This window comes from Notolepis coatsorum, assembly GCF_963971535.1.
Source record: "Notolepis coatsorum genome assembly, chromosome: 2".
Taxonomy (NCBI): domain Eukaryota; kingdom Metazoa; phylum Chordata; class Actinopteri; order Aulopiformes; family Paralepididae; genus Notolepis; species Notolepis coatsorum.
Window position 1 is genome coordinate 177476909 of NC_140166.1, and position 60948 is coordinate 177537856.

Consider the following 60948-nt stretch of genomic DNA (forward strand, 5'->3'; position numbering starts at 1 on the left):
CACATTTTTGAGTGAGTTGAGTTCTCCCTCCCACTCTCTCCAGGTGGAAGCCAGGTGGTCGGGTATGGGGTCGTCCCAGCCCTGCTCCTTGTCCCACAGTTCTCGCACAAGCATCTTTGCCCGAGTGGTGTAAGGTAGGATACACCCCAGCGGGTCGTATTGGCTTGCGAGTGTTCTGTATACGCTCCGTCGAGTGGTCGGTAGAGGGGTCGACCTTCCCTGCTCCTGGGTCAGGGGTGTGTGTTTATAATGGAGCGAGTCTGTTTTGAAGCGCCATACGAGGCCCAATGTCATTTCCTGTGCTTCACCTGGGGTGGTCGCCATCCAGGTCTCGCTGCTTGCTGCCTTTGTCTCTGGGGAGAGGCTGCGAAGTACTTGAGGGTCACTGCTGGCCCACTGCCTAAGGTCGAAGCCGCCTTTGATCAGGGAGGCTCGGAGCTTAAGTAGGATGGCTTCGGCTTCTTCTGGCATTGATACGCTTTGTAGACAGTTGTCCACGTAGAAACTCCTCTCTACGCTTTGTCTGACCTCCTCGTCAGCTCCAGGGTCTTCGGTCACGTGCTTTTGTAGTGCGCACGTGGCACAGCATGGGCTGCATGTGGTGCCGAAGGGGAGGACCTCCCATTGATAGATGGAGGGTTGTTCATCGTCGATCCTCTCTCTCCACAGGAACCGCAGCAGGGGCTTGTCCTCCTCCATCAGTCGCACCTGCAGGAACATCCCTTTGATGTCGCCGCTGATGGCCACTTTGTCTTGGCGGAAACGTAGTAGTACGCAGAGGAGGGAGGGGCCGAGTGTCGGGCCGGGTAAGAGCAATTTATTCAGGTTCTGTAGTCCGATCTGGTAACTGCAGTTGAATACAATGCGGTTCTTGCCGTTGTGGTGGACCTTGTGGTGGGGCACGTACCAGGATTCAGTCGTCTGGTCTGCCTCTTGATTGTCGATTTTCTTTATATGTCCCGCTATGATCAGTTTGTCGATCTCAGCGCGGTATATAGTGGCTTGAGGGGGGTCTTTAGCTAGACGCCGCTCGGTGTTCAGTAGATAGCGTTGGGTCGCTTCCTTTGATGCATGGAGGGTGGGCATCCCTTCTCGCCTCAAGAGTGGAGTTGCGTATCTCATCACTCCGTCGACCTCAACCCTCTTTGTCTTCTGCTCGAGGAGAGCTATGGCATACTTGTCTTCCTTGGAACAAACTAGTTTCCGTTCATTCTTGAAGGGCATCGAGTCTAATGTCCATAGTCTCTCGACGTGCTGCAGGAGGGTGGTGTCGTCATCGCTTACCCTCGTGTAGAGGCAGCGGGTGGCTGTCGGTCGGTTGGAAGACCCGGAGAGGGGGCCTTGTAGCATCCAACCCAGGCGGGTCTTGACCGCGGCTGGGCAGCCTCTGGGTCCGATGTGGACCTGGTCCGTTGGGACGATGAGGTCTGCGTGGTCGGAGCCTATGAGCAGGGTCGGGGTTGCGCCGTCGATGAACGGTATAGGCAGTTGGCGTAGGTGCACGTATTTCTCCATCAGCTGTGGGATGGGGTAGGTATAACGTGACAGACCTATGTCATGGCTTGTGAAGGCATTAGTGATGCTGTACCGCTTCTCGGGCTGCTCGACCGCTGCTATTGTGAATGAGACGTTTTCGCCCTTTATGGTCTTTAGGTCTCGCCGAATAGTACGGATTGTCATTGTTTCTTCGGTACCCCGCAGGCCCAACTGGGCTGCGGCGGAAGCGAGGAGGAGAGTCTTTTCAGACCCATCGTCGAGGACGGCGTAAGTGTCCAGGACCTTGTCCTCGTAGCTTAGGAGCACTCGGACCACCTTCAAGAGCACTCGGGAGCTCCCGCTCTTCGCAGGGTCTATATACATGACGTTTACTCTCGAGCTGCTTTGTGGTACGGGTCTCCTCTTGTTGCTGTCGTGTAGGACATCCAGGTGGGCGCCGTCGCACTTGCTGCATCTTTTCTTCAGGCGGCACTCAGCTGCCATGTGGCTGCGCGCGCAGCGCAAGCATCGGCGGTTCGCTTTGATCCACTGACTCACTTCGTCAGCAGTCAGCTTCTTAAAAGTGTCACATTGAGACAGCCAATGTTCATGTTCACAATACTGGCAGGCAATCTTCCACTTTCCCTTCGCGGGGGGGGTGTTGTGGTTCTTGTGCTGCGGCACTGACTCGGCCTGGTGCATAACGGTCACGGACCGGCGGTTGTCATTGAACCTCCTCGGTCCATCTCTAGGGCTAGAGCCACTCCACACGAATGTGTCCAATCGTAGACTGCTGACCTCCCTGGCGAGGAAATCAGCCAGGTCTAGGAGGGATGGTTCTGGGCCGTGGGGGTCGCGGTGGTCTTTCTGCCGCCGAAAACGCTCTTGACGGGCTGGAGGGAGCTTCTCCAGTATCCGCTCCACGTTGGAATTTGCATATAGTTCATATCTCCCCTTCTCCTTTTGTGACCCCAGCATCCCCACAAGGGATTGTACCTTGATAGAGAGGTCATCTAGTGCTCTATTGTCCTTGGCTGGGGGGAGGCGGTCGATATCTCGTATTTCTTGGATCACGTAATCCCATATGCGTCCATAGCGCGCGTCGAGGGCCACCAGAGCATCTGAGTAGGGGGTTCTTGAGTTTGAATATGCCAGCGCTATGTTATGCGCTCTGGGCACTTTAAGATGCTTGAGGAGGATGACATATTTATAAGACTTGTCGTGTACATCGGACATTATAGTCTCTAAACACATGCGTAGTTCCGTGTACTGTGCTCTGTCCTCACGCGTAAAGTCTGGGAACGTCGGTGTTCCAAGGTAAGATGCCATGGATGGCTGGGACACCGATGAATGTAGGGGGAGAGGCCTCCTGGGTGAGTCTCCCCGTACGGGTGGTCGTGGGTTAGTGCTGGGTGGGTACCAGAGGCCGGGCCCCCAGGTGCTGCTCCTCGGTGCTGACTGTGTATTAAACTCACCCATGGGTTGGGTCGGGGGTTTGTAACGCAGTGACTCGGGGCTGAGGTCTGGGCTGTACTGGGCCTCCTGGTCCAAAGTAGGTTCGTGCTGGTGGGCTTGCTGTCCTCCCTCGTCCTCCGCTAGGTCCTGGAGTCTTCTAGTTAGTTTCTCTGCGACGTAGGCAGGTTCTTCCCGTTGGCTGGGTCCCGTATAGACCGGTCGGGGAGGGGGCTCGGCGACGTAGGCAGGTTCTTCCTGTTGGCTGGGTCCCGTGTAGATTTGTCGGGTAGGGGAAGGTGCCCTCGACCCGTGTCGTGATGATCTCCGGGAGCTCCGTGTGGATGAGGGGGGGGTCACCCTCTGGATCAATTGTTCTATCATCTGCGCCTGCAGACGGTCTCGCTCTGCTTCGCGCTGTGCATTGGCGCGTTCTCGCTGAATGTTTTCTTCAGCCTGGAGGCGCCTCTCTTCCAGTCTGATGCGTTCTCTTTCCAGTGCAGACTGTTCGTGCTCACTCTGTTGTTGCGCTTGGAGACGTTCGCGTTCCACTGCAGACTGTTCGCGCGCACTCTGTTGTTGCGCTTGGAGACGTTCGCGCTCCACTGCAGACTGTTCGCACGCACTCTGTTGAGTGTTCGCGCTCACTAAGTGTCTGTGCTTGGAGACGGTCTCTTTCGGTTGATGCAGTTAGTGTGGCAATCAAGGCTTGTGCTAGTCGCTGGTCAGCCTCGCTGGGGGATGACACTGATGGAGGTGATCGGGCGCTGACAGGACTTGGTGGGGACCTGTTCTCTTGGTGCGCTCCGAGGTCCATCTCTTGAGCGCTGCTTCTTGATTTCTCCCGCGCCCCGAGGTCCATCTCTTGAGCACGGTACTCTTCTCTTGGGTGCGCACCGAGGTCTATCTCGGGTGCACGCTCTTGGGTCTCTTGCGTTCCGGGGTCTATCCCGGTGGCGCTTTCTTTATCCTTGGGCGCTCCGGGGTCTATCCCGGTGGCGCTGTCTTGGGGTATAGTCACGTCATGTCCCGCTTGTTCCCCCCCGTGAGCTAAGTCAGTTTCGTTTGAACCCACTGGGGTCTCTACTGGTGGGGCCGACAAGTCGATAGGATTGGGCATGCTTAAGCTATCAGTTTTATCCGTGCTTAACGTCTTTTTAGATAAGCTAGGAGGTAAAACGAAAGCGTAGTCCTCCAGGTGTGGAGGGGGCTGACGTTTGCGCCTAGGGCGCTCTAGTTTGGGAGAGCCGTCTGGAGAGTGTCCGCCGCTGGCCATATCAATATTAATATGATATTAAGATTACTGATACCCTCCGGCTCGAAGGACCAATTGTAACTGAGGGGTTACAAAACCCTGACTGTATTAAAGATTGTGATAGATTAAACCACTGCTAGTTATGTACTTAGTATTACTTGCCAGACAGTACAACTAATTATGGCAGACACTCATAATAACACGGCACGGTGACAAAGAAATATCATTGAGGGTATTTATTATTATGCAGCAAATTGTACAGATATGAGAATTAAGGTTGCGCTTGTATGGCGAAGAATATGCATAAGTCAGTCAGTAGCAAAAGTCAGTGGGAATAGAATCATTCCTACGATGGGGCACTAGGCTAACGCCGCCTGGCGCAGGATGGCAATTATAGGGGGAAACGCTGGTACCGCTGGAGACAAGGGGTTTCCTCCCAGAGATGTAAGCTCTGGAGGAGAGAGGAATGTTCGGATACTCAGTCTGATCAATTGAAGAAGAAGGGGGTTCACGTACAGAATCCAGTCCTTGTAATCCAAATGCTCAGCAACAAAGCAATAACTGTAATCCAATTGCACGATAGCAATGATGATAGCCAGCTAGCCTCGGTCCACGAAGCCAGCCCGAAGTAGATCCTCACGGTGGTTAAATCCAAACGACAGTGGGTATTAACGATGCTCTTCTCCAAGGGTAGTACGTTCCACAATCACTATAATCCAACCAATACTGGTTCTGCAATCGCCGCCGTCGGTTCCAATATGCACATGTCCAGTAAGTTCTCCGACTAGGGCTCCTCGTGTACTGGCACCAATGTATTTAGTCCACGCACACTGGCTAAGGTTCCACTAGCTAAACGAACGAACTGCTGGGTAATGCTGCACACGAACGAACTGCTGTTGGCACGATACACAATAAATTAACGACTCTTTACTTCACATTAAGCTAAGTCGAACTTGACGTTACTGCATTAAATCTGACACTTTTACTATTCACTTCACACGTGGTTCTCAACGCTCTGTTAGACGAACTGCTTCTCACTACATTAGAATCACACTGAACTTGATGAACAGCTACTGTTCGCACCTGCCGCCGTATATATACTTAAGTGGCTTTCTAGTGCCGAACCTCAGTTCTCGTCTCGAATCAATGCGCCGTCTCCAGGCATGTTGCAACATGCCCGGACTCGCCTTTGAACCTGACTTTAGGGGCTCGCCGTCTGGCGCCGATAGCGTTATCCAATAAGGAAAGCGAATATTACTGAGATTCAAACGCAGGCTTAAAGGGATATAACGTGTATATATAAATAATATACAAGGTATATAAAACAATAAATGTAGATTCTCAGCTTTAATCTGGCCCTTCACAACACAGAGTAAACCCACAAAGCTTACATTCACATGAGTTATTTCCAGTTCAGTGTATCAAGCAGGGCCGCGGGAACTCAGTTAGCGGCGGGGGTGCTGAGATAAGTGATATAATAATAATAATAATAATAACTAGACAATTCCGCGCGGGGGAAATTGTGAAAGTGTGGGTGACGCCTGTGCACCGCCGGCCAACGGGGGAGAGGGTCTCTCGCGAGTCTCTATGACAAACGGTTCAAAGGATACAAAAAGGGGGCGCGGCCTAAGGATCGGGGGAGTGGTCAACATAGACCAATCAAAGAGGATATCCCTACTGAGTGCAATGACACAACCCGCAACACTATTACACTATTACACAATATTACACTATTACACACTATTACACACTATTACACACTATTACACTATTACACACTATTACACTATTACACACTATTACACACTATTACACTATTACACACTATTACACTATTACACTATTACACACTATAACACTATTACACTATTACACTATTACACACTATTACACTATTACACACTATTACACTATTACACACTATTACACTATTACACACTATTACACTATTACACACTATTACACTATTACACTATTACACTATTACACACTATTACACTATTACACTATTACACACTATTACACTATTACACTATTACACACTATTACACTATTACACTATTACACACTATTACACTATTACACTATTACACACTATTACACTATTACACACTATTACACTATTACACTATTACACACTATTACACTATTACACTATTACACACTATTACACTATTACACACTATTACACTATTACACTATTACACACTATTACACTATTACACACTATTACACTATTACACTATTACACACTATTACACTATTACACTATTACACACTATTACACTATTACACACTATTACACTATTACACACTATTACACTATTACACTATTACACACTATTACACTATTACACTATTACACACTATTACACACTATTACACTATTACACACTATTACACTATTACACACTATTACACTATTACACTATTACACACTATAACACTATTACACTATTACACTATTACACACTATTGCACTATTACACTATTACACTATTACACACTATTACACTATTACACACTATTACACTCTTACACACTATTACACTATTACACTATTACACACTATTACACTATTACACTATTACACACTATTACACTATTACACACTATTACACTATTACACTATTACACACTATTACACTATTACACTATTACACACTATTACACTATTACACTATTACACACTATTACACTATTACACACTATTACACTATTACACACTATTACACTATTACACTATTACACACTATTACACTATTACACTATTACACACTATTACACTATTACACACTATTACACTATTACACACTATTACACTATTACACACTATTACACTATTACACTATTACACACTATAACACTATTACACTATTACACTATTACACACTATTGCACTATTACACTATTACACTATTACACACTATTACACTATTACACACTATTACACTCTTACACACTATTACACTATTACACTATTACACACTATTACACTATTACACTATTACACACTATTACACTATTACACACTATTACACTATTACACTATTACACACTATTACACTATTACACTATTACACACTATTACACTATTACACACTATTACACACTATTACACTATTACACTATTACACTATTACACACTATTACACTATTACACTATTACACACTATTACACTATTACACTATTACACACTATTACACTATTACACACTATTACACTATTACACACTATTACACTATTACACTATTACACACTATTACACACTATTACACTATTACACACTATTACACACTATTACACTATTACACTATTACACACTATTACACTATTACACACTATTACACTATTACACACTATTACACTATTACACTATTACACACTATTACATTTTACACTATTACACACTATTACACTATTACACTATTACACTATTACACACTATTACACACTATTACACTATTACACACTATTACACTATTACACTATTACACACTATTACACTATTACACACTATTACACTATTACACACTATTACACTATTACACTATTACACACTATTACACTATTACACACTATTACACTATTACACACTATTACACACTATTACACTATTACACTATTACACACTATTACACTATTACACTATTACACACTATTACACTATTACACTATTACACTATTACACTATTACACACTATTACACACTAGTACACACTATTACACTATTACACACTATTACACACTATTACACTATTACACTATTACACACTATTACACTATTACACACTATTACACTATTACACTATTACACTATTACACACTATTACACTATTACACACTATTACACTATTACACACTATTACACTATTACACTATTACACTATTACACTATTACACACTATTACACACTATTACACTATTACACTATTACACGCTATTACACTATTACACTATTACACTATTACACACTATTACACTATTACACAATATTACACTATTACACTATTACACACTATTACACTATTACACACTATTACACTATTACACACTATTACACTATTACACACTATTACACTATTACACTATTACACACTATTACACTATTACACTATTACACACTATTACACACTATTACACTATTACACTATTACACACTATTACACACTATTACACACTATTACACTATTACACTATTACACACTATTACACTATTACACTATTTCACACTATTACACTATTACACACTATTACACTATTACACACTATTACACTATTACACACTATTACACTATTACACTATTACACACTATTACACTATTACACACTATTACACTATTACACAATATTACACTATTACACTATTACACACTATTACACACTATTACACTATTACACTATTACACTATTACACAATTACACTATTACACACTATTACACTATTACACTATTACACACTATTACACTATTACACCGAGTACAATGACACAACCCACAAGACAGAGGGCGCTGTCAGCAATTCAGTACTGCAACACAGTGATGGCCAATGATGGGTTAAGTGGATGATGTCATTGGCAGCTCAGCCACGAGCCACACAGCTGAACCAATCATGAGTGAGCCATGAGCCACACAGGTGAAGCAATCACTATGACTTGCATATTTTCTATCCAATGCATTTCTATGGAGGCAGATGCATGACTGCATTGTCACGTTGATTAAAAGAAAACTATAAGAGATGAAGCGTTGTGACGCGCACATGAGCACTACAACGAGTAGGCAAAGGGTTGTGCGCGATATTGTGGCATTCGTGCGATATTGTGGCACTCCTTCGGCGATCGGAACAGAAGGCTAAAAAATAGTGTGAAAAATGTGATTTCTAGAGGGCGATTGCATGGCGGTCAATGGGGAGGAGAACCTTCAAACAAATGGTCGTCAGTTGAGATAGAAATGTCCAATTCCATTTATTTTTCTTTTGTGAGCGGGATGACAGCCGTGTCATCGTTTTGATGTGTTTGTTTTATTTCTACGTCCAAAATTGAGATCACACTCGCAATTCACCCAAGGTAGGGGGAAAAAGATTATTTCAGCTGCTACACTCTAAAATGCAATGCATTCCCAATGGGACCGAAATTTTACCGTTTAAAGTCGATTCGTAGCCAGACGGTGCGGTGAAACTTTTACGGGTTCGAGACCGCAGTTGCCATAGGCAAGCCGCTCGTTTTGATACCTTTCACGTGTATGGTGCGCGAACGCTTACGTGTTGCAAAGTGTTTGAAACTCTAAATTGCACTGTATTTCCGAAATTTTACCGGTTAAAGTCGATTCGTAGCCAGACGGTGCGGTGAAACTTTACGAGTTCGGAGACCGGTGTTGCCATAGGCAAGCCGGTCGTTTTGATACCTTTCACGTGTATGGGGCGCGAACGCTCTGGCACGAGTGTTGTTTGGAAAATCGGTGGATCTCGCACTCTAAATTGCATGCATTTCTGAAATTTTACCGTTTAAAGTCGATTCGTAGCCAGACGGTGCGGTGAAACTTTACGAGTTCGGAGACCGGTGTTGCCATAGGCAAGCCGCTCGTTTTGATACCTTTCACGTGTATGGGGCGCGAACGCTTACGTGTTGCAAAGTGTTTGCAAAATCGGTGGAATAAAGAATAAAGAATAAAAAGAGTATGGATATGTATAGTGTGGGTGGCAACCTGGCTTCGCCAGGTCACCCACACTAATAATAATAATAATAATAATAATAATAATAATAATAATAATAATAATAATAATAATAATAATAATAATAATAATAATAATAATAATAATAATAATAATAATAATAATAATAATAATAATAATAATAATAATAATAATAATAATAATAATAATAATAATAATAATAATAATAATAATAATAATAATAATAATAATAATAATAATAATAATAATAATAATATTTAATAATAATAATAATAATAATAATAATAATAATAATAATAATAATAATAATAATAACAACACTCTCGTTTACTAGAGGAGACCACTGCCCAACTCCGCGCTCTCACGCTCAGCTCTGCGGAGCGACACAAACAATGTAACCGTTTTGATGCATACATCACAGCCCAGCCTACCCCACCTGTTGCGCCCCCGTACAGAGAGCCCCATGTCCCCGCACCAGAACGCTACGACGGGGACGTCTCTAAATGTTGTGCCTTTATTTTTCAATGTTCACTAGTATTCGGACAACAGCTGCACAAAGTGATACATCTAAAATTGCTTACCTGTCGGGTCTGCTCAAGGGTCCTGCGTTAGAATGGGCGACAGCTCTCCACTTCAGTCAGTACTCCCTCTGCAATTCGTTCCCCGCATACATCGCCGACATGCAAAAGGTCTTCGACCACCCTCCCGGGGGCTCTTTACTGCGAATTCAGCGTCCCAAAAACTATTCAGGCGCGTCTATTTTTTTACCAACGGATTTCCAGTTCCGCGTTGACGCTTCCAGGCCGCATCTATTCGAATCCCAACCGGTTCATGCGTCGGCTACACGCTGCTTTAATAACACTGCATTACCGAGACAGCGTCCCCTATGAGGATCTGGCAATGAATTCCAAGAGTAGGGTAAATCTGCAGTGCCGCTCCGCTCTGTGACATTGAGTAGCCTCGGTATTACAATGGAATAAAAGCCAAAACAACCTTGCAGTTGCAGTTACACTCCCCGCCAGCAGGGGGTGCTGGCACACCCGCAGCACCTGTACTTCCTGTACTCCCTGGTATCAAGATTACATTTCATCATTTGACCTATTCAATTTATTCACCTATGATTCTTTAAAGTCTTAAACCATGCCTTTCTAAATAATTACATTTATTTAATACTCATATAAACTATTTGCAAGTGGTCTTCCCTTAATCATGTACATTTGGCTATAAACCACTCCAAGTTTAATATCATTATGTCCCCCTTGTTGAACACATAATTTCAGTGATAATTGTAATGTTTAAAATGTAATCAAAGCTATATTTCATATAGAAAAATACATTTCTAATGTGTCCTGATTATTAAATGTTAAACACTGCTTCCTCCTCGTTCACTATCTGTGTCTCTGTGCCACAGAAGAAGTTAGCTTCTCACACCTCTGTGAGAAACATCTGTTGGCCTGCTTGTATGCAAATGCTCTTGTCAGCTGTCTCCCTTTCCAGTTTCAATCACAGCATATCCTGATTCTTGAATTTCTTAGTTACAGAATGAGTTTATTCTTAAAAGATATATACTTTATTATACCTAGAATTGGAAATTAAGTTGTATTTAATATAAAAGGTTTCCTTTTAACATCTATTTTACTAGCTACTTCTTGGGTGATTTCCTTCTGTCTCTGTTCTTTACACCAGGCCCCAATAAATCACACTCTAATGTGATCAAACCGGTTCCTTTGTGTGTGTTCCTTTGAAGCTGACTGAGGTGTCTGTATGTAAAGTTGGTCTCTTTTGAGACATCCCTGCTTGCATGATACTTTATTTACCCACAGACAACTGGTCCCTGTAATGATTTCCTAGTTAAGTCACCTGAGGATTTATTCTAAAACCGTTCTCTTGAGTTCCAAAATGGGAGTTAATATAATTATTAAGAATATGTATAATTTAAGAGGCAAATTATACTACAATACACTACAGGATACACAACACAATAGGAGAGCCTCTTAACACTATGGCGTCCGTTCACGAGTACATACGTGTTTCGATTCCATGCCGTGTGGTCCAGAGCCACAAGTATACTCGTGACGAGTTGTTATTGTTTTATTCCATATTTATAACGCTTATTAGGTCCCCGATCCACTTGCAGGATCTTTCCACATATTTGATTTTCGAAACATGCAGTACCGGCCAGATCCGCTTAGGGGCGCCATCGCTCCACTGCAGTATCATTGAGGGGATTTTAAAGAAAATTTCTTTTACAGTCTGTGGGCGGATCATATGAGCCTCGGTTCCAAACGAAGACCCTCCATCTTTGATCAGCTTGCCGAACGTATTTTTCAGCCTGGTATAATGGGATTTATGATTAGCCAATGTACATATCGATCTACCAGAATCCGATGACTGGTGAGGAAATGCTGCTGGCGATCACATGGCCTGACCGTAGGATAATATTACCCCAAATTACAGCTGGATTGGACATTGTTTTATAACGTGATAGACTACTGACATTGGCTACCTGAACGCACACTCTATTGCTAATCAATAATACTGATCGGCGTTCCCCGCCGCCCCCATTTCATCCATAGATGCTCTGTAATAGTACGGATGCTACGCAGTTTGTTTTATTTTATTCGTATATATACAGCAGAAATAGCGTTTGATATAACGGTGCCAACGTTTAGCCTTTTTTGCAGCCTCCTGAAGAAAAGCCTAGACGAAAAGCGCGATAAACCTTATATTCACGACGCTATAAAATGACAACCAACCGATGGATTTTTATTTTCTTTAGGCCATTATGAAGGCACGGTTTATGCACTCAAGTGACAATGAGAATGGACAGATAGCAATACTATAAATGATATATATAGCTCTTAGAAAGTACATCGGTTTGTTTACAATCCTCTGTCCTCTGAGGCCTAAATCGCTGCAAGACTGCGGTCGCCATAGTGTTAACACAGTGCTATCGGTGTTCGTTATTTTTTTTTTTTACCACAGCAGGAACAAAGGACCTTCTCAATCGCTCAGTAGAGCATTGAGGCATCAACAATCTATTACTAAATGAGCTTCGCAGAGCATCGAAAATACTAAACAGTGGGTGGCCTACAAAAGATAAAATGGTGTTCAGTTTAGTCCTGGTTCGCTTGGCTATGGTGATCTCCAGGGAATCAGGAAGAAGGCCAATCACTGAGCCAGCCTTTTTAATGATTTTATTTATACGGTTTTTGTCCGAAACAGTGATGCTGCCCCCCCAGCAGAGAACAGCATTAAACAGTACACTAGCCAGGATACCTTGGTAGAATACATAGAGAAGTGACCTGCTGATGTCGAAAGAACGAAGGTTTCTCAGATGAAAGAGCCGAGACTGGGCTTTTTTGAACACAGAATCTGTGTTCTGCTTCCAGTCCAGCTTACCGTCCAGGTGAACGCCAATGTATCTATAGGACTGGACTATTTCAACCTCCTGCCCCCTAATGATGACAGGAGAGACATTCACCTTCTTCCTACTGAAGTTGATGACCAACTCCTTGGTTTTTTCTATGTTTAATTCCAAGAAGTTGGCATCGCACCAGTGGACAAATGAGTCAATCTCCTTTCTATAGGCCCGGTCATCGCCTTTGTTGATGAGACCGATCAGAGCAGTATCATCAGAAATTGTTTGCATATGGCACATGGCCTCGCTATGTCTGCAGTCCGCAGTATAAAGAACAAAGAGGAAGGGTGCCAAAACTGTTCCCTGGGGGGCTCCAGTTTTTGTCCAGATGACATCAGAGAGAGAATAGGGATCGACCACCTGTCTCATTATGCAAAACACGCCCATTTTAGTTTGATTGATTGTAGCCACGCCCGGAATTTGGAGCGTTCTGATTGGTCGAGAGGTTTAAGGGGGCGGGACTTAGGGTAGGTTATTTTGAGATGATTTATGACCCCCTAGGGCTTCTCTGATTGGTCTAGGATGTAAGGAGGCGGGACATCCGGTTTTGAGGGAGGGACATCCGGTTTTCAAAATAAAAGTTTTTTATTTTATTTTTTTTCAAAAAAAAGTCTTTCAAAATAAAAGATTCAAATTTTTTTTTTTAGATTCAAAAGTTTTTTTTATTTTCAGATTGTATGTATTCCATGGTTTTCACAATATGTATTTCTGTATTTCCAAAAGTTTTCAGAATATATCTTCACAATAAAGTTTTACAAGGTTGAATACATTATGTGTATTCCAAAGTCTTAAGATTTTGTGTATTCCAAATGCTAAATGTAAAATACAATGTGTGTTTTCTTCAGAAAGTGCATTTATTTCAAATGCTAAATGTAAAATACATTTAGTGTGTTTTCTTCAGAAAGTGCATTTATTTCAAATGTGTGTGTGTTTTCTTAAGAAATACCCTCTCTCTGTCTGTTTGCTGTAGGCTGTGTGTTCTCTCAAATGTCTCTCAGCAGATTGAAATGAAAAGCTGCAGCTTCTCTGAAAATTCTGATAGTGACATCCCCCGTAGATGTCATAGGAGGCTGGTGAATGACTACGGCCAATGAGATGACTCAAAACCATCTGCCAAAAGCAGATTTATGACTCTGCAACTTCCCGTTTCTGTAGACCACACTGTCCCCCCAAGGTGTGTGTATGTGTCTGTGTGTGTTTTCTTAAGGCCAGATGCCAAATGTCACAATCTTTAGATAATTGTATTCCAAATTACAAATGTAATGTGTCTAATGTGTTTAAGCAAAAGTCTAAATAAATGTAAAATTAATTTTTTTTGTATTCCAAATTACAAATGTATGTATGTATATTAGTTTCATGGATAAAGACATAATCTTTATACACTTGTGTTTAAGCAAAAAGAAAATTACAAATGTAATTTGTAAAATTAAAAGTGCACCATTACATTAGCATGCAAGGGTCTAGGGTTTGAATTCTTTGAATTCTAGATTCTTTAAAAAGGTTGCATTACAGTGCACATTATGCACATTAATTATTTTAGAGTTATTATTAAAGAGTGGGGCTGAAAATATAAAGTACCGAAAAGACCTATGTGTGTCTGTGAGGCTATATGTCTCTGATCGGGGGTGTGAATAGGGCCTCTCTTAGGTGCTAAAACACAGCATGGGAGGCTTGAAGATTAGGGGACAACTCAATACACATTTACAGTCATCATTCAAATGGTTTATATCTTTTGTAACATGTACAAGTAATGTACAACATTATACTCATAGCATATTTTAGTTCACACAATGTTCACATGTTTTCACACATATTTTAAAAGATTTCCCCATAAACAGGCATATGTCCTAATAAACTAACCTACACTTTGATGAATATTGTTACACCGCTGACAGAGATGTATTATAATTATAATTTGGATAAAAACGTCAACTAATTGACTAAATGTAAAAGTAATACCAACTAATTGACAGTTTGGGTGGTGATTCTTATTTTCTTATTTCGTAAAACTAAAATTAAAAGGCTACAGATCATAGAAAAACGTATGTCTTGTTTACATCAGAGTCCCCCTTTTTTCAATACATCCAGACATTTAGGACATAGCAGATTTACAAATACAACACTGTTTGTGAAAACAGTCCTGAAAATATCTGTCCAAGCTGTTTTAACTGTTTCAACCATCTTTAATTAAGACTTATTTTGGATATAGATCACTTCAAGGCCTGAATGTCCATACACTGTAGCAATGGTAAGCATGCATTTTCAGGTCAACTTCCCTTACCAACATGCACATCTAACCCCTCTTTTAATGTCACAGTAACCTGAAATAGCACAGAGTGTGGGGAAAAGGCCTTATTCAAAATAAAAAACTTTGAAACTGTACCCATTCTGCAATCTGTTAATAAACTTTTCAATCAATCAATCAATATATGATTAGGTATAAAAGTTAAAGACATGATAGATTAGAGTTGGGGCGAAAATATAAAGTGTTGTAAATATCTGTCTTTTTGAGGATCTGGGTGTGAACAGGGGGGCTGTTAGGTGTCAAAACGCTGCAAGGAGGTGTGAAAGATTAGGGACCAAACAACCTCTGTATATTTGCTTGTAATACTCTGCATTTACTCTAAACAAAACTAATAAAGTCTGTATTACAGCTAACTCTTTAAGTTTCAATAGTTTGGATTTAATACATAATTCATTGGTATGTTCTCTTGAATCTACATTGTGAACTATTCTTACTGCTCTCTTCTGTAATATAAATAAGGGCTTTATGTTGCTTTCATACGTGTTACCCCACACTTCCACACAGTAACTCAAATATGGTAGGATGAGTGAACAATATAATATTCGCATAGAATTATAATCAAGCACATTCTTTGCCTTGTTCAAAACAAAACACTCTTGGCTACCTTATTTTTTTATGTACATTATATGTGGCTTCCATGTCATTTTCTCATCCAACATAATCCTTGGATTCCTTTGTCAATACATAATGCCACATTGTCCTTCTTTCGATTAGTAAATATCATACATTTCGTTTTTCCAAATTTAGGGATAGCTTATTGTTATTAAACCATATCTTAAGTTTACACATTTCATTTGTAATTTGGAATACAGAAATTTGTAACGACAGCAAATAAAACAAATTGCAATATGTTTGACACTTCACATATATCATTAATATATATAAAATAAAAAGTATGGGCCCCAGGACCGAACCTTGAGGGACAACACATTCAATATAGTTGGCTCCACCTCAAATGTAATGTTCAGAAAATGTGTATTTTTAGGTCTTTGCTGTTGCTGTCATTTTGACCATCTAGCTAAAAGAGGGGTCAATGATCGCAAATGAATACATGGTAAAAAGGTCTACCAATTGTCAGGCAAGAATGCACTTCTAATATGTTACACACTAGTAATACAGCCATAATATTTCCAAATAGTATTGTTCTAAACAGTGTATTACAAATACAGTGTATTTGTAGCTAATGTAGACAATAGGCAATTATATAATTGTCACCTGAAAACATATTGTTGTCTATTTTCAAGATAGCCACTTAACCAGTTAATCGCCAACCCTCTCACACCGCATGTTTGTAATTTAGAAATTAAAATGTGATGATCAATCGTATCAAATGCTTTTTTAAGTGTATTTCCTATTCCTATTGTGTAATTCCTTTCATCTACGGTTGTGGTTATTTCTTCATATATATTCATTAAGGCTAAGGCTGTTGATCGATTTGCCCTGAATCCATACCGACTCTCACTCAGAATCTAAGAATCTAAGAATCATGAATCAAGAATCTTGAAAAATTGTGAAAGCAAAGACACTGGCCTGTAGTTGGTAAAACTGTGTTTGTCCCCAGATTTAAATAGAGGAATAATAATTATTTGAAAAAATTAATAGAATTATCCCACAGGGATAAGGTTTATCTTATCTAAGTGTGCTACTGTTTAATAGTGTATAGGGACATAGTGTGTAATAGTGTAATATTGTCATAGGGTAGTCCTAGTATGTAATAGTGTTATATAGTGTAATATTGTGCAAATGTGTAATAATGCAATAGTGTAATAGTGTGTAATAGTGTAATAGTTTAATACATTATTTTGTTTCCTCAAACAGACATGTTCATGTAACTTGCATCAATCCAGTTTTCAGTCACCTTTTCAGTCACCTTTCAGCCAACTGTGTTGAAGATTTGTAGCATGGTCCTAGGATAAACATAAATTATAGACATCTAAAATCATGAAACAGGTCGATTTTTAGTAGATTTAATCAATAGTCAGAAGGATAATGCTATTTTAGTCAAGGGTTGAGATATATCACCCCCATGACACATCCCTATTTTGTAAGACAAACAGTTTGATGTTGTAATTTCAGTGATTAGGCTCGCTTGCCTGTATAAATTTTTATCAATCTGCTTTTGGTGTATTTTTTAGGTGTTTGGTTATGTTTTTATCTGTCATTTTGATCAGGTCTAGCTAAAAGAGGGGATTTATGATCTCAAATGACTAAGGTTTACCAATTGTCATGCATGAATTTCAACTCTAACGTGTTACATAAGTAAAACAGACTATTTGCAAACAACATTGTTCTAAAACAGTGTATCTACTATAGACAGTTTGTATTTATATTTTAGCTAAATGTAAAAAAAACATGAGAACACAATCCTAGTGAATTCTGAATTTGATGTTTATTGGTTGAATGTCAAGGATAAACATAAATTATAAAACATCTAAAACCATGAAACTGACTGATGCACTTAAAACAGACATGTCAACATAGTTTTTTTTTACCTGTTTACATAATGATAAGGTATAAAAACAAAATGCTTCAATACAAATGTATTTTTTTTGAAGTTTAGTAATATCAACCCCCAAAATGTATTTTCTTTTAACCTGATCTAAGGTACATTATACAACTCATTTATGAATTACTTTGCAACGTCTAGTTTTTTAGCCCCCCAGAGTTTTATGCTCTCAATATTATGGATATGCATTAAATCCTACACACGATAGGAAATATTCAATCAACTCAAAGATGATGGTTCTAAGGTAAATAAAATGTAATTCAGTCAACATAGTTAGTGTATAGTATGGCTAACATGTATGAAAGTTGTTGATACAATATTATAATTCATAATTCATTTCAAAATAATTACAGGCGAGGTTGTTTGATTTTTGTCCCGATGATTGAAGGAAATTCATTTTTAAGAACTATTTAACATGAAATATCTTAAAGATGTATTTTTATTCATTATAACCATGAAAATAATGCAATGTTAGGTTTTACCGTGATTTTAGTGTTCACAGATAGGAATGTATCATTCACATTCAATTATCCAAATGTACTCTGATTGAGTCAAATTTACTCTGTGAAATGTACTCTGCGAAATGTACTCTGCGAAAGTTCCCTGCAATATGCAGGGTTTTACATAGACTACTAGCAAAAACAATTCATATTGTTTCAGTGATGGCCGGGTTGATAGCTACATTGTCGACATGTCTTATTTTTTATTCTTATTTCATTGTATAGTGAATCCAGGGGTATAGTGGAGCGATTATATTTTGTTTTTATAATATTTTATAATATCAAAACATGTCTTATGTTCTTATATATCTACAAGTCTTATATAGAATGGTGTAAAAAGAGTCCTACTAATATATTTCACTTAAAAAACTTGTACAGAAAGATAAATTTCCGACCCCCGGAGCCCTGTCAGAGTGTATACAGGTTCTGTACAGTATACCATATGCAAATCCCATATGGTCTAGCGGTAATGATGCCCTGCTTTCATCAGGGAGACGCGGGTTCGACTCCTGCTATGGGAATAACACTTTTTTTCTATACATAACAAATGTGTTGGTATGTTTTATTGTAACTGTTTGACTGTTTGACTGTTTTTAGTGCAACACTGTCACCGGCATTTAAGAAGGGTCTAGGGTTATCTCCTCAACACTAGGTTGGAGATGCATTTAAGTCCTATAGTTTTTTCCATACTTTTGCAAGGATATGTATGACTGTGTTGCATTAATTTATTTTTAAATTTGGTGGACTTTATGGTATTTTATGGTTTATTTATGATTGTGATACTTCTTATTGAATTGTTTAAAGAATATGTGTTTAACCAGAGTATAGTAGGACCTTACAAATTTGATTTGATCCCAACAACTGGTGACATTTCGAAGTCTTTAAGGGATCACATTCACATAGCTGAATATAGTTGCACAACTGGATAATATTTGTATTATTACTAGGATGAACTTAAAATCATTCAAAACAATTATTACATAACAATTATTACAATGAAGCGTAGTTGTGTATATTATAAATGTTTTTTATTAAAGAATATTACAAATCATGCTGCAACCTTTTTTATCAATAATATAAGCGTGCATAACATCAATAATGTGATTAATATCTAAAGTTTCTAAACACTTATGATTTTTCAGCTTAAAAGCCGTAACATCCACTATTACGGTGTATAAACACAACAGGTGTGCTCTGTTAAAATGACCATTCATATGATCTAAAATAGTAACTAAGCCGTTTTCAGATAGAAGACTTTCATCCTCTGAGAGTGTCTCTATCATATATTGCCAATTATTTAACAAGCCTTTCTCTCTCACCAGCTTCAACATATTTTCAAAAAGCCTTAAGCGCAGGCTATTGACATTCCCGGTTACAGTGTACAAGTGGGCATCGTTGACTTTATTAGCTATAGCATGCTTTAAAAGCAATGTGATATCATAGTTTATAGAGCTCGTAATACAGCTGGTAGTCCTACTGAAGAAATTCCCCATTTCCTATGCTACGATCCTGGTACTTTAAACAACAGCTGATATAGGGTGTGTATTTCTGTATGGGGGTGGGGGGCGTAGCTGCGGACGGGTGTATATGACGCTATAGATATAGGATAGAAACCTATATATTTAGAGTGTTACCTCTTAGAGAGACCCTAAAAAATAAAATGGCGAGCAGTCTAGCTACAACGGTTAGCCATGTTACGGACAGAGCTACCAGGATTAAAACCATGTTACTTGCACCTTGCAGATATGGTAGAGATATCTATAACGAACTATGCCCGGTCCTAGCGGGTATCCTAGGATTTGAATACGATGCTAGAGCTGAGAGAATACTGTTCTACAAGATGACCGTGGAGGATTTCCAGGGCGTTGCAAGCAGGCCTGAGATGTATCTAAAGGAGACGGAATTTTGGGAAATGAAAAAGGCTTCTTTTAAGTCTATGGATGGATTAGTGGGTAAAACGCTTAAGGATGGACAGCTAATCACGCTGTTAATAGGCCATAGCCGGCTAGGGTACGGGTATGTGCATTACGTGGCTAGGATATCTATAAAAAGTACTCCGACACTTGATGTAGAGCCTGATCTAGCCATCTCCAGGCGGTATAATTCTACTCTTGAGTATTTCATCTTCTCACTTCCGGTAACCAAATGGTTGCAATGTCTCCAGACATGCGGGGAGGTCCTTCAAGAGGTGTTCGAGGCGAGAAGGCTCTTACCGAGCGAATCAGGGGACCTAGAGTGCGATTAACCCCAGCGAGGGGGGCGGAGGATGGGGCGTGTCAACCCTAAATCCTCCTTTAAAAAGACTTACAGTGCATTTTGTACTTTTAGATAGCAATCATGGCTTTGTATGTGGCACATGAGGCTGATCCTGCTAACTCTGCATTGGATACATTAGATTACCTGTCACCACTAAACACGCCTGACGATGTTGAGACACTACCCGAAGGCGGTTATAGATTCATGGACCCTCCTTCACAGCAACCAAACTTTGCTTGGTATGAGGCTGATCCTTCTAAGAATGGATTGGATACACTAGATAGCATGTCTCCACTATACGCTCCAGACGAGGAAGTTGAGACATTACCCGTACCCCTGTATGGTTCAACTATAACTCCTTCATTGCAAAGCCTCCTAGACAGCTTTAGGACTAGATACAGCCCTCTTTCAACGATTTGGGAGACTTCATCGCCGGATTCACCACCGTCAAACCCCGTCAGGTGTACGAATCCTAATAGCCCCTGGTACACGGGTCCTTGGGAGACTTCGTCGCCGGTTTCATCACCGCCAAACCCCGTCAGGCATATGGATGTCCCTCCTAATAGCCCCTGCTACACCCCTCCTAATAGCCCCTGCTACACCCCTCCTACATCAGAATCTGATGTATTCCATCCTGACCCTGAAGAAATACCTATCGTTGATGTAACCAACATAGCATCAGGACTGCCATCCCCAACCGGGGGTACGGTTAAGAGACTGTGTCCTACTAGAAGAAAAACCTTCCACTTCCCAATCAAAGTATCTACTCTTAAAGCCTTAGTGACAGCCGCGGAGCTGTCAGGACAATTGTACATCGATGGGTAACCGGGAATGTCAATAGCCTGCGCTTAAGGCTTTTTGAAAATATGTTGAAGCTGGTGAGAGAGAAAGGCTTGTTAAATAATTGGCAATATATGATAGAGACACTCTCAGAGGATGAAAGTCTTCTATCTGAAAACGGCTTAGTTACTATTTTAGATCATATGAATGGTCATTTTAACAGAGCACACCTGTTGTGTTTATACACCGTAATAGTGGATGTTACGGCTTTTAAGCTGAAAAATCATAAGTGTTTAGAAACTTTAGATATTAATCACATTATTGATGTTATGCACGCTTATATTATTGATAAAAAAGGTTGCAGCATGATTTGTAATATTCTTTAATAAAAAACATTTATAATATACACAACTACGCTTCATTGTAATAATTGTTATGTAATAATTGTTTTGAATGATTTTAAGTTCATCCTAGTAATAATACAAATATTATCCAGTTGTGCAACTATATTCAGCTATGTGAATGTGATCCCTTAAAGACTTCGAAATGTCACCAGTTGTTGGGATCAAATCAAATTTGTAAGGTCCTACTATACTCTGGTTAAACACATATTCTTTAAACAATTCAATAAGAAGTATCACAATCATAAATAAACCATAAAATACCATAAAGTCCACCAAATTTAAAAATAAATTAATGCAACACAGTCATACATATCCTTGCAAAAGTATGGAAAAAACTATAGGACTTAAATGCATCTCCAACCTAGTGTTGAGGAGATAACCCTAGACCCTTCTTAAATGCCGGTGACAGTAGTGTTGCACTAAAAACAGTCAAACAGTCAAACAGTTACAATAAAACATACCAACACATTTGTTATGTATAGAAAAAAAGTGTTATTCCCATAGCAGGAGTCGAACCCGCGTCTCCCTGATGAAAGCAGGGCATCATTACCGCTAGACCATATGGGATTTGCATATGGTATACTGTACAGAACCTGTATACACTCTGACAGGGCTCCGGGGGTCGGAAATTTATCTTTCTGTACAAGTTTTTTAAGTGAAATATATTAGTAGGACTCTTTTTACACCATTCTATATAAGACTTGTAGATATATAAGAACATAAGACATGTTTTGATATTATAAAATATTATAAAAACAAAATATAATCGCTCCACTATACCCCTGGATTCACTATACAATGAAATAAGAATAAAAAATAAGACATGTCGACAATGTAGCTATCAACCCGGCCATCACTGAAACAATATGAATTGTTTTTGCTAGTAGTCTATGTAAAACCCTGCATATTGCAGGGAACTTTCGCAGAGTACATTTCGCAGAGTACATTTCACAGAGTAAATTTGACTCAATCAGAGTACATTTGGATAATTGTGAACACTAAAATCACGGTAAAACCTAACATTGCATTATTTTCATGGTTATAATGAATAAAAATACATCTTTAAGATATTTCATGTTAAATAGTTCTTAAAAATGAATTTCCTTCAATCATCGGGACAAAAATCAAACAACCTCGCCTGTAATTATTTTGAAATGAATTATGAATTATAATATTGTATCAACAACTTTCATACATGTTAGCCATACTATACACTAACTATGTTGACTGAATTACATTTTATTTACCTTAGAACCATCATCTTTGAGTTGATTGAATATTTCCTATCGTGTGTAGGATTTAATGCATATCCATAATATTGAGAGCATAAAACTCTGGGGGGCTAAAAAACTAGACGTTGCAAAGTAATTCATAAATGAGTTGTATAATGTACCTTAGATCAGGTTAAAAGAAAATACATTTTGGGGGTTGATATTACTAAACTTCAAAAAAAATACATTTGTATTGAAGCATTTTGTTTTTATACCTTATCATTATGTAAACAGGTAAAAAAATAACTATGTTGACATGTCTGTTTTAAGTGCATCAGTCAGTTTCATGGTTTTAGATGTTTTATAATTTATGTTTATCCTTGACATTCAACCAATAAACATCAAATTCAGAATTCACTAGGATTGTGTTCTCATGTTTTTTTTACATTTAGCTAAAATATAAATACAAACTGTCTATAGTAGATACACTGTTTTAGAACAATGTTGTTTGCAAATAGTCTGTTTTACTTATGTAACACGTTAGAGTTGAAATTCATGCATGACAATTGGTAAACCTTAGTCATTTGAGATCATAAATCCCCTCTTTTAGCTAGACCTGATCAAAATGACAGATAAAAACATAACCAAACACCTAAAAAATACACCAAAAGCAGATTGATAAAAATGTATACAGGCAAGCGAGCCTAATCACTGAAATTACAACATCAAACTGTTTGTCTTACAAAATAGGGATGTGTCATGGGGGTGATATATCTCAACCCTTGACTAAAATAGCATTATCCTTCTGACTATTGATTAAATCTACTAAAAATCGACCTGTTTCATGATTTTAGATGTCTATAATTTATGTTTATAATGCCCTTGCCCTGCAGTTGTGTGTTCAGTAGGGATGGGTACCGTTCACATTTGAACCGATACGGTACCGGTACCTGTGAATCGATACCGGTACCCAACGGTACCTTTTTTCTGTACTTTAGTCTCTAAAATTTTTATCTACCTACCTCAGTTGTGAAAAAAGAAATCCAAACTTCAAATAACCACACTTTCGACCGTTTTCGGCTTGCCCCGACTGCTTTGTTGTTGAATCAAGTCAAATCCTAGGTAAGCGTATATTGTGCGTGTGAACGTTGACACAAAAAAAAAGTAAAAAAAAAAAATATATATATATATATATATATATAAAAAAATTATTATTATTCTTTTTTTTTTATTATCATGTAATCTTTCGCGGGCCGGTCAGAATCATCCCGCGGGCCATATCCGGCCCGCGGGCCGTACAATGCCCAGGTCTGATATAGAGAGTCTTGCGGCAGAGGCTGAAGAAGCAGCTAGACATGGACATTTGAAAGACTTATATAACACCACCAAGAAGCTGTCAGGAAAGTTTAGTAAACCAGAAAGACCAGTTAAGGACAAAGATGGACAGCCAATCATCGGAGAGGAAAGACAAAAGGAAAGATGGGTAGAACATTTTGAGGAACTGCTAAACAGACCAGCACCACAGGACCCACCAGACATCCAGCAAGCTGACAGGGATCTGCTGATAGACTGCAGCGTGCCAACAAAGGAAGAGATCCGCAAAGCCATCAAGAAGCTGAGGAACGGCAAGACTGCAGGACCCGACGGTATTCCGGCAGAAGCACTGAAGGCCGATATAGAGACGATGGAAGAGATGCTCCATCCTCTCTTCAAGAAGAAATGGGAAGAAGAACACATCCCATCAGAATGGAAGGAGGCCTACCTCATCAAAATACAGAAGAAAGGAGATCTGAGCCAATGTGCAAACTACAGAGGGATCACATTACTCTCCATCCCAGGAAAAGTATTCAACAGGATTATACTGGACAGGATGAAGGACGCCGTCGACCCACAGCTACGAGACCACCAGGCGGGCTTCCGCAAAAACAGATCCTGCACAGACCAGATTGCAACACTGCGGATAATACTGGAGCAGTCATTAGAGTGGAATTCACCCCTGTTCATTAATTACATTGACTATGAAAAGGCTTTCGACAGCGTGAATAGAGAGACCCTCTGGAAGCTACTCAGACACTACGGAGTGCCAGAGAAGTACAGAAATATCATCAGGAACTCCTATGAGGGGATGACCTGCAGGGTAATTCATGGCGGTCAACCCACCGACGCCTTCCAGATAAAAACTGGAGTGAGACAGGGCTGTTTGTTGTCACCATTTCTGTTCCTGCTGGCAATAGACTGGGTCATGAAGCAATCCACGGCAGAGAAACGAAATGGCATACAATGGACATTATGGATGCAGTTAGAAGACCTCGACTTTGCAGATGACCTGGCCCTTCTCTCTCACACCCAGCAGCAGATACAGGAAAAGACCAGTACCATTGCTGACAACTCTACTCGGCTTGGGCTTAACATCCACAGAGGGAAGAGCAAGGTCATGAGAATCAATGCTGACAACACATCACCCATCATTCTGGAAGGAGAAGCGTTGGAAGAGGTAGACAACTTCACCTACGTGGGCAGCATGGTTAACAAGCAAGGTGGAACAGATGCTGATGTGAGAACCAGGATTGGCAAGGTCAGAGGAGCCTTTCTTCCAACTAAAAAACATCTGGAGCTCAAGAGACATTTCCATCACAACCAAGATCAGGATATTTAACACCAACGTGAAGTCAGTCCTACTCTATGGCGCTGAGACCTGGAGGACCACTGTCACAACAACCAATAAACTACAAGTTTTCCTAAACACCTGTCTGCGCCTAATCCTCCAGATTCGCTGGCCTAACACCATCAGCAATAAAGACCTGTGGCAACGAACACAACAACAGCCAGCAGAGAAAGAGATTCTCCAACGGCGTTGGAGATGGATTATCTATCTAGGTCGTCCTCGGACGGGCCTTCCATCGGTGCTTCCAGTCATCCCGATCCTCCATGCATCTGGCTAGCTCGCCGGTGCTTTCTGTTCCCGCATCTCTCCTGAGTACGTCCACGTAGGTTAATGTGGGACGTCCTCGTGATCGATGCCCGTGTGTTGGTTCCCACAGCACAAGTTTGCTGGTTGGCATCTCATGGTGTCTCTGGCAGTGACCTGCCAGCCTCATTCTCCTGACTGCCACTTTTTCGCTCACCTTTAGCACCCCCCCATACAAGTTTGCATTAGTGACATGCTCATCCCTGTTGATGTTGAGCACCACACGCATCATTCTGGTGTAGCACCCATCCAAGGACTTCTGCAGGGTGGGCTTCAAGGTCCAGCATTCACTGCCATACAAAAGGACAGACTCAACTGTTGCATGAAAGAAGTTGAGCTTGATTTGACGGGGGAGGTTGGATTTCCACACACTGGTCATGCCGTTCAGAGCCCTCCACGCAAGCGCCTTCCTCACTTTAAGGTCTTGCTCGGACGAGTTGACCCACGAGCCCAGGTACTTGAAATCACCGACTTCCTTTAGCCATTGGCCATACACTTCGTAAACCATCCCTGAGCATCACAAGACAATCTCTCAGGTGGAACCCCCAAGGGAAAAGAAAGAGAGGCCGACCACGAAACACCTGGCGCAGAGACTTGGAAGATGATGCCAAGAAGATGGGACACACCTGGGGCCAGCTTGAGAGGTTGGCTCAGGATCAGGATGCTTGGAGAACCCTTGTTGACGGCCTATGCCCCAAACGGGGTAAAAGGCGTAAGTAAGTAAGTAAGTAAGTAAGTAAGTAAGTAAGTAAGTAAGTAAGTAAGTAAGTAAGTAAGTAAGTAAGTAAGTAAGTAAGTAAGTAAGTAAGTAAGTAAGTAAGTAAGTAAGTAAGTAAGTAAGTAAGTAAGTAAGTAAGTAAGTAAGTAAGTAAGTAAGTAGTGAGGCTATTACGCACATTGTTCTTTTTAGGAATAGGGACAAGACATGATGTTAACCACATTACAGGAAGAGCAGATGAAGACAAAGATAGAGAAAAAAGAGAATGAAAAACATGGCACAACTGGTCAGCACAGACCTTGAGGGTGCGTGGATAAATACCATCAGGCCCGGGGCCCTTATTTACCTTTATGCGCTTAAACCGCTGACGAACCTCTTCAATAGAGATGACAATAGGGGGACAACTGTCCACAGGACTAGGCTGAGCCAGAGAGGAGAGGATACTCCCCTGCTCAGCAGAGAAATCAAATTGATCAAGCCTAGCAAAGAACTAGTTTGCATGATTAACATCAATCTCAGTTCCTGCCGATGCTACGAGGCAAACCACTGTTGAGGTCACACCTGTTTCTTCTATGGCCATACTGTCGATGGAGGCATCCTGGAAAACGGCATACGCCCTGTAAAGCCATTGAATTTGGCGATGGCAAAGATTGACAATTTTGAATGTTCAAAAAGATTCCTCTATGTTCCTATGTTCTTAGGGCATTTGTGTGGTGGTAGGGGAGAGTTGGGACCTCTGTGATCTCTCCACTTCTGTGGAGCTTCATTCATGTAGACAGACAACATTTTACTATCTTTACTGTCGTTATTATTCTTTGTTTTGGTGTTGTTGCTTGTACAATGTGCATGGAAGTATTGTTTTATTCTGATTGTACAAAGATTTGACGTTTGAATGTGTTATGTTATTTTAGGAAGAGTAGTTGTTACTGTGGTAACAACTAATGGGGATCCTAAATAAACTAAACTAAATTATCAAACTGTTACTTTAGTGAGTGAGATGGGGTGCATGTACAGCTGCTTTATATACCTGAAAAGATGGTGAGGCAACTCCCACATGACAATACCGAGGCCTAAATCAGCATATCAGCCATAGCTAAGCTATGTACAAAGAAAAGTATCAAATAAACAGAAAAATAAAATTGTCAAAGTGAGTCAGGGAAGGCCAGGCGATATAGGTGGGTTTTGAGTTTTGATTTAAAAGACTCGATGGAGGGGGCAGATTTAATGGACATGGGGATGCTGTTCCAGAGGTCAGGGGCTGCGACCGCAAAAGCACGTCCCCCCCTAGACTTGAAGTTAGACCTACGGGTGGTTAGGAGACCCTTATCAGCCAATCTGAGGGCCCTGGCGTTGGTATATATAATAGGGGGTGAGGAGGTCTGCTAGGTAAGCAGGGGCCTTACCATTTAGGGCTTTATAAACCAATAAAAGGACCTTGAAGTCCATTCTAAAGCACACCGGAAGCCAGTGGAGGGAGGCAAGTACAGGGGTGATGTGAGCTCTCTTCCGGGTACCTGTGAGCAGTCTAGCGGCAGCGTTTTGGGGGAGTTGTAGACGGGCTATGGTGGATTTATTTAGCCCCAGGTACAGGGAGTTACAGTAGTCTAAACGTGAGGATATGAAGGCGTGAATTACTCTTTCCAGGTCTGAGGGGGAGAGAATGGCCTTGATCTTGGCTATGGACCGGAGCTGGAAAAAGCACCCCTTCACCACCGAGTTTACCTGCCTATTGAAGGAAAACTCGGGGTCAAAGAGCACGCCCAGGTTTTTAACAAAGGGCTTGACTAGGGGAGACAGGTTACCCAGGCTGCTGGCAATGACACTGGTTTGGTTCGGAGGGCCGAAAAGGAGGATTTCACATTTTGACTGATTGAGCTGTAGAAAATTGTGTGCCATCCAGCATTTGATGTCGTCTAGGCAGGAACGAAGACTGTCAAGATTGTTTATATTGTTGGGTTTCATGGGGAGATAGACCTGAGTGTCGTCAGCATAAAAATGGAAGGAAATGTTGTGTTTTTTAATGATCAGACCAAGGGGCAGCATGTATAGGGAGAATAGGATAGGGCCAAGGATGGAGCCTTGTGGAACCCCGCAAGAGAGAGAGGCAGAGGGGGAGGAGCAGTTTCTGATGTTAACGGAGAAGCTTCTATCACTGAGGTAGGAGGTGAACCATGATAGGGCTGTGCCACTGACACCAACTGCCTGGTGAAGACGGTCAATGAGGATAACATGGTCTATTGTATCGAAAGCTGCACTGAGGTCTAAGAGCATAAGGACAGCACAGTCCCGGTTGTCGGTACTGTACCTTGGTCTGGACACATAAAAACGAATGAGTCGTGGGTAATTACTCGGGATCGGGTTTCCCGCACAGATAGGATGTCTTCAAAGTTTAGAGAGGGGTATAGGAGAAACAGGATACCTGCAAGACGACAACTAAGCGTGGGATGATGAAATTAAGCCAGGCTCTGATGCTTTGATGCACAGATTGAGCTTCAATCAAATCATAAACTAAATCAATCTTATACAGATACAATTACAGGTCAGATATGACGCAGGCCATCTATCACATGGAGGGAACATACCACCGATCCTTTGTACAGTTTGGCCTAAAGCTTGTTTATTTTGTTAGGCCACATTGTGCCAACTCTCCTCATACTCCTGCACCCTGCTCAGGTCACATGCACCTTCAAATGACACCTGACATCTGTCTGTGTCCATGTTCTCTTCCCTAGTAAAGGCCTTTAGGCTGAAACGTGTCAGTTGCTAAAACGTGTCATTGTAATGAATCAGCTGTCCAATGCTGGCGCCTGGCAGCACCAGAAATGCAGGTAAATCCACATGCTTTCAAAAGCTCCACCTGTCACCAAACGGTGGAGAGAAGTCTCGTCCACTGTCTTCGAGAGGCAACATTATTTTCAACTATATTCTATTTTCCCACCCCAATGGATTGATTAGGAACTTGTACTTATGTTTTTGAGGGAATCCTAAGACGTACGAAGACGGACATTCAACAGAATAACATACCAATTTGAAAATGAAAGCTCTACTCTCTAAAATGTGTGGATATGTCATTGCAATGTTGATGGTAAGGAATTCTTATTACATCTTGTGTGTGGAAATGATAACCCTGCCTACAGGGATAATGTACTGTAGGTAATGTTATTACTGTAAAATACAAAAACATTTAAATCTGCTTTTTAATGATAATGCAAATGGGATTTACAGCTACTAAACGTGATAAGATAAGATGTGTCTGAGCGAGAGACTATCACTTAAAGGACGGGTTAACTCTTTTTTAACCCAGGCTGTCTGGCACAATGTTGGTACAGGCTATAAGCATGAGGAAATGGTTGTAAAACCATAGGCTACATTGTATCAAACATTATATTGAGTCTCACGCCTTGTGCTATCTAAGTTGTCCAATTCTACACTGCCTATGAAACTCATTAAAACCTTTTGATAATGATGTATACTGTATAATAATAATAATTAGACACTCTAGACTTTCTAGACACTCAAAGCGCTTTACAATGTAGGGTGGAAATTGCCTCCTTGCCAACCATTTCCTCAGTAGGAGATATGGAGACAAATCTGGTTTATACTGTGAGCTTCGATCCTATTTAGGAAATTGGATTGTGTTTGAGGATGCAGCAGTGCTACGTTTCTCGAAAGCGATCAGTGTAATTCTGGTCAGTACTAGTCCAGAGATCATGTCAGACAATGTTTGAATAGGGCCTGGGTTCAGTACTAGTCAACATCATGTCCGGCAATGTTTGAATAGGGCCTGGGTTCAGTACTAGTCAACATCATGTCAGACAATGTTTGAATAGGGCCTGGGTTCAGTACAGGACAACACATCTTGCCTTATTTGAAAAAAGCTGTTTGAGATATGCAGTATGGGTAGAACTTTTACTCCACTACATGATGCCAGTATCGTGTGTGTGTTACTCTGAAAAATCAAGGACATACACTTACCAGTTGCTTTGAAGAAAATGGGTTTGAATATAAAACCAAGCCAGCCACCGTGTAAAAGAAGCAAAATTGCACCTTTTAAAGGCAGCAAGCATACATGGACCACCGTCCCCTTTAGCTTAACCTTCAGAGGTTAATGCTTCAAAGATGAGACCGCTTCCTACATCACTGAAATACTGGGGAACATTAAATCGAAGATCTGCTTTGGGGCGTCCATTTCTTACATTCTGTACACTCTCTGATTTGATTTAAAATTTCTCCCTTTCATTTCACCCAGGGACAATGTGTGTCTCACACGCTGACATATAGCTCTCACACCACATCAACCACCTCATCTCTGACTGATGAAAGCTTGCACGGCAATTTTGTAGCGTTCGACTCGGCCCCCGACCACGTGATCGATGGCTCAGTGGTTTATGTGCGCTACCAGTGCTCCAGGCCATGTCGGCTAGCGGTGGAGGTGGTGGTGGTGCCTGCGCCGAGGAGGACGGAAGTGATGGTCTTTGTGAGGAAATGGACCAGACGCAGACACCTGCATGTCCCCAGGACGCACCGGGTACAACTCAGGTATCCCCCATCCGTTGTCTACAGACGAGACTTATTCAACAGGAACACATTGGACACCCAGAATGCAACGCTCCGTGCCTGGCTGGACCACCTCGATAATGGCTATAAACCCAGTACTTACCAGGGAGCCACCGTGAGGACTTGTAAATTGCTGCAGACTGTGCCTCTCTCCGAGCGCCTGGCTAAACCTCCCACTCAGAGCTCGTCATGGGCTGGTGAACTAATGTGGCAGCTGACCAGAGACAGGATCTATCAGTGTCCAGACGAGTCAGGTCAGGCTTCAATCACACATGTCATGTTTTCACATTGCATACTGCGCTGTTTCCAACATGAACACGGATGAGAGGCTTCAGAATATTAATAGAAGCATGAAAACGATTGTTTTTTTCCAACACTCAAAGAGGGCCTCTTCTTATTCACTGAGGCATTCAATTATAAGACGATTTGTCTCACTTAATACTGTATTAATTTTTTTTTTTCCTTTTTTTTAAATTTATTTATGCATCTAGGCACAGTCGATATGCTGAAATTCCCCCTAGCATGTACTGGCGAGTGGTTTGGACTGGTCCGAAGGCTCCAGCCTTTCAAGAACAGAGACCTGGAGAGAGCCCGTATTCAGGCCTCGAAGCAGCCCAGGTCTGACTCTCACTTCCATCTTATCACACCAACCGTATCTATAGTTAGTTTAGTTGGCACTTGTTTTCCAGGGTTTGAAACACAATCGAAAATCCTGTTGGGTTTCCCCAAATGCTTCATTAAATCATGTAGTGTAAGTCTCGTTGTTTACTTGAGGCACAAAGTAGATGACATTGGTATACAGTGTTTCACACATGGCTACAAAGAAGCAATAGGAATACCATTCACCGTACATTTGAATGTTTTAGATTCAAGTCAGAGAAGTTTGTATTCAGCAGTTTTGAACACAGGTCAGTGATTCTGTTTCTTCTGCCAGTTTAAATTCTATTTTTGACATCTTCATCATTATAGACAACTTCATACACTTCTTGAAGCCTCTTTTAGCAGAGCATAAACACCTAATTTGTGGTTGATGAAAAGAGGTCAGTCATTTTCAGCAGATTCTAAACTGATAATAAAGTCAACGTTACGCTTCAGTTGCCGGAGTAATTTTTCAGAAACAGTGTTTTTTTGCTGCTTGGTTCTCAGCATGGCTGTGTCCGTGTGGGTCTACCTGCTGAAGAGGTGTGACAGCAGCCTTTGCGGGATCATCCATCATTTTGATAGGGACAACAAATATGGCGGCCCTCTGATGCAGCTCACAGACGCAGGTGAGGTGTACCAACGTGCATACGCACCGGTTGAAGGAATTAGATTGAAAGGGTCATTTGATTATTCTGAGTGGTGTTGGTACAGTATGCATTCTGTGAACTTGTGGAACACGAATTGGTGTTATGATATTAATACACAGGCATGCGTTTGTGTCATGTGGGGAGAGATAATGTGGGCCTACAGTATATTATGAGTGTCGTAATCTTTTTGTTTTTAGGGGATATCGTGATCCAAGTGCGTTTGACAGCTGGAGGAGATGCAGCGTTCCTGACCCGTGTAGCGCTGCCATTGCGGACATGGATTAGACTAGACTGTTCCATACTGGGAACCAAGGTACAGAACTGTAGTGTGTACGTCATGGGGGGGGGGGGGGGGTTGGATAAAGAGGAGCATTAAACCTTCCCACCTTTTCATGCTATAGTCAAATTAGTCAGGTCTATTTGATATAGCACATTTCATATGACAGGCATAGAAATGTGCTTCAAGAATAGACAAAGATCATACATGACAAAAACATAAAAAATAACACACAATGAGAACATAGGATAAGATGAAAAGAAAAGAAGGAATTGCAATAAAAAGAGAATGATAAAACGGTATTATTATTAAAAGGGAATAATAATACTCATTCTAAAATAATTTTTTTTAAATAAAATATACTTAAAAGAACATGCCAACTTTTTGGGAAATGTGCTTATTTGCAATCTACCCTGGAGTTAGACAAGCAGATACATACCCTTTTCTTCTCTGCGCATGCATTAGGCTTAGGGAACAGCCGAACCGTTAGCCTAGCTTAGCGTCATTCACTGGAAGTAGGTGTGCCAATGTAGCCTAGTTCCCAACAGTCACGAAATACACTCCAAATACAACTCCAAAACTTTTGTGTAAACATGTTGTGACCTGTGTATTTACCACATGGAGAATTAAAAATAAAGAATTTGACATTTTCGTTTTCGTTTTCTAAGCAGATATATACTCGGAAGAATTGTTTGCCGAACCACTGCTGCCTGGGCGCAGTGATTTCATCACCTTAACTTATTGACTGCCACGCTGTTTTTCCATCTTTACTCCCTGGTGCCAGCGTTATTGACCATTTTCACGAAGTTTGCGGGCCCATCGTATATTCTATATTATAGCTATGGAGACAATAATATGGCTCATTTGACAGGCATTATTTATACGCCAACAGGGACAAAACTGTTTATTTCTACATACCTACATTTGTGCGCTATCCCACACAAAAAAATCATTTCACAATAATCCAGGCTGGTTTTCATGGATCGTGAGATATAGGTTTTGCAAATCTCGCGGCTGCTCGCCTGAAACCTATATTATTTCCAGGTCAAAGGTAAACATGACCGGGGCGCCCGAGTGGCGCACCGCATACTGCCTCGCAGACCTACGCGGCCTACCCGGGTTCGCCTCCCGCTCCCGGACGGATTTGCTGCATGTCCTCCCCCACATCTTCTCCCGTTCTCCCTCTCCTCTGTCGGTCATGTCTGACCAATAAAGCTAGAAAAACACTAAAAATACACCTTAAAAAAAAGGTAAACACGATTTCCGACGCTGCTATTGTTACAAAAGCATGTAGTATTTTTATGATTTACCAGAAGTGCTGAGTCCAATGTAGTCCGGTGAAAACGAGTATGTTATCATCCATAAGTGTGATCGTATTGTCTTCTTCTTCATAATCTCCAATAGTTCGCTCGCCATTGCATTGCAGTTGTGCATCGGAGTGCTTGGGCCAGACTATACCACGGAGCCGAATAGGTTTCCTCATCGGCCGGTTTGACTATAGTATTAGTATAGAATATAGTCTGGTGAAAACGCACCTTATCATCCATAATCATCATCCATATCATCCGCTTTGTCTTCTTCTTCATAATATCCAATAGTTTGCTCTAGGCGATCGCCATTGTCGAACGTTAGTTCGCTGTAGTTTGCTCACTGCTGCTCGCTCCCTAGTGCTTTGGGTGCTCTCGCTGCGGCGTGGGGCGGCCCCACACTAAACTGGCCCATGCAGTTCAAAAGGTAGGCGATACTGCCACCTGTCAGGATTCGATCGTCATTGCAATTATAACGTAGCCAGAGGTCTCAGGCACACTCACAAAGGCCCACACGAGTGTTTAGAATAATAATAATAAAAAAAGGAAAAAGGAACGAAAAACGAGATATCTCGTTATTGGCGCTCAAGCGTTGGCTGTCAGAAACGGGATATCTCATTTTTGGCGCTCAATGAGTTAAAAGCCCTGTTTAAAAAAAAAAAAAAAGGTCTTCACAGCTGAACGAAGGCAGGCACACAGGAAAAACACAATTACAAAAACATGAGACGTCAAAAAATCACGGAATGGGAGGATACACACGAAAACACAACAGGAATAGAGTTAACATAGAAACGACATAACATATTCACGGGAAGGAATATCAAAGATACTTGCCAAGCCATCTTAAAATGAAGATCTGACGCTCATGCATGGAGATCCTGGTGTCTTGTAGGGTGGTGTGGTGATTAGCAGGCAGGTGCGGAGTCTCCATCCATCAGCGAGATGATTTTCACCTACGAGCACGCGCCGAAGTGCAGGGAGTGTATGGGACAGACACGGGGTTAGAGACAGACACAGAGGTGTGTGACGGAGGCAGAGAGGATTGTGTAGGTGGAACCGTAACAGAAAGATACCTCTAAGTTTCTTTCCCCACTCAGGTATTCCAAGCGCTTGCAGGGAGGGTGTAATGCAATTCGGAGTTGCTCACAGCTGACTAGGTATATCTGTCTGGCACTCAAACTTCTGTTTGATTTCCTTTTAGGAATGGCTGCAAGATACTGTTAAAGCAATGTAAAAAGCAATGCTGATAAATGTTGCATATAATCTTACATGCATCTAAAAACAGTTCACACATTCATTCAGTTTGACCGTTATTGAGAGTAAATGAGTTTGAATATGGTCACCAGCGATGTCATCGGGGACATTGAATCCTTGTGCTGTGTTAATTACAGCTCCATGAAATGATAAGGTAGCAGTCCCTAAGACAAGGTATTGCTATTTTTTTCATCTACATCATTTAATGGAGCTGTAATTATATAACTGTCAAACTAAATGAATGTGCACAAATGTGTTTTGGATGTGTGTGTGAGATTATGTGCGCCTTAAGTTTCCTTTCCATTCAGGTATTCCAAATGATTGCAAGGTGTAATGCAATTCAGAGTTGCTCACATCTGACTAGATATATTTATCACTCAAACTTCTGTTTGTTTTGGAATGGCTGCAAGATACTGTTAACGTTTCTTTTGCCACTCAGGTATTCCAGACAATTGCAGGGTGTAATGCAATTTAGAGTTGTTCAGTATATCTGTCTGTCACTCAAACTTCATCTTATCTGACTTTTAGGTGACTCTGGACATAATGCGGGACAATACGAAACATAGACATATCTATGAGTAAGATATCTTCTTTGTTATCTTTTTAATGATTCTCGATTCAGGATCTTTCAAATTAGTCCTTCTTGTGTGGTGTTTGAGTCTGTGGGGACCATGTTTTCACTGTTCACAAACAACTGTAACAAATAATTTTCTCAACCTAAGACTTATTGGCCTTGGCTAATTTTCTGTGAAGAAAGAACACATTTTCATTAATTAAGAGGACCCTGTGCACCTCTTTCTTACACATCGCCACTCAAGAACATGTGGTGCTGATGATTTCCACCACAGGTCATTTGGCAATAATCTATTCCGGAAAATGAAATCCCTACAGTGAATTTACTTGAATTTGCCTTTAGGGATGTTTTGATATGACTTCAAGTTCTCACCACAATGATCATGATTATTGGTTTAAAGGTTTTGAGTTATATTAATATCTCAAATAATATCTTTTAGATTTCAGAGTGATATCCACCATGATGATAGTAGTGGATACTTTGTGATTGGAGGAAGCAAGTACATGCAAGGCATCCATGGGTATTTTGGGACAATCAAATATTATCGTTTTGGAACTGACGAGGTAAAACCTTTTTTGTTATTTATTTTTCAATCATGAGCCAAATATTCATCAAATAATGTACTGTACTGTACTGCAGTGTTTTTCACAATGTGGGTTTTGGGAAGATTAAAATGGGTCCCCAAATTATTCTCTGAAAGTATTATGAAGTCTCTTGAAAAATCACAGCATGCTGAATAGAACGGCGTAGTCTAGTAGCCGGGATGCACAGCGCAGATACCCATGGTTCAAACCCCGGTGTCAGCGATACATCCGGCTTGATCGGTCGTCCCTATGAACACAATTGGCGTTTGTGCGTGGGAAGCCGGTGGTAGTCTACACCCTCCCCAGACCGACAGTAGGACAACGACCAGGAGGGTATTGACATAACGATTAAATTGGGGGATAGGAGGAAAAAAGCCCCCCAAAAACTTGTATACACTTTTATAATTTTTTTTGCCTAAACTACCAAATCACATTTGGGTCCTAAGAATATTTACTGAAAATGTGTGTCCTTGAAAAAAGAAAGTTTGAAACGTTGATGGCTGCATTACCATATCGTCATCATGTCCACAGGTGAAAAACCCTCTCTACCCTGAGAAGACATTAGAGCATCTGGATAAAACCCATCAGGAGTGCGAGAAAATAAAAGGATTTACTGCAGCTCTTCTTCAGGGACTGACGGAGAGTCACTTAGTCTCGTACGAAGGTGAAATATTGTTTTAATCAGCCTGCTCAGCAGCTGTTACCTGCAGCACTTATGCAGCTGTCAGTGTGTTGATGGCCAACCTTGTATTTGTGAAGTCTGATGTGCGTACTCTGAACCATTATGTGTATGGCGGAAGACATGCTGGAAAATCGTCTTTTTTCTTTTTCTTTTTTCAGGTCTATGTGGCCCTCACTACATACGATTGTGGGGAAAGTTCAGGCAGGGCATCTGTGGACAGGCGTGGACCTGGGAAACACAACTTAGATACAGCGCCCTTTTCAGCTACTTGAAATCACGAGAAGTGGACTTCAGACGGGGTATCGCATCTGAATAACATTGTACAAATCGGTGTATAGTCTAATGTATAATGGGTGTATAAATGTATTTTATAAAGGTATTACATAAGTAATGGTAATTAACGCTACTCAGTTACTTACAACCAACTCTTGTCTAGTATTTTGCACTAGAGAACTCATATCACTGGACTCTACTCATATCATATCACTGGACTCTTATTACTGGACTATCTTGTGTTTTGTACTTTTTTATATTATATTGTATTTGTATTTATATTTTATAGTGTATCTATTGTGTATATAGATACTGGACTGTATAGGACTGTGAAGCTATGTATCTCCCACCCTGTACCCCCCCCCCCCCCCCCCTGCTTTGACACCCGAATTTCCCCAAGGGGATTAATAAAGGATCATCTTATCTTATCTTATCGTATCTTCAGCATCTTGGGGCAAGAAAATCGTTAGACGCCTTGGAAGGAGCTTGTTTAAGCAGGCTGTCGCAATGTTCAAGATAGATGGCACAGAGGTCCAATTCAACTCCACCCCAGTGGCTCTACTGAAGGTCTCCTCCTGTTTTGGTGACCACAGAGCATCCCTCCTGCTAGCCGCTACCCACCTAGCTGGCCTGGGCGACCCAGCAGACCAACAATGGGTATAGAGAACTAACGCTTCTACCTTTCCACTGGTAATGTCATCTCTGTAATGATCACAGAGTGAATTTCGACCGCTCCTTGTTTTTCAGGGTCACGTCTATAGTTTGATCGGCGCGTCGGGCGATGACCGCTTGGCGCTCATGCACGTGGGTTACAAACACACACAAGGAATCGATGGCTTCCCAAAAGACTTTGACATGGGGTATAGTTACTATGCCAACGTTGGAGCACAGAGTGGTAATGATATTGACCGGGTGCTGGAAAGTCAGGTACATTCACACGTATGGTGACTCTGTTCTTATTTGATCTTTTGTTAACTAAATCGTTTCTACTGACTTGTCATTTCACCATATCTTCCTTAAAGCAACTGCCAACCGAACACATCCATCTAAGCAATCAGGAGGATTTGAATGGCCTGATGCATGAGGAGGGTGACGTCTTCCAGTTTTTGAAACTCCAGGCTGAAAGTGGTGATGTAGAATCTCAGGTATGAACATCTTTCCTTGTATTAAGAAATCCATACGCACCTTTGTTGCTACTTAGTTGCCTTGGATAATTTTTTTTTTTTATCATGGATCGATTCTCTTCTGAGATAAGCTGCATTGGTCTAGAATTGGCTTGAGACAAAAAAACATAAGGTTATCCTATAACCCTACTTATATGAGTATAGCGAGTGCTCTGCTCTATTGGAACTATCCCTTTATCCATTCCAACAATGAAAAACGTTCTCCACATGTACACACCTATTTACCTCCGCCTGGCTACACCCACATCCGCTCCTATATAAGCGGGGTCGTGGCACAATCAGCTCCTTCCCAAGTCTTTCACCACCGAAGGTGAAGACCATGGGGTCCTCAGTGAGTCAGAGCAGAGCGCTCGCTATACTCATATAACTAGGGTTATAGGATAACCTTACGTTATAGATCGTATAGCTTTACGCTCTGCTCTATTGGAACACAGGAGCTGAGCAGAGCGAAAAGCTCGACAGATGTACCCGCTGAGGCCCCCTACAACCATCAGAACCGGGGTGGACCCGAGCCCCCCGGCCCTCCCTAGTGGAGGACGGGAGGGAGATCGGATCCGACTGTGCGAAGAGGGTTTAGCACCTCAAACGCACAGGGTGAGCAGACCGTGGGACTTACCTTCATTCAGAAGGACCCGCGACCACTCGGGCGTGCATCCCACATGCCACCAGGGAACGGACGGGAAGCCAAAAAAAACCTGTCACAGCCCCCAACATCACGGGGTCGAAGATCAAGAACTCAACCCCGTGGCAAGGCTGCAGCAGCGGAGCACGGAGGAGGTCCCAGCCCTAGGACAACCTGAGGACTAGGACCCCCTGAAAAAAGCCACCTGGTGAGGCCAACAAGGCCGCGGCATCGAGACCCCACCAGACGGTCACTGGTGACACCACCCCCCACATCGCCAGCGTATCAGACAGGGCCCAAATCAAGAGCAGGCCCTTCCCCCCTTGGCACGCCGCTCTGAAGCACTCTCCTCAAGAGGCTACCCCCCCACAAGACTGCAGGGCCAGTCGGCGTGCCGGGAGACAACCCTCAAGGAGGTTGATCCCTCAATACAGGCAACAGGCCCCAAGAGCAGAACTCGACCTGTGCCTGGAGCACTGCGGACTAGACTTAAAGTGGTGTATACACTTTCGGTGGTGAAAGTAGGGAAGGAGGTGATTGTGTGGCCACGACCCCGCTTATATAGGAGCGGATGTGGGTGTGGCCAGGCGGAGGTAAATAGGTGTGTACATGTGGAGAAAGTTTTTCATTGTTGGAATGGATAAAGGGAGAGTTCCAATAGAGCAGAGCGTAAAGCTATACGATCTATAACCCTTCTATCTTTAGAAGACTCTGGCCAGAATTCTTTTCTGGGGACAAAATGGAGTCTCGAAAGACGTGGCCAATGCGGTGAAGTGGTTTGAGAGGAGTGCTTTGCAGAATGACGACCCCATAGCCATGTATGATTACTCCATCTTATTGATAAAGGTACTGTATGAAGACATAATTGTTTACCTTAATTCCTACTACTGCAGGCCCATTTAGAAAATCCCTGAACATGAACTTGCATCGGTTTCTGACAAGCTATGGCTTTCCAATGATATAAAATATTTTCAAGCACTTTCCTTACTTGGTGACATTTTGTTAGAATTTTGTATGGAATGTAGACAATCTTGTTGGCAATATAGAACAGCTGACAGATTAGAAATAGCATCTATTGTTCAAAAGTTATGAATGAATTAGTGAAACTAAATATAATTAAATATATATATATTTTTTTTACATATTAGAAATTATTCATAAAATTATTTAATGTGTGTGTTAAAATTTGTATTCAAACTTATCCCGTTCTCTTCCTAGAGCCTTGTCTTCCTCTATGCCCTCTGCCTCTCTGCACGCATCTCACACGGGAGGGGGTTGGTCTCAATTTCTGGGTGTTTGGCTTGTTGTTAGCCTGCGCTAGCATGGGAGCTAGTTCAGCTAATACAGGCCTGCCGGCTGGAAATTTCATCTCTGGGCCATGCGGGCCGCAGCGACCCAGTCACATTCATCGTCCATTCTGGGCCAAGAAAATGAATTATATTATATATAGAAAATGACCCAGTAATGAATAAACTAAATACATCAATGTGGCTATTTGAAAACATTGCATTCGCTAAATAAATATGTCAATTGTGCCTCTGCAAACAGCGTCAGCGTGCCGCGTGAGCTCAAGCAAGCATCGATTTCCTGGTGGAAAATATTACCAAAATCTCTGGAAAAACCTTTCACAAACACTATAGACTGTCGTAAACTGAACAAATGCTATACTATGGCCAACAATTGCCTATAAACAGTACTTACACCGTCGTTTCAAACTGCGCGCAGGACCTAATTTGCTGGGGAGGATTTTGTTGCATGACCGCTGGCTCTGGGGATTTCGGCAAAAGACACAAAAAATTTTCAGGGGGGTTTTATATACTCCCTGAGGACTTGCGGAATGATACTACCGTCGATTTACCACATGGGGCATAGGGACAAGCCCATGCAAAAATGTTGTCCCTCTGCCGTAAACTGCCAGGCCGAACAGGGATCTAGTTGGCGTCAACGCTTTCATCGGTCCCAGAGGGTTAATACTTTTTTTTTGCCTTTCTAAAATCCCTCAATTTTGTCATAATGCCAATTCATTTCCTGGTCATTGGCTATACTAACACTACTAATGGTCTGGGGAGGGTGTAGACTGCGGTGGTAGGCGAGTGCTTAGACCTCTACACTATCCAGATGCCCCCGCATCAGGGTTTTTATTGTGTGTTTTTAAATGATTGTTGTCAGCATGTTCTCATAAGCAAACAATAAAAAAAAATCACACACAGCTAAACAAGTTTATCAACTGTTACATTGCATAATTTACTTTGAAGAGAGACAAAACTAGGATCTTTCAGAGAAATATTTCTAGTCCCATTGACCTTCGCTACCATTGCATTAGTATTCACAATCTCCTCTCCCAATACCTCAACAACAAACTTTATTATTGTTATCCTCACAGACTGAAATGACTCCCAGGCAGCTCATGGTAAATCAGACAGGCGAGTTTAAAACCTGAGCTACCCATCCATTAAACGATCCCTTTGAGACCGTGTGTTTGTTGTTGTTGTTGTCGATGGATTGATGTTGATTCTTGCAGGGCCAGGGTGTGAAGAAGAATAGGACCCTTGGGCTCGAACTACTAGAGAAAGCTGCATCGATGGTACAACTCCACGATGTAAAGAAAACAAGTCTATGTATACAGCATGTGTCTCTGCTATGAATGACTGTATCAATCTCCTTTCTTTAGGGCTCATCACGTGCCTTGAATGGCTTAGGATGGTATCACGCCACAAAATTACGAGACCACAAAACCGCGGTGAAATACTTTGAACGAGCCACACTCAACGGGAGTGGTGACGGCATGTTTAACCTGGGAATTTACCACCTGAATGGGGAGCACCCAGACAATCCGCAGTCGAATGAGGTTTGAGGCCCCCTCACTCTGTCAACATTTAAGAACGTAATTGAAGTTATTTCACTGACATAACACGATCCACAGTCGAATGAGGTTTGAGGCCCCCTCACTCTGTCAACATTTAAAAAACGTATTGAAGTTGTTTTCACTGACATGACACCATCAAGCATGTCGTTCTGCTGTATGGTCCGCAGACTGCTGCATTCTGGTACTTTGAGAAGGCGTCTGGCTTCGGTCATGTTAATGCAGCAGTGCAGGCAGCGTGGTACCTGTCCACGGGAAACCTGGAGGGAGTGCCTCAGGACGCGGAGAGGGCTGTGAGGTGAGAGCTTTTCATTGACCTGGTGATTGATCGTTACGGGGCAGTTTGCGTCTCAGAGATGATGGGGCAGTATTTTCATGACCATTTGAAATTTGTATTTAATTACTTTGAGGTAATTCGTATTTTGCAGCCATTGCAAAATCATTGTGTGATTTGTAACGAGATACTTCTGAAGACACATTTCTTATTTTATTTTTATTTAGAAAATGCCTAAATATTTCCTCTCAAGATGGGATATAAGAAATGCATATACATATATAAGAAGAATCTATAAAAACAGGCTGTTGGTGTGTGGGTGAATGTGAGGCACAAGTTGTGCTTTACCATTTACTGGGATAGTTGGATACTGTCATAATAGGCTAATGCAATCATTAGGAGTATAAGGGCCCGTGTCGACCGGGGACGTTTTATGAGTTGTCAGCTCCTTTCTGTCATTCATTTCTATGCTACAGACGCGACAGGCGCGGTCCTTTTCCCAGCGCCGCGCCTCGCGTTTTAGCACTCTCGGCGGCCAGCGTTTTTGGGCGGAGCGCTCCCAGCGCCTAAAGTTGAAACTAGTTCAACTTTTGGAGAGGAGCGCACTCATCAAGGTAACTTTTTTCGACCGACCAATCAACATCGAGCAAGTGGAGCCGCGGCAGTCGCGAAACTCAGGAAAACGCTCTGAGCTTTTTTTTTTGCTTTTCAAAGCGGTCCGCCTTGAAAAAAACTTCCGCTGTGGACACAAAGTCTAAGGGCCCGTGTCGACCGGGAACGTTTTTTTCAAGACGGGCCGAGAGTGCTAAAACGCGAGGCGCGGCGCTGGGAAAAGGACCGCGCCTGTCGCGTCTGTAGCATAGAAATGAATGACAGAAAGGAGCTGACAACTCATAAAACGTCCCCGGTCGACACAGGCCCATAGGCTGTATTCTTCTCAGACCAGTGGAATCCATGGTTATCAAATCAAAACCTATACAATGCCACATATACCATACCATATGAGCACTAAAACACAGTTTATAGTTAATTTTTTACATGGTGTAAAGAATTTGTAGAATTATGTGTTTTCATGGGTGTTCAGAAATAAATCATTCATTCATTCAAAATTAATCTCTGTCTAAAACTATGCATATTTTTGAAAATACTAAATACATCCCTTCCTACAAGTATTTTGTATTTTTATTTCTGATACATTTGTTGAAGGAGTCATTCGTAATAAGATACAGTTTAATGCAAAGTGTCGTCTGATTCAACGACGGTGGATGCTTCAAGGACAGAACCGTGCATTTGCATATCTAAAAATAAGTGCCTCTGGCATCATAGTCTGATATAAAGACACCCTGCTTAGCAATGTCTCGTGATGCTGATTTTGTAGGTGAACCTGTTGTGGTCAAACAAAGGTCTTGCAAATGGCTATTTTCAGAATGACCTCAACTTGGAAACAATTCTAGGTCATGTTACAGTATTGTTACAAAATCTGCCACTTCAATGCTAACATTTAATAATGAACTTCCATATTATTTTATTAACCACCTTTTATACCTGCCATATAGAATGCTAAAAAGAATCTGTGAGCGCAATGGCCACCTAGGATACATGATCAGAGAAGCCCTCCAAGCCTACCTCCAGGGCTCTAGGTAAGGCCATTCATCTATATTCCTTCTCACTGGTCCTCCTGTAAACGTTCTTCCTAGAAACTTTACTGACTTTAAATGGATAGTTCAGATTTTTGGTTCAGATTAAGTTGTATGAAATACTATACTACTCAGTAGTGTAGTCGATGCAAAGCTATTGGCTACTTACCGAGTGGTCAGAGTTCTGGCCAGCTTCCAAGTGAACTGGGAAGCTTTAAGGCGGGAAGCAAACAGGGATTCGGGGGTCACAAAATCAAAAAAGTTTCAATCCACACCACAACATGCAGGCAAAGGGTTACCCATTTCAGACACACAACCACAGTCCTCCAGTATTTTGAAACGGCTGCTACTGTGTTACCTGTGAACCGGCTCCAGGACGTAATAATACATTGGCTTTTTTTCAAGAAACAAAATGGTGCCAAGTGATATCAGAATCTGAAAAGCTGCAGGACTGTGGTTTTGTGTTGGAACTGGGTCACACTTTTGCCTGCATGTTGTGGTGTGGATTAAAACCTTTTGCTTTCATGCCGTCCCTTGCTTTCCGGTTTTCTTGGAACCCGGCCAGAACGGGTTCCATGAACAGACCATGGGACTCTGTAAGCTACAGTAATAGCTTTGCATCGACTACACTACTGGCAGGTATTTCATATATCTTAATGTCCAAAAATCCAAACTATCCCCTTAAAGCCCCAATAGTTTGGACCATGTAGATAGAGTTTGATTTGTTGATGGATAATGAGCTTTTTAGAATTTTCACAAGCCATTTTTAAGTCGGAATCAATATACCAGTAACCTAGTTCTGTTTTTACTCCAGTGTTAATCCTTTGTATCAGGACATCTATCAATCATGCAGAAAATTATAATTTTTTAAATGTGTTGTGCCGGAGCCGTATGTACCCATACTAGATTGCCCTTTTAGATTAGATTAGGCCTATATATAACCACTTTATGTCTGTGTGGATTTGTGTCAACAGCCCTGTGCTTTATCTTCACAGGAATGCCGCTCTTGTTAAGTATATATTGGCTGCAGAAACGGGTCTGGGAGTGGCCCAGAACAACGCCGCTCATTTATGTGAGGTGTGTCTTCTTCTGTGTGTCTCTGTCCCCAATGAAAATGCTCAAGAGGTCAAAACTCCAGCGACACGTGTCGTATATATAACACCTTTATCTGTTAGACCTTGTTAGCTCTTAACAAATGAAGTTGTTCTATACTACAGCTGGAGTTTTGTGATCTCTTTTAGTTTTAGACTTTACTGCATCTCCGTGCGCCTTGGAAGGAGGTGAAGCATGTGGCAGAAAGGCGTATTGCGTAGCGCTTTATTAGGGAGGCGTACAGCTGCCGCCTGCTCCTTCAATCTGATCCCAAACACATTGCCGGGATAGCATTCTGAAGTTAGTCCGATAATTGCAGTTTGACGTTCCATCGACCCAGCGAACAGATTGCGCACGCACCAGGTCACACTGGACGCCCTGAAACCGCGCCAGACAGAAATGATTACAGTCAACTCTGTGACCTTCATCATTGCTAAAAAACCCTCTGTTCCACCTCATTCGACTCTCTCCCTCTCTTTCTCGCAGGAGTTCAAACTGAGCTGGGAGTGTCAGTGGAGATATCACAACCACTCTGTGCTGAACTATGATCCTCACCCCTCTGGTGAGTCTCATCATACTCTATCCCCTCATTTCCTATGTCTGTCAGATTATTTCTTACAGTTTTACATAATTTTCTTTTTTAAAGGTCTACTGAAAATGGGAGACCACTACTACTACTCGTCCGACAGGCGCAGAGACTCGTTCTCCTCGCTCGGCCAGGCTGTATCGATGTACAGCAGAGCAGCTCTCGCAGGCAGCCCTCAGGTGACAGATTTACTCAGGGCCGTAATCTCACCACCCACTGCTGCCGTGATAAACCTAATTAACCTTCCTCTGGTCTAAGCCCGCTGTAATAAACACACAACAAACAGAACGGTACAATGTTATTATTCAGAGGCCAGACTCAGCGGTAAAGTCGTATGGTGTTCTCCCTGCTGTCTCACACAGGGCATGTACAACTTGGTGGTTTTGGCGCAAGAAGGCCACGTTTTCCCATCGAATGTCCGAGGCCTGTTTAATGTATCGCCTCACGATGAGCTGGACGTTCTGGTGGAGAACATCTTAAGAAGGTACAGTACTTGCTTTCTTCATCCACAACTGGCATCGCTTTCACGAATGAATAATAAGCAGATAATTGTGCGCATATGGCTGATACTAGAGAAAGGAACTAGTGATCAAAGGATTCACGTGGAGTTTTAATCACTCCATAATTATCCTGGCAATGTCTTGGCAGTGCCTGCTGAGCAGGAGGATGACTAACAATCTGGCAGCTGGAAGTCACAATGTGTAGCCCGATAAAGGATGCGATTGTAACTGTGATTGTTTTTGTTTCTACAGATGTATAGAGATGGAGAATGAGGAAGCTGTGATGCCATGTTCTTTAGCTCTGCTCAAGATCCAGATGCGCAAAGCCTGGCAGAAAATCACTGGGAACTATGCACTGCTCTCCTTGGTATGACGTTAGGCAATATCTAGTTTGTGGTAACAGAGAAATTGACCCAGAAAAGAGGGCAGGGCTTGAGATGGGTCATTTGAAGATACTGAACATTGCCATGTTCCCTTCCTGGGGTATTATGTTGTATGCTGAAACATATCCTATGTGTTTGAGAGATTGCCCAAGGAGGGGAAAATCAATTAAATGTATTGTCACATTTTACCAATACAAATTATAATGATGTAATTATCCATTGGCCATAGTGTGAGTACATGCATAGGAATCTAGTTTAGATGCAATGGTATGGGTTGGCTGTGCTGAGCCCATATTTGATAATAATAATAATAATAATAATAATAATAATAATAATAATAATAATAATAATAATAATAATAATAATAATAATAATAATAATAATAATAATAATAATAATAATAATAATAATAATAATAATAATAATAATAATAATAATAATAATAATAATAATAATAATAATAATTATTATTATTATTATTATTATTATTATTATTAAAATAATAATCATCATAATTGTTATTGTTATTATTATTGTTATTATTATTCATATTATTAATTGAATTCATCAAGCACTCATAACAATGAAAACATGGCTCAAAAGGGACTATACCTAGACACATAAGCTTAAGTGATGCCGTCCTTTTTTCAACACATCGCCTGCTCCACCAGAGGAGGAAACACACTCGATCACTGCTACACCCCGTTCAGAGCCGGCTACAAGGCTGTACCGGCTCCACCACTGGCGGGGGCTACAAGCACATCGGATCATGACTCTATTATCCTCTATCCCGCTTACAAAAAAATTTACCGACCAATCAGAGACCACGCTTCAGGACGCTCTCGAGGACGTCGACTGGGATATGTTTCAAGGAAGTGCCAGTGACGTCAGCGAGTTCGCGGACAGCCTTGTATGCTTCATTACAACCAGTGGCGGCCGGTGGGTACTTCGCCACTAGGGGCGCTATACCAAACATTTTGCAAACATGTACAGTACAGTACCACGCAACAGACTCATGGCAAGACGTGAGCGATTCGACTCACGCTCACGGCAATGAATCGGCTCTTATGAACGAGTCGCTCAGCTGTTACTACAACAACACACAACCAGTCAAATAAAGTATAGTCTAGACTCTAATTCACAACTTGAAACACAATATATAAATAGAAAAGTTAGAAACAAAACTCGCCCCGTCTCCAAACACAGGCAGATCTCTCCCTCTCTCCTTCTCTCTCTCACACAAAGCGCGACGTGGAATCGATTCGTTACACAATCAGACCTATTATATACCAAGAATAACTTCAGTATGAGTACAGGGCTGTACACATATTTTGCATATTGTTAAACGAGCCAAGGCTAGCTATTAAACTATCGATATGAATCGAAAATCTGGGACCCTGATGTAAACAAGACAAACGTCTTTCTCTGGTCTGCATCCCCTTAACAATTGTGTGTATTGAGCCGTACTGTATTGTACCCATTCTGCAATCTGTTAATAAAGTTCTCATTCATTCATTCATTCAAACATAGACGATATTGAACAAGCCATAATCCACGTATTTTCAATCCGAGAGAGCTGCAGTAGTTAAATCAATGAGCCATCGACATAGTCAGTGTGGTAACGTTATTATTGCATCCAAGATTGATACACGGCTGGCTAGGCAGTTGGTAGTCATAGTCTTGTGTTATAAAATAAATAAACAATCAGCAATGTCTCGCTTCATGAATGGCCAGCAGTAGCCTAACAGTACTGCTCCTAAAAAAAACTATTTACAAACGTTAACGTTAACCACAGAGAGAGAGAGAGAGAGAGAGAGAGAGAGAGAGAGAGAGAGAGAGAGAGAGAGAGAGAGAGAGAGAGAGAGAGAGAGAGAGAGAGAGAGAGAGAGAGAGAGAGAGAGAGACTCACTGTTTAGTTGAAACGTCCAGGGCAGGAGAGCTTGATAAACGTGTATAATCCACTGATGATGTATTCCAGACCACTGTCCACTATAGTCTGTCTCCAGACTGCATCCGCCATATAGCTTGTTAGCCAAGTGTTAGCTCGTTAGCACAACACAAGTACATTCCTTTGTCCATTTCCGCTCGAACAGACTGCAAACTACCTGGCGTTCTATCGCCATGCTCTAAGACAAACTCTAACCTTAACCAACTTTGAAAGAGTGCCTAAGCTTAACAGTCTAAAGAACTTGCAGTCACGGCACGCTCGTCTAAGACAAACAGCTGCCTGCATCATTCTCACAACAACACAACTATCTCCACCGACCAACCTAGGAATAACCTAGAATTGGAACATTAGAAATTGGATTCGGCCAATCAGAGATCGTCTCTGTGAAATTCTGCTACGGAAAAAAATACTGGCGTCGGCCAATCAGAGAGCGTCTCCGCGAAATGCGGCTACAGATATTCTTGACGCTACTGGCTAGACCGCTTCAAATCGCGCCCGGATTCCAACATAATAGTCATATTTCAACGCACAACGCGTTATGCACTGATTGGCTGTGACGGATACAGCGATCAAACTGTGACGCGCACTCAGAGCGCTATCGCGTATAGCCCGGGCCGAGAAATACGAAAAAATAAAAAAAATAAAAAAAACGTGATGTCACTTCCTGCTCTGGAAAACGAGTGTTTTTTAATTGCGATAATAACGTTATATTGTGCATTGGAAATACAAACATACTTAAAATGAGTAAATATTATTCATTTTAAACATGTTTATATTATTTATAGGGCTATAAAACAAAAAACAAAAAGATACTTTTTCTTGTTCTACTCTCATATAACCAGGCAGGGCCTGAAGGGGGGGCGGCGCCCTTGCGCCCCTAGTGGCAGAGCCGCCACTGATTACAACACTGGCTGATAGTATTATCCCCACTAAAAAGGTGCGGGTCTTCCCTAACCAGAAACCGTGGGTAGATAGTACTATATCAGAGCAGCTCTGAAATCCCGCACCACTGCCTACAACCTGGGCAGAGAGTCAGGAAACATGGAGTACAAGGCTACAGTCTATACTCTGCGCAAGGCTGTAAAACTTGCAAAACGGACATATGCTGATAAATTGGAGACACAAATGGCACAAAACGACACAAGAGGCTTATGGCGGGGACTGAGGACAATAACTGACTACAAAGTCAGCGCCCCCTCAATGGGGAGCGACGACGCCTCTCTCGTGGACAAACTCAACTCTTTCTACGCTCGGTTTGGTGTAGACAGTGGCGCTGCTAGCTCAACGGCTAGTGACGTCACTGGCACGCTGGCTGTTGTGGAGGGGGGGGGCAACTGCGGGGGGGGGGGCGGGGACGCTCTCTCGTTGTCGGTACACAGTGTGAGAAGAGCATTTATGCAGGTGAACACCAGAAAAGCTGCTGGCCCAGATGGAATAACAGGACGCATACTTAAGTCCTGTGCTAACCAGCTAGCCCCTGTGTTCACCGCCATATTTAATCGATCCCTGGCGGAGTCAGTGGTCCCTGCCTGCTTCAAGATGTCTACCATCATCCCTGTACCAAATAAACCCTCCCCAACATGTCTCAACGACTACAGACCGGTGGCACTCACCTCTGTGGCCATGAAATGTTTCGAGAGGCTGGTCAAGGATCACATTTGTGCCTCCCTCCCCAGTGATATGGACCCTATGCAATTTGTATACAGGCCAAACAGGTCCACTGACAATGCGGTCTCCCAAGTACTGCACAGCACCCTCTCTCACCTTGACCGCCAGAAGGGGGGCTATGTGAGACTGTTGTTCATTGACTACAGCTCAGCGTTCAACACCATAGTCCCCACCAGACTGGTGGACAAGCTGATCGAGCTGGGTCTGAGCTCCGCTCTGAGCGCCTGGATACTGGACTTTCTGAGTGAAAGGCCCCAGGCGGTCAGGGTGGGGGGTCAGACCTCCAACACCATCACCCTGAGCATCGGGACCCCCCAGGGCTGTGTTCTGAGCCCCCTGCTGTACTCACTATACACACACAACTGTGTGGCCAAGTTCAGCTCCAACTCCATAGTGAAGTTTGCGGACGACACAGTGGTGGTGGGGCTGATCTCGGACAACGATGAGAAGGCCTACCGGGAGGAGGTTGAGGTACTGGAACGCTGGTGCCAGGACAACAGCTTGCTCCTGAACATTGGTAAAACCAAGGAGCTGATCGTGGATTTTAGGAGGAGACAGCAGGAGACACACACACCACTGAGGATAAACGGGGCTACCGTGGACAGGGTGAGCAGCTTCAAGTACCTGGGGGTCCTGCACATCTCAGAGGACCTGACATGGACAACACACATAGACTCAGTCGTAAAAAAGGCGAAGCAGCACCTCTACCACCTGAGACAGTTAAGGAAGTTCAGAGTATCTGGGAAGATACTCCAGTCCTTCTACTCCAGAGTTGTAGAGAGCATCTTGACTGGAAACATCACTGCCTGGTATGGCAACAGCACGGCACAGGACAAGAAGGCCCTACAGAGAGTGGTGCGCTCAGCCGAGCGTACCACGGGTATTGCACTACCAACCCTGCAGGTCCTATACAACAAGAGGTGCAAATCCAGAGCCTGCAGGATTATGAAAGACCCTCACCACCCCAACAACAGCCTGTTCACGCTGCTGCGGTCAGGCAAACGCCTGCGAGCACCAGTAACGAGGACAGAGAGACTTAGGCTCAGCTTCTTCCCCCAGGCCATCAGAGCCTTGAACACTGAACTCTCCACGCACAAGCACACATGAGCACACACACAACACACACACTGTACACGCTCACACACTAGCAGCCACTTTAACATGAGCACACACTCACTCATGCTGCACACGCTCACACTATGGACACTTTACAGAAGGAAAGATCACTTTAAGAATAGTATAGCTTGAGATCGTATAATATAGCATTGTATAGCAGTGTACATAAAGACCCAATGCCTCATCCGTAGCTAACAGTGTACTGCACTGCCACAGGACCTAGCATGTCCTACCATGCTCTATACCGATATGCCTACTTTGTTTACTTGTTTATTGCACTCTATTGGTTGGACTCTTATTATTATTACTTGTACTATTGCACATCGTTGTGGGCGAGACCCCCCGCATTTCACTGTATACCTGTATGCCGTGACAAATAAAACTCTTGTATCTCTTGTATCTTAAGGCACCCTTGCATGTTGTATGAGTCTGTTATGTATATAAATGTTAAATGGTATATGTGATGTGTTGTGATATCATGTTTTGTATGATGCATGTCTAAGCATCACACTCCCCTACCCCCCTACAAGGACCACAATGGAAATAAGCTCTGAGCTTTTTTGTGTTTCATCCTTGGCAGTATATCCTGACTGTGCTTTCTGTCACATGTTTATTTTTTTATATTGTCAAATAAAGTCATTCATTCATTAATTCAGTAAATAGCTATTATAAAATGGGAAATGTGATCATCTATTAATAACTTTGATCGTTTTTGTTTTACAGGCATATGCCTCTCTCCTCATCATCACTATGGTTATTGTGCTGATGGAAATCTGTCTTGGTAAGTCAGTCTCTGTTCTTCTGAAATCATGGATACATAATTAACTTCACAGCATGCATCCATACCTGTCTATTACAGCATTTACATGTATTTTCCACAAGGTGGTATGATTTCCCCAGATATTAGTTTACTGCATCTCTCTGATTGATACTGATATATTTAATCACCAATTTTAAAATATTTGTTGTTGTTGTTATAGCCTACTGGTCTTTTAAATTGCTTGCCATTTAAAAACACCCTTGGTTTAATACAAAAGGTGTAAATGATTTGCCTGACATTTATCAATGATAATTGCCTCTTTTCATCTTCAGAGCATCTGCCAATTTACGTGGAACAAAGGAATCCCAATCATTATTCAGCGGCGATGAGGACGGGGACATTGGCTGTCAATCAAGCTGGTGCCAATCGGAATGGAATGCAAGATGACGACACAAGGAGGGAAGATGGCATCTCCAGGACGGCCAGTGTATGGCTCGCCATATCGAAGGGCATGCATAGACTCCGGCAGGCCAGCGATGTGGCTTTAACAGTGTCAGGCGTGTGCCTGTGTGCTTTCTGCACAGCACTCCTCTGTCATCTCTTATGACAAGACGATGCCAAGTACGGTGACCCCATGGCAGCGGAGAACGCCCCCAGACTACAAATAGTTTACAACAGAGCATTATGTCTGCTGGAAGACTGCAGTGACAAGGCTGTCCATAAGATACATCTGTATTCCAGAGACCTGACTCAACATAGAATAACATAAAGTGCTGATAGGATTGTGAGTCTGCTACTCAGCCACATGATTTTGATTTCATCCTCCATTGTTTTTCTAGTGCAAATATCTTATTATATATTTTTTATTTATCCTTTATTTATCCAGGAATGTCCCATTGAGATACAAGATCTCTTCTTCCAGGGAGTCCTGAATATATATATATATTTGTTTTTACTCCGACTTCAATTTCATAATATTTTAGGAGGGGAATTAACGGGATAAGAACATGAAGCTTTTATACAGTAGGCCAACTCTTTGAAGGTACAAGTGTAACGGTTGTGACATTGTCACCTTAAACTTCGATGCCCCGAGGGAGTTTCGAACCCGTGGTCTCCCACGCCGCGGGCAACAGCACAGACCGTTATACCAAGAAGTGAACTCACTGCTTTGTAACGTGTCTATGTGTCTTTTGAGAATGAGAGTGAGTTTAACCCATAGCACCGCTACTCACCCGGGTCACTTCACAACATCTGAAGTCCTTTGTGACTGCGCTTCGCGGTACCATCCATTACACAAGTACAATGACTTGTTTTTATAGCACCTGCTTGATTTTAACAAAAGAGCTGATTGGAGAGTGTTTCTATGAAGGAATTCAATAAAGCCTTTTTCTTTTTTGTCCGGACCTGCCTTTCATGCTGTTATGATTTGAATGCACTGGGAGATAATCTCATAGATGGGCAATTAAAAAGAAACGCAAGAGGGATCAGCGTGAGCGAGCTCCACTGATGGATAGGAGGGAGATGAGTGAAGAGGCTCCGTTCTAATAGGTAATCTATTAAGGCGTGTTCCTGGGTCCCTATCAGTGACACACTGATAAGTGTCCATGGCAGGAGACACTGGACATACAATGGCTTGTCCAAGGCCACTGGAATGGTAGTTATCGATTTAGTCCCTTGAGTGAGCAGACTAATCCTAGCTGATTTATGAGATGCGGAAATGTAATCAGTCTTATCCATCACAATGACGGGTTACGATGGAAAGCTTCATTTGGAATGCCCAGTTACCATAGTAATGTAAGGGGCTACATTGCCTCGTGACATTTCTAGACCCCATTCCTGGATGGGAAGAGGTCAATTCACTTTCAACTCAATTGATTGCTGATGATTGAGCATCCATTCTCATTTATTTGTTAATGGGATTGAATAGGATGACTTTCTCATACTAAAAGTGTTTGGATATTTGAATTTGAAATAAAATCCCATTTCCTGAACAGATGGAAAACGGAACCAAACCAAACCTTATTTTGTGGGGGTTTATTTCTCTAAAATGGCATTACTGTTTCCAAACGGGCATTGCCTCTGTATGAAAGGATTTAGTTCCTGCCACTTCCATCAATCGGTTGTTGTTGTGATGACAGTGGGACTAGGAGCATCTGTATGGCTTGTGTTGGTCATGACAATGTTATTAGTAACGAGTTTCAAGTAATTTCTGGAGCTTTTTCAATGTAATCTGCAAATGGTATAATGAAATGTCTGTCTCCCAAAAAAAAAAAAAAAAAATGAATCTCACTCTGAGCTATTATATTTGCCCAAATGTTGCAGAATCTAAAACATTGCTGTTACATTCCCCCCCCCAAGATGTTTCCGCTGCATGTGCAGTTGCAACCTCAGGCTTCTCTTGCTGTTAGTTAGCTTCCCTGATCACGTGGGTCATCTAAAAAAACAAAACCATTAACTTTTAATTACTTCTTCACGTCACGCTACGAAGACCAACAATTAGCAATTTGACTAATTAAATGCATTTAGTATGTTTTATTTTCCAGAAAGTTAGCTGGCTGGCCATGCGAGCTAATGCAGATCCTAACATCTGAAAACTGACAGGCACCAGGCGAAGCCAACGACCTTGAGTCAGGCCCGCTATATGAAATAATCTACGCGTGAAACCTATCCCTTTCATTTCCATTTTGACTTAATGAGTTGATAACGTAATGATTGATTATGTGACCTTGAATCTTAATATTGGACTTCATATATAACAGGTACTGGCATTACAAAGTGAGGAACAGAATATGAAGTTTGATTTATCTTCCACATTATGCATTATTAATTACTTTCACTATCACTATTAACTGATTCAGATCCTTGAAACCTTGATGAGCTGATACACTCCAAAACTTGATACGGATAAAGACAAACCCTTTGGCCTGTTGCCGGTCATCGTTTCCACCGGCATGGGGGCTGCTGCTGCTGCTGCTGCTGCTGCTGATGATGATGATGATGATGAATAGTTTATTTTTGGTCTTTGTTTACAGATAAATCAAAAACACACTTTTGTGGACTTAAGAAAAAAATCACAAATGTACATATTCAAAATAAGCTCACACACAAAATCCAAACTCAATGACCGAAAAAAGGATGGTGTCGGTGCTGCTGCTGCTGCTGATGGTTATTGCACCCCTAGCTCTATTAGGGGTGCCCCGGCTGTAGGTGTTCCTCTTGACTCTGTTGTACGGGCCTGTGCCACCTGGATCGTTGGTGGACTCTATGGTGGCTGTGAAGGGATGTGAGACCACGACCACATGCCTCCCGGGTGCTACAGTGGCTGTGAGGGGATGTGAGACCACAACCACATGCCTCTCGGGTGCTACAGTGGCTGTGAGGGGATGTGAGACCACAACCACATGCCTCCCGGGTGCTACAGTGGCTGTGAGGGGATGTGAGACCACAACCACATGCCTCCCGGGTGCTACAGTGGCTGTGAGGGGATGTGAGACCACGACCCCCTCTTCACTGCTGGACTCAAGGCCATGTCAAAACAGTATCTGCTGCTGGCGAGAAACCCTTCCGCAATGTCGTCAGCCTTCCACACATTCGGCAAGTCCGGGAGCCTGTCGACGAGGAGGGCTGCCATATTACGACGAGCTGCGAGGCGTCAGGGCCCGATCATTGGCTGCCAGCCAACTGCAGTGGCACGCAGTAAGTTGCCAGCCGGCTCGCGGAGGCGAGTTGAAGCTGGGCAACCTGCGAAGAAACGTGCAAAGCAACACAACCTGAGCGCGTCGGTGGCTTTGAACATTAGTGGGGCAAAAAAGCATTGAAGCTCATAGTTTTTCATTTATATATATTTTTTTTGGAACAAATGTTTTTTATTTTCTCTTTTTTGATGTGGCAGTGAAGGGGTTAAGACACGTATCAGCTGTAGAGGAGAGAAGAGCCTGGGAACCTGACGAAGTTGCCTAAGTGAATTGGATAATAAGGTACCCAAAGGGGCGTACCATAGTTTTTTGCTCTAATTATTGTTACTCATTTTAAGTCTGTTGTAATTTATATTATGCAGAAAGTTATTGTTACTATGTTATTATGTACATGCATGCCTCTCCCTCTGAAAGCCCATCCACGCTGTGTATCATAGAGCACTGGGTTTTATCACTGGAGATACATTTCTCACTCACCATTGTATTTTGCGCCATCTGACAATATCATAATGATGTGTTTTCTATATTATATCCACAATCATTCATCTAAAAAAATGTATGGGCGTAAATACATGTTAAGATATTCAAAATCGTCACAGCAGTATAGTTTGTTTATACTTCAGAAGTGATGTAGGGCCTACAGTGACGCGTGAATCTGGTATTTTGCGCCATCTGACAATATCATAATGATGTGTTTTCTATATTATATCCACAATCATTCATCTAAAAAATAGTATGGGCGTAAATACATGTTAAGATATTCAAAATCGTCACAGCAGTATAGTTTGTTTATACTTCAGAAGTGATGTACAGTGACGAGTGAATCTGGTAGTTGGTTGTTAAAAACGCGAAATAACATAATAACGTTACGCTTTCTAGTTCAGTCAGCAGCCTCGCGAAATAACATTATACATTATGCTCCGCGAAATAACAATAGTTTGTTTATACTTCAGAAGTGATAATAACGTTACGCTTTCTAGTTCAGTCAGCAGCCTCGCGAAATAACATTATACATTATGCTCCGCGAAATAACAATAGTTTGTTTATACTTCAGAAGTGATGTACAGTGACGAGTGAATCTGGTAGTTGGTTGTTAAAAACGCGAAATAACATAATAATCAGTCAGCAGCCTGCGTCCTCCACTGCTGCCGCTTGCTCCACTGATGGATTTCATTTGGGACGGCTGCCGCTTGCCAGCCGCCTTCACGGCAAAAGGGGGCGGGGGGTCGCGGCCAATCAGAGAAAAGCTGAACACAAGTTGGTTGCCTTTAATATTCACGCGGGTGACTGTTCCCTCCCCCTCTATCTCTTTCACTCTAACTCTCCAAGGAGGTCTCGTGGTGCAGATGTGCATAATGAAAATAAACCACGCCGATTAAGGCTAAAGAGGACCTTGTCGTCATGACCAAGTTATTGTTGCTCCCCAGGTGACTCTGTCAACAGGTTATGGGCCCAGATCACGGAAGAGCAAAATAAGGATAGCTAGTTACAGTGGCGGCCGGTGTGAACTACATTTGGGTGGGCGCGGGGGGGGTGAAGGGGGGGGGGGGGGGGGGGGGCAAGCGGACAGCTGACCAAGCGAACACTGACTCGACATAACGTTACCCCGTTTCCAACGTTAAGTCGAGTTCATTCATACTACACTAGTACGCGTATGAACTTGACATAACGTTACCCCGTTTCCATGAAGTGTTTAATTAGCAGCCAGCAATCTTGTTGAAAATGTGACGTTAATAAATGCTCCGAGCACTTATGTATATCTTGTCCTTTTTAACAAGTTACCATTCATGGTCCGGGTGATTATGTGCTTCAACAACAACACACAGCATCGCTCTAGAGAGAGCGAGAGAGAGAGAGCGAGAGAGAGCGAGAGAGAGCGAGAGCGAGAGAGAGATAGAGAGAGAGAGAGAGAGAGAGAGAGAGAGAGAGAGAGAGAGAGAGAGAGAGAGAGAGAGAGAGAGAGAGAGAGAAAGAGAGAGAGAGAGAGAAAGATCGCGACTCACCAGCTAAGACAGAGTATAGCCTTAACATAGACTTACCATCACAAGTTGAATGGGGTTGAATTGTTGTTGTTGTTGTTGTTGTTGTTGTTGTTGAACACAAGCCATAATCCACTTATTTTAAATCCACTCAAAAAGAAACTCCACAGTCCGAACCATACCGTCGTGCTGCATCTAGCTGTCAAGGTAGCAAAACATCCGGTCTGCAACACCGGTGTTGTGCCTAATGCTTTTTTTCTAGCTGGTCGCTTGAAAACTCGACCGGCTTCCATCATAATACATCATATTTCAACGCACAGCGCGTTACGCACTGATTGGCTGCGACGGATACAGCGATGAAACCAGTGCACGCCCACTGTAAGCGCTATGCGTCTCGCCCGAGAGAAATGCGGCTATGGAAAGTATAGACGCGGTATTATTCTCTATCAGACAGTCACTTCCTGTGAATGAAAACAATTATTTATATTTGATATATTAACGTTATATTGTGCATTGGAAACACAAACATACTTAAAATGAGTAAATATTATTCATTTTAAACATGTTTATTTTATTTCTAGGGCTCTAAAAAAAATATAAAATAAAAAAAAATCTTCTTCTCATCTCTCTTTACCAGGGGGTTCGGCGCCCCAGCACCCCTAGTGGAGAAACCGCCACTGGCTAGTTAGCTGCAAAGTATAGGATAGTTTAGCAGCGGGAGCACCGTGTGACTAAAGCTAAGCTAACGGGCAGCTAAGCTACGCTACCATAAAAGATGGTGACAAGAGGAAGGAGCAAGTGGCCCACGTTCAACGGAAGGGCAGAAGAATACAAGCTCTGGGAAGAGCGAATGTTGTGCTGTATGCATGGAGTGGGGCTGAAGAAAACCATCTTGACGGCCCCCACGGGAGAAGTAACGGCGGCCGCGCAAGCCCTGGATACCAAGCTGAATGCTGACGCATACTGCGAGCTAGCACCACTCCTAAACAACACAAGCTTGGGGCTGATATTCCGGGACACAAAGGACAAAGGCCGAGAGAGCCTAATAGTGTTAAGAGAACACTACATCGGCAGAGGTAGGCCCCGGATCGTATCCCTGTATATAACATTGACTGCGCTGAAGAAAGCGAACACAGAGACTGTGACCGAATACGTCATCAGAGCGGAACAAATCATCACGGCGCTCAAGAGTGCAGGAGAAGCACTGAGCGATGGACTAATGATGGCGATGGTTATGAGGGGACTACCGGAGATGTATAAACCATTCACACTGTTGGTGACACACAGTTCAGCGGACATGTCGCTGGGGGAGTTCAAGGCCAAGCTGCAGAACTTCGAGGCCTCAGAAGACACACACCCGGTCGCCGAAGAGGCGGGAGAAAGGGTAATGAAGGCCCGAGCAGCGCCAAAGATAAAGACCGGACCCCTGACGGAGATGGCGTGTTGGCGATGTGGAGAAAAGGGTCACGAAAAGATAAATGCACAAAAACAGTCTGGTGTAGTTTCTGTGGAACTTCGGGACACGCGGACAGAGTGTGTAGAAAGAAGCGCGAACAGAGCGCTTGGTACGCGCACGTGCAAGATGGCAGCTGTGGACAAGATGGCAGCTGTGGACAAGATGGCGGCAACGGTGGACGTGAGGCGAGTCGAGACGACGCCCGGAGAGCAGCGGGAAGAGAGGACTTCACCTTCGGGGCTCAGACAGCATACGTCACCCAGTCAACGCAGCAGCAGCAGGTCCAAAGGAAGGGACTGATCGTGGACACAGATGCGTCGTTCCACATCATCAACGACAGGAACCGATTCAAGAACTTTGACAGCACCTTCGAGCCGGAGAGACACAGCATGGAGCTGGGAGACGGGAAGCGCACATTCGGGTTGGCGCAGGGGAGAGGAGACGCACAGGTATGCCTCATAGACAGTGAGGGGCGCCGGTTTACAGTGACGTTAAAGAACGCTCTCTACATACCCTTGTTCCCACAAGAACTATTCTCTGTAAAATCTGCTACTGCAAACAGTGCCAAAGTGTTCTTCAATGAAGGTAAAGATGTTCTTGTAGAGCCTGACGGTACGAGATTTAACATAGAGGTGTACAAGAGAATGTATTATCTACAAACAGAATGTAACGAAAATTATATGTGTAATGTCTGTCATGATATTCAGACATGGCATGAGATCATGGGTCATTGTAATTACGAGGATATACTGAAGCTGCAATCGGTGACAGTATGCACATTAATGGTGAAAAGCATAGACCTAACAAAGAATGTGATGTGTGTATAAAGGGAAAGTTCACTCAAACAAGGAACAGAGGTCCCACGGAAAAGGTAAAGATACCACTTGAGCTAGTTAACACAGATCTAGCCGGTCCAGTAAACAATGAGTTCATAGGCTTTAAATATGTACAGTCTTTTACAGATGTGTGTACAGGGGCAGTGTTTGTTAACTTTTTCAAAGCAAAGAGTGACACACTCCAGGCCACAGAAAAATTCCTTGCAGATGTAGCTCTGTACGGCAACATAAAATGCTAACGGTCCGATAACGGAACAGAGTTCACAAATAGAGAGTTCCAATCACTGCTGAGAAGGAATAAGATCAGACATGAGACGTCCTGTCCTTACTCCCCGCACCAGAACGGGATAGCAGAGAGGGAAGGATGCACTCTTTTCGAAATGGCTAGGTGTAAGCTAATAGATGGTAACTTATTCAAGAGTCTATGGCATTACGCGGTACAAGAAGCCGCTTACACCAGAAATCGGTGTTTTAACAAGCACACGGGCACCACCCCGTATACAGCACTGACAGGAAAAAGGTGTGATAGCCAGGATGCACAAGTTTGGGTCAGTGTGTTATGCTTACCAACAGGACAGAGGAAAGCTCGAGTCCAGGTGTGAAAAAG

The 60948-nt window shown here is 42.3% G+C and overlaps 1 protein-coding gene across 2 annotated transcripts; it reads left to right on the forward strand.

Annotated features, from left to right (window-relative positions):
• The first annotated feature begins 29816 nt into the window (after positions 1-29816).
• Positions 29817-53778, forward strand: LOC311222825 (protein sel-1 homolog 3). 2 transcript variants are annotated; one of them, XM_084307456.1, is made up of 24 exons: positions 29817-30030; positions 31195-31756; positions 31994-32120; positions 32649-32770; positions 32989-33104; positions 36158-36207; positions 36643-36766; positions 37319-37451; positions 37628-37768; positions 38188-38399; positions 38490-38669; positions 38765-38887; positions 40254-40394; positions 42070-42132; positions 42220-42396; positions 42582-42709; positions 44242-44325; positions 45318-45399; positions 45901-45976; positions 46061-46179; positions 46363-46484; positions 46753-46867; positions 52339-52396; positions 52708-53778. In XM_084307456.1, exons 1-24 carry the CDS (start codon positions 29980-29982, stop codon positions 52980-52982), a joined length of 3381 nt encoding a protein of 1126 aa, XP_084163582.1. In that variant the 5' UTR covers positions 29817-29979; the 3' UTR covers positions 52983-53778. The 2 variants fall into 2 exon arrangements, with proteins under 2 accessions (XP_084163582.1, XP_084163583.1); XM_084307457.1 differs by lacking the exon at positions 40254-40394.
• The last annotated feature ends 7170 nt before the right edge of the window (positions 53779-60948 follow it).

What these genes read in the sequence shown, in the direction of transcription:
- LOC311222825 (XM_084307456.1), top strand. Translation starts at nt 29,980, where the DNA reads ATGAAAGCTCTACTCTCTAAAATGTGTGGATATGTCATTGCAATGTTG. An exon ending in ACCCAGCAGACCAACAATGG is followed by an intron (nt 38,400 to 38,489) that starts GTATAGAGAACT and finishes CTTGTTTTTCAG; the next exon opens with GGTCACGTCTATAGTTTGAT. An exon ending in TAGAGAAAGCTGCATCGATG is followed by an intron (nt 42,133 to 42,219) that starts GTACAACTCCAC and finishes TCCTTTCTTTAG; the next exon opens with GGCTCATCACGTGCCTTGAA.